The sequence below is a fragment of the Schistocerca americana genome, unplaced genomic scaffold (assembly GCF_021461395.2).
Source record: "Schistocerca americana isolate TAMUIC-IGC-003095 unplaced genomic scaffold, iqSchAmer2.1 HiC_scaffold_17, whole genome shotgun sequence".
NCBI classification, from domain to species: domain Eukaryota; kingdom Metazoa; phylum Arthropoda; class Insecta; order Orthoptera; family Acrididae; genus Schistocerca; species Schistocerca americana.
In genome coordinates, this window is record NW_025725790.1 from 4,551,526 (window position 1) to 4,623,614 (window position 72,089).

Below are 72,089 nucleotides of genomic sequence, written 5' to 3' on the forward strand. Positions count from 1 at the left end.
AAATTGCGTCGACAGTCAATACAGTGGCCTCCAGCCGACTTGTCTCCAAGGGTCTATTGCTGCCTCGGGCACCTTATGGTCGTTCTCCTGTGAGTCTGGATTTTCCAATCCGACGCAAAACTGATTGTTGATTTTAACGTTCAATGCCTCCTAATAACGATGGAACACTCAAATTGCGTCGCGATTCAATGCATCGTCCTCCAGCGGACTGGTCTCCAAGGGGATATTGCTGCCTCGGGCACCTTATGGTCCGCCTCCAGTGAGTCTAGATTTTCGAATCCGACGAAAAACTGATAGTTCATTGTACCAATCAGGGCCTCCTAAAGACGATGGAACACTCTATTTGCGTCGCGATTCAATACATCGCCCTCCAGGCGACTTATCTCCAAGGGTCTATTGCTGCCTCTTGCACCTTATGATCGTTCTCCTGTGAGTCTAGATATTTCAATGCGACGTAAAACTGATAGTTAGTTTTAACGTTCAGGGCCTCCTAATGACGATGGGACACTCAAATTGCGTCGCGATCCAATACATCGTCCTCCAGCCGACTTGTCTCCAAGGGTCTATTGATGCCTGGGGCACCTTATGATCCTTCTCCTGTGAATAGATTTTCGAATCCGACGATAAAATGATAGTTAATTGTAACGTTCAGGTCCTCCTAATGACGATGGAACACTGAAATTGGATCGCGATTCAATACATCGGCCTAAAGCCGACTTGTCTCCGAGAGTCTATTGCTGCCTCGGCACCTTATGGTCGTTCTCCTTAGAGTCTAGATTTTCGAATCCGACGCAAAACTGATTGTTAATTGTAACGTTCATGTCCCCCTAATGACGATGGAACACTCAATTTGTGTCGAGATTCAATACATTGGCCTCCAGCCGACTTGTCTACAAGGGTCTATTGCTGCCTCGGGCACCATATGGTCGTTCTCCTGTGAGTCTAGATTTTCGAATCCGACGCAAAACTGATTGTTACTTGTAACGTTCAGGGCCTCCTAATGACGATGGGACACTCAAATTGCGTCGCGATCCAATACATCGTCCTCCAGCCGACTTGTCTCCAAGGGTCTATTGATGCCTCGGGCACCTTATGATCGTTCTCTTGTGAATAGATTTTCGAATCCTACGCTAAAATGATAGTTAATTGTAACTTTCAGGGCCTCCTAATGACAATGGAACACTCAAATTGCGTCGAGATTCAAAACATCGTCCTTCTGCCGACTTGTCTCCAAGGGTCTATTTCTGACTCGGGTACCTTATGGTCGTTCTCCTGTGAGTCTATTTTTCGAATCCGACGCCAAACTGATAGTTAATTGTAACGTTCAGGGCCTCCTAATGACGATGGAACACTCAAATTGCGTCGAGACTCAATACGTCGTGGTCCAACCGACATGTCTCCAAGGTGATATTGCTGCTTCAGGCACCAAATATTCCGTCTCCTGTGATTCTACATTTTCGAATCCACGCAAAACTCATAGTTAATTGCAACGTTCAGGGCCTCCTAACGACGAAGGAACACTCAAATTGCATCGCGAATCAATTCTTCGTCCTTCAGCGGATTGGTCTCCAAGGGGATATAGCTGCCTCGGGCACCTTATGGTCCGTCTCCGGTGAGTCTAGATTTTCGAATCCGACGCATAACTGATAGTTAATTGTAACTTTTAGCGCCTCCTAATGACGATGGAACACTCATATTGCGTCGAGATTCAATACATCGTGGTCCAACCGACATGTCTCCAAGGTGATATTGCTGCTTCAGGCACCAAATGTTCCGTCTCCTGTGAGTCTAGATTTTCGAATCCGAAGCGATACTGATAGTTAATTGTAACGTTCAGGGCCTCCTAAAGACGATGGAACACTGAAATTGTGTCGAGATTCAATACATCGTCCTTCAGCACACTTGTCTCCAAGAGTCTATTGCTGCCTCGAGCACATTATGGTCGTTCTCTTGTGAGTCTAGATTTTCGAATCCGACGCAAAACTGATAGTTAATTATAACGTTCAGGGCCTCATAATGACGATGGAACACTGAAATTGCGTCGAGATTCAATACATCGGCCTCCAGCCGACTTGTCTCCAAGGGTTTATTGCTGCCTCGGGCACCATATGGTCGTTCTCCTATGAGTCTAGATTTTCGAATCCGACGCAAAACTGATTGTTAACTGTAACGTTCAGGGCCTCCAAATGACGATGGAACACTCAAATTGCGTCGAGAGTCAATACATTGGCCTCCAGCTGACTTGTCTCCAAGGGTCTATTGCTGCCTCGGGCACCTTATGGTCGTTCTCCTGTGAGTCTAGATTTTCGAATCCGATGCTAAACTGATTGTTAACTGTAACGTTCAGGGCCTCCTAATGACGACGGAACACTCAAATTGCGTCGACAGTCAATACAGTGGCCTCCAGCCGACTTGTCTCCAAGGGTCTATTGCTTCCTCGGGCACCTTATGGTCGTTCTCCTGTGACTCTGGATTTTCCAATCCGACGCAAAACTGATTGTTAATTTTAACGTACAGGGCCTCCTAATAACGATGGGACACTCAAATTGCGTCGCGATCCAATACATCGTCCTCCAGCCGACTTGCCTCCAAGGGTCTATTGATGCCTCGGGCACCATATGATCGTTCTCCTGTGAATAGATTTTCGAATCCGACGATGAAATGATAATTAATTGTAACGTTCAGGACCTCCTAATGACGATGGAACACTGAAATTGCATCGCGATTCAATACATCGGCCTAAAGCCGACATGTGTCCATGGGTCTATTGCAGCCTCGGGCACCATATGGTCCGTCCCCTGTGAGTCTAGATTTTCGAATCCGACGCAAAAATGATAGTTAATTGTAACGATCAGCGCATCCTAATGACGGTGGAATACTCACATTGCGTCGAGATTTAATGAATCGTCCTCCAGCAACTTGTCTCCAAGGGGGTAGAGCTGCCACGGGCACCATATGCACCGTCTCCTGTGAGTCTAGATTTTCGAATCCGACGCGAAACTGATTGTTAATTGTAACGCTCAGGGCCTCCTAATGACGATGGAACACTGAAATTGCGTCGAGATTCAATACATCGGCCTCCAGCCGACTTGTCTCCAAGGGTCTATTGCTGCCTCGGGCACCTTATGGTCGTTCTCCTGTGAGTCTAGATTTTCGAATCCGACGCAAAACTGATTGTTAATTGTAACGTTCAGGGCCTCCTAATGACGATGGAACACTCAATTTGCGTCGACATTCAATACATTGGCCTCCAGCCGACTTGTCTCCAAGGGTCTATTGCTGCCTCGGGCACCATATGGTCGTTCTCCTGTGAGTCTAGATTTTCGAATACGACGCAAAACTGATTGTTACTTGTAACGTTCAGGGCCTCCTAATGACGATGGGACACTCAAATTGCGTCGCGATCCAATACATCGTCCCCCAGCCGGCTTGTCTCCAAGGGTCTATTGATGCCTCAGGCACCTTATGATCGTTCTCTTGTTAATAGATTTTCGAATCCTACGCTAAAATGATAGTTAATTGTAACGCTTAGGGCCTCCTAGTGACGATGGATTACTCAAATTGCGTCGAGATTCAATACGTCGTCCTAAAGCCGACTTGTCTCCATGGGGATATTGCTGCCACGGGCACCATTTGGTTCGTCTCCTGTGATTCTACATTTTTGAATCCACGCAAAACTGATAGTTAATTGTAACGTTCAGGGCCTCCTAACGACGAAGGAACACTCAAATTGCATCGCGATTCAATAATTCGTCCTCCAGCGGACTGGTCTCCGAGGGGATATTGCTGCCTCGGGCACCTTATTGCCCGTCTCCAGTGAGTCTAGATTTTCGAATCCGACGCATAACTGATAGTTAATTGTAACTTTCAGCGCCTCCTAATGACGATGGAACACTCAAATTGCGTCGAGATTCAATACATCGTGGTCCAACCGACTTGTCTCCAAGGTGATATTAATGCTTCAGGCACCAAAAGGTCCGTCTCCTGTGAGTCTAGATTTTCGAATCCGACGCGATACTGATAGTTAATTGTAACGTTCAGGGCCTCCTAACGACGATGGAACACTGAAATTGTGTCAGGATTCAATACATCGTCCTTCAGCACACTTGTCTCCAAGAGTCTATTGCTGCCTCGGGCACCTTATGGTCCGTCTCCAGGGAGTCTAGATTTTCGAATCCGACGAAAAACTGGTAGTTCATTGTACCAATGAGGGCCTCCTAAAGACGATGGAACACTCAAATTGCGTCGCGATATAATACATCGTAATCCAGGCGACTTATCTCCAAGGGTCTATTGCTGCCTCTTGCACCTTATGATCGTTCTCCTGTGAGTCTAGATATTTGAATGCTTCGTAAAACTGATAGTTAGTTTTAACGTTCAGGGCCTCCTAATGACGATGGGACACTCAAATTGCGTCGCGATCCAATACATCGTCCTCCAGCCGACTTGTCTCCAAGGGTCTATTGATGCCTGGGGCACCTTATGATCGTTCTCCTGTGAATAGATTTTCAAATCCGACGATAAAATGATAGTTAATTGTAACGTTCAGGTCCTCCTAATGACGATGGAACACTGAAATTGCATCGCGATACAATACATCGGCCTAAAGTCGACTTGTCTCCGAGAGTCTATTGCTGCCTCGGCACCTTATGGTCGTTCTCCTTAGAGTCTAGATTTTCGAATCCGACGCAAAACTGATTGTTAATTGTAACGTTCAGGTCCCCCTAATGACGATGGAACACTCAATTTCTGTCGAGATTCAATACATTGGCCTCCAGCCGACTTGTCTACAAGGGTCTATTGCTGCCTCGGGCACCATATGGTCGTTCTCCTGTGAGTCTAGATTTTCGAATCCGACGCAGAACTGATTGTTACTTGTAACGTTCAGGGCCTCCTAATGACGATGGGTCACTCAAATTGCGTCGCGATCCAATACATCGTCCTCCAGCCGACTTGTCTCCAAGGGTCTATTGATGCCTGGGGCACCTTATGATCGTTCTCTTGTGAATAGATTTTCGAATCCTACGCTAAAATGATAGTTAATTGTAACGTTCAGGGCCTCCTAATGACGATGGAACACTCAAATTGCGTCGAGATTCAATACATCGTCCTTCTGCCGACTTGTCTCCAAGGGTCTATTTCTGCCTCGGGTACCTTATGGTCTTTCTCCTGTGAGTCTAGATTTTCGAATCCGACGAAAACTGATTGTTAATTGTAACGTTCAGGGCCTCCTAATGACGATGGAACACTGAAATTGCGTCGAGATTCAATACATCGGCCTCCAGCCGACTTATCTCCAAGGGTCTATTGCTGCCTCGAGCACCATATGGTCCGTCTCCTGTGAGTCTAGATTTTCGAATCCGACGTAAAACTGATTGTTAATTGTAACGTTCAGGGCGTCCTAATGACGATGGAACACTCAATTTGCGTCGAGATTCAATACATTGGCCTCCAGCCGACTTGTCTACAAGGGTCTATTGCTGCCTCGGGCACCATATGGTCGTTCTCCTGTGAGTCCAGATTTTCGAATCCGACGCAAAACGGATTGTTACTTGTAACGTTCAGGGCCTCCTAATGACGATGGGACACTCAAATTGCGTCGCGATCCAATACATCGTCCTCCAGCCGACTTGTCTCCAAGGGTCTATTGATGCCTCGGGCACCTTATGATCGTTCTCTTGTGAATAGATTTTCGAATCCTACGCTAAAATGATAGTTAATTGTAACGTTCAGGGCCTCCTAATGACGATGGAACACTCAAATTGCGTCGAGTCTCAATACGTCGTCCTCCAGCCGACTTGTCTCCATGGGTCCGTCTCCTGTGATTCTACATTTTCGAATCCACGCAAAACTGATAGTTAATTGCAACGTTCAGGACCTCCTAATGACGATGGATCACTGAAATTGCATCGAGATTCAATACATCGGCCTACAGCCGACTTGTCTCCAAGGGTCTATTGCTGGCTCGGGCACCATATGGTCCGTCTCCTGCGATTCTACATTTTCGAATCCGACGCAAAACTTATAGACAATTAATACGTTCAGGGCCTCCTAATGACGATGGAGCACTCAAATTTGCGTCGCGATTCAATGCATCGTCCACCAGCGGACTGGTCACCAAGGGGATATTGCTGTCTCGGGCACCTTATGGTCCGTCTCCAGTGAGTCTATATTTTCGAATCCGACGAAAAACTGATAGTTAATTGTACCATTCTGGGCCTATTAAAGATGCCTCTTGCACCTTATGATCGTTCTCCTGTGAGTCTAGATTTTCGAATGCGACGCAAAACTGATAGTTAATTGTAACGTTCAGGGCCTCCTAATGACGATGGAATACTCCAATTGCGTCGAGATTCAATACATCGCCCTTTAGCCGACTTGTCTCCAAGAGTCTTTTGCTGCCTCGGGCACCTTATGTTCGCTCTCCTGTGAGTCAAGATTTTCGAATCCGACGCAAAACTTATAGTTAATTGTAACGTTCAGGACTTCCTAATGACGATGGAATACTCAAATTGCGTCGAAATTCAATACATCGGCCTCCAGCCGACTTGTCTCCAAGGGTCTATTGCTGCCTCGGGCACCTTATGGTCGTTCTCCTGTGAGTCTAGATTTTCGAATCCGACGCAAAACTGATTGTTAATTGTAACGTTCAGGGCCTCCTAATGACGATGGGACACTCAAATTGCGTCGAGATTCAATACGTTGTCCTCCAGCCGACTTGTCTCCATGGGGATATTGCTGCCTCGGGCACCATATGGCCCGTCTCCTGAGATTCTACAATTTCGAATCCACGCAAAACCGATAGTTAATTGTAACGTTCAGGGCCTCCTAATGACGAAAGAACACTCAAATTGCATCGCCATTCAACACTTCGTCCTCCAGCGGACTGGTCTCAAAGGGGATATTGCTGCCTCGGGCACCTTATGTTCCGTCTCCAGTGAGTCTAGATTTTCGAATCCGACGCAAAACTGATAGTTAATTGTAACTTTCAGCGCCTCCTAAGGACGTTGGAACACTCAAATTGCGTCGAGATTCAATACATCGGCCTCCAGCCGACTTGTCTCCAAGGGTCAATTGCTGCCTGTGGCACCCTATGGTCGTTCCCCTATGGGTCTAGACTTTCGAATCCGACGCAAAACAGATAGTTAATTGTAACGTTCAGTGCCTCCTAATGACGATGGAACACTCAAACTGCGTCGAGATTCAATAACTCGTCCTCCAGCCGACTTGCCTCCATGGGGATACTGCTGCCTCGGCCACCAAATGGTCGTTCTCCTGTGAGTCTAGATTTTCGAATCCGACGCAAAACTGATTGTTATTTGTAACGATCAGGGCCTCCTAATGACGATGGAACACTCAAATTGCGTCGAGATTCAATGCATCGTCCTCCAGCCGACTTGTATCCAAGGGGATATTGCTGTCTCGGGCACCATATGGTCCTTCTCCTGTGAATAGATTTTCGAATCCGACGCAAAACTGATTGTCAATTGTAACTTTCAGCGCCACCTAAGGACGATGGAGCACTCAAATTGCGTCGAGATTCAATACATCGTACTCCAGCCGACTTGTCTCCAAGGGTCTATTGCTGCCTCTTGCACCTTATGATCGTTCTCCTGTGAGTCTAGCTTTTCGAATGCGACGCAAAACCGATAGTTAATTGTAACGTTCAGGGCTTCCTAATAACGATGGAACACTCAAATTGCGTCGAGATTCAATACATCGTCCTCCCGAAGACTTGTCTCCAAGGGGATATTGCTGCCCCTGGCACTTTATGGTCGTGCTCCTGTGAGTCTAGATTTTCGAATCCAAAGCATAACTGATAGTTAATTGTAAATTTCAGCGCCTCCTAAGGACAATGGAGCACTCAAATTGCGTCGGGATTCAATACATCGGCCTCCAGCCGACTGGTCTTGAAGGGTCTATAGCTGCCTGTGGCACCTTAGGGTCGTTCCCCTAAGGGTCTAGACTTTCGAATCCGACGCCAAACTGATAGTTAATTGTACCGTTCAGGGCCTCCTGATGGCGATGGAACACTCAAATTGCGTCGAGATTCAATGCATCGTGCTCCAGCCGACTTGTCTCCATGGGGATATTGCTGCCTCGGGCACCTTATGGTCGTTCTCCTGTGAGTCTTGATTTTCGAATCCGACGCAAAACTGGTAGTTAATTGTAACGTTAAGGCCCTCCTAATGACGATGGGACACTAAAATTGCGACAGGATTCAATGCATCGTCCTCCAGACGACTTGTCTCCAAGGATCTATTGCTGCCTCGGGCACCTTATGATCGTTCTCCTGTGAGTCTAGACTTTCGAATCCGACGCAAAACTGATAGTTAATTGTATTTTTCAGGGCCTCCTTATGACGATGGAACACTCAAATTGCGACGCGATTCAATACATCGACCTCCAGCCAACTTGTCTCCAAGGGGATATCGCTGCCTCTGGCACTTTATGGTCGTGCTCCTGTGAGTCTAGATTTTGAATCCAACGCAAAACTGATAGTTAATTGTAACGTTAAGGGCCTCCTAATGACGTTGGAACACTCAAACTGCGTCGATATTCAATACATCGTCCTTCAGACGACTTGTCTCCAAGAGTCTATTGCTGCCTCGGGCACCTTATGGTCGTTCTCCTGTGAGTCAAGATTTTCGAATCCGACGCAAAACTTATAGTTAATTGTAACATTCAGGACCTCGTAATGACGATGGAACACTCAAATTGCGTCGAGATTCAATACATCGGAATCCAGCCGACGTGTCTCCAAGGGCTTATTGCTGCCTCGGGCACCTTATGGTCGTCCTTCGTGTGAGTCTAGATTTTCGAATCCGACGCATAACTGATAGTTAATTGTAAATTTCAGCGCCTCCTAAGGACAATGGTACACTCAAATTGCGTCGCGATTCAATACATCGGCCTCCAGCCGACTTGTCTCCAAGGGTCTATTGCTGCCTGTGGCACCTTATGGTCGTTCCCCTATGGGTCTAGACTTTCGAATCCGACGCCAAACTGATAGTTAATTGTAACGTTCAGGGCCTGCTAATGACGGTGGAACACTCAAATTGCGTCGAGATACAATACATCGTGCTCCGGCCGACTTGTCTCCAAGGGGATATTGCTGCCTCGGGCACCATATGGTACGTCTCCTGTGAGTCTAGCTTTTCGTATCCGACGCAAAACTGATGGTTAAATGTAACGTTCAGGGCCTCCTAATGACGACGGAACACTCAAATTGCGTCGAGATTTAATACATCGGCCTCCAGCCGACTAGTCTCCAAGGGTCTATAGCTGCCTCGGGCACCTTATGGTCGTTCTCCTGTGAGTCTAGATTTTCGAATCCGACGCAAAACCTATTGTTAATTGTAACGATCAGGGCCTCCTAATGACGATGGAACACTCCAATTGCGTCGAGATTCAATGCATCGTCCTCCAGCCGACTTGTATCCAAGGGGATATTGCTGTCTCGGGCGCCATATGGTCCTTCTCCTGTGAATATATTTTCGAATCCGACGCAAAACTGATTGTCAATTGTAACTTTCAGCGCCTCCTAAGGACGATGGAACACTCAAATTGCGTCGAGATTCAATACATCGTCCTCCAGCCGACTTGTCTCCAAGGGTCTATTGCTGCCTCGGGGCAACTTATGGTCGTTCTCCTGTGAGTCTAGACTTTCGAATCCGACGCAAAACTGATAGTTAATTGTAAGTTTCAGGGCCTCCTTATGACTATGGAACACTCAAATTGCGTCGCGATTCAATACATCGTCCTCCCGACGACTTGTCTCCAAGGGGATACTGCTGCCCCTGGCACTTTATGGTCGTGCTCCTGTGAGTCTAGATTTTCGAATCCGACTCAAAACTAATAGTTTATTGAAACGTTAAGGGCCTCCTAATGACGATGGAACACTCAAATTGCGTCGAGATTCAATACATCGTCCTCAAGCCGACTTCTATCCAAGGGGATATTGCTGTCTCGGGCACCATATGGTCCTTCTCCTGTGAATAGATTTTCGAATCCGACGCTAAAATGATAGTTAATTGTAAAGTTCAGCGCCTCCTAATGAATATGGAACACTCAAATTGCGTCGATAGTCAATACATCGTCTTCCAGCCGACTTGTCTACAAGGGGATATTACTGCCTCGGGCTCCATCTGGTCCGTCTCCTGAGTCTACATATTCGAATCCGACGCAAAAATGATAGTTAATTGTAACGTTCAGGACCTCCTAATGACGATGGAACACTCAAATTGCGTCGAGATTCAATACATCGGCCTCCAGCCGACTTGTCTCCAAGGGCTTATTGCTGCCTTGGGCACCTTATGGTCGTTCTCCTGTGAGTCTAGATTTTCGAATCCAACGCATAACTGATAGTTAATTGTAAATTTCAGCGCCTCCTAAGGACAATGGAACACTCAAATTGCGTCGGGATTCAATACATCGGCCTCCAGACGACTGGTCTCCAAGGGTCTATAGCTGCCTGTGGCACCTTATGGTCGTTCCCCTAAGGGTCTAGACTTTCGAATCCGACGCCAAACTGATAGTTAATTGTACCGTTCAGGGCCTCCTGATGACGATGGAACACTTAAATTGCGTCGAGATTCAATGCATCGTGCTCCAGCCGACTTGTCTCCATGGGGATATTGCTGCCTCTGGCACTTTATAGTCGTGCTCCAGTGAGTCTAGATTTTGAAACCAACGCATAACTGGTAGTTAATTGTAACGTTAAGGGCTTCCTAATGACGTTGGAACACTCAAATTGCGTCGGGATTCAATGCATCCACCTCCAGACGACTTGTCTCCAAGGGTCTATTGCCGCCTCTTGCACCTTATGATCGTTCTCCTGTGAGTCTAGATTTTCGTATGCGACGCAAAACTGATAGTTAATTGCAACTTTCAGGGCTTCCTAATGACGATGGAACACTCAAATTGTGTCGAGATTCAATACATCGACCTTCAGTCGACTTGTATCCATGGGGATATTGCTGCCTCGGGCAACTTATGGTCGTTCTCCTGTGAGTCTAGACTTTCGAATCCGACGCAAAACTGATAGTTAATTGTATCTTTCAGGGCCACCTTATGACGATGGAACACTCAAATTGCGTTGCGATTCAATACATCGACCTCCAGCCAACTTGTCTCCAAGGGGATATTGCTGAATCTGGCACTTTATGGTCGTGCTCCAGTGAGTCCAGATTTTTAATCCAACGCAAAGCTGATAGTTAATTGTAACGTTGAGGGCCTCCTAATGACGTTGGAACACTCAAATTGCGTCGATATTCAATACATCGTCCTTCAGACGACTTGTCTCCAAGAGTCTATTGCTGCCTCGGGCACCTTATGGTCGTTATCCTGTGAGTCAAGATTTTCGAATCGGACGCAAAACTGATAGTCAATTGTAACTTTCAGGGCCTCCTTATGACTATGGAACACACAAACTGCGTCGCGATTCAATACATCGTCCTCCCGACGACTTGTCTCCAAGGGGATATTGCTGCCCCTGGCACTTTATGGTCATGCTCCTGTGAGTCTAGATTTTCGAATCCAACGCATAACTGATAGTTAATTGTAAATTTCAGCGCCTCCTAAGGACAATGAAACACTCAAATTGCGCCGGGATTCAATACATCGGCCTCCAGCCGACTGGTTTCCAAGGGTCTATTGCTGCCTGTTGCACCTTATGATCGTTCCCCTAAGGGTCCAGACATTAGAATCCGACGCCAAACTGATAGTTAATTGTACCGTTCACGGCCTCCTGATGACGATGGAACACTCAAATTGCGTCGAGATTCAATGCATCGTGCTCCAGCCGACTTGTCTCCATGGGGATATTGCTGATTCGGGCACCTTATGGTCGTTCTCCTGTGAGTCTTGATTTTCGAATCCGACGCAAAACTGATAGTTAATTGTAACGTTAAGGCCCTCCTAATGACGATGGAACACTAAAATTGCGTCGGGATACAATGCATCGTCCTCCAGACGACTTGTCTCCAAGGGTCTATTGCTGCCTCGGGCACCTTATGATCGTTTTCCTGTGAGTCTAGACTTTCGAATCCGACGCAAAACTGATGGTTAATTGTATCTTTCAGGGCCTCCTTATGACGATGGAACACTCAAATTTCGTCGCGATTCAATACATCGACCTCCAGCCAACTTGTCTCCAAGGGGATATTGCTGCCTCTGGCACTTTATGGTCGTGCTCCTGTGAGTCTAGATTTTGAATCCAACGCAAAACTGATAGTTAATTGTAACGTTAAGGGCCTCCTAATGACGTTGGAACACTCAAATTGCGTCGATATTCAATACATCGTCCTTCAGACGACTTGTCTCCAAGAGTCTATCGCTGCCTCGGGCACCTTATGGTCGTTCACCTGTGAGTCAAGATTTTCGAATCCGACGCAAAACTTATAGTTAATTGTAACATTCAGGACCTCGTAATGACGTTGGAACACTCAAATTGCGTCGAGTTTCAATACATCGGACTCCAGCCGACTTGTCTCCAAGGGCTTACAGCTACCTCGGGCACCTTATGGTCGTCCTTCGTGTGAGTCTAAATATTCGAATCCGAAGCATAACTGATAGTTAATTGTAAATTTCAGCGCCTCCTAAGGACAATGGTACACTCAAATTGCGTCGAGAATCAATACATCGGGCTCCAGCCGACTTGTCTCCAAGGGTCTTTTGCTGCCTGTGGCACCTTATCGTCGTTCCCCTATGGGTCTAGACTTTCGAATCCGACGCCAAACTGATAGTTAATTGTAACTTTCAGGGCCTGCTAATGGCGGTGGAACACTCAAATTGCGTCGAGATACAATACATCGTGCTCCGGCCGACTTGCCTCCAAGGGGATATTGCTGCCTCGGGCACCATAATGTCCGTCTCCTGTGAGTCTAGCTTTTCGTATCCGACGCAAAACTGATGGTTAATTGTAACGTTCAGGGCCTCCTAATGACGACGGAACACTCAAATTGCGTCGAGATTTAATACATCGGCCTCCAGCCGACTAGTCTCCAAGGGTCTATTGCTGCCTCTTGCACCTTATGATCGTTCTCCTGTGAGTCTAGCTTTTCGAATGAGACGCAAAACTGATAGTTAATTTTAACGTTCAGGGCTTCCTAATGACGTTGGAACACTCAAATTGCGTCGATATTCAATACATCGTCCTTCAGACGACTTGTCTCCAAGAGTCTATTGCTGCCTCGGGCACCTTATGGCCGTTCCCCTGTGAGTCAAGATTTTCGAATCCGACGCAAAACTTATAGTTAATTGTAACATTCAGGACCTCGTAATGACGATGGAACACTTAAATTGCGTCGAGAATCAATACATCGGCCTCCAGCCGACTTGTCTCCAAGGGTCTATTGCTGCCTGTGGCACCTTATGGTCGTTCCCCTATGGGTCAAGACATTCGAATCCGACGCCAAACTGATAGTTAATTGTAACGTTCAGGGACTCCTAAGGACAATGGAACACTCAAACTGCGTCGGGATTCAATACATCGGCCTCCAGCCGACTTGTCTTCAAGGGTATATTTTCTGCCTGTGGCACCTTACGGACGTTCCCCTATGGGTCTAGACTTTCGAATCCGACGCCAAACTGATTGTTAATTGTACCGTTCAGGGCCTCCTAATGACGATGGAACACTCAAATTGCGTCGAGATTCAATGCATCGTCCTCCAGCCGACTTGTCTCCATGGGGATATTGCTGCCTCGGGCACCTTATGGTCGTTCTCCTGTGAGTCTTGATTATCGAATCCGACGCAAAACTGATAGTTAATTGTAACGTTAAGGCCGTCCTAATGACGATGGAACACTAAAATTGCGTCGGGATTCAATGCATCGTCCTCCAGCCGACTTGTCTCCAAGGGTCTATTGCTGCCTCTTGCACCTTTTGATCGTTCTCCTGTGAGTCTAGATTTTCGTATGCGAAGCAAAACTGATAGTTAATTGTAACTTTCAGGGCTTACTAATGACGATGGAACACTCAAATTGTGTCGAGATTCAATACATCGTCCGCCAGTCGACTTGTCTCCATGGGGATATTGCTGCCTCGGGCAACTTATGGTCGTTCTCCTGTGAGTCTAGACTTTCGAATCCGACGCAAAACTGATAGTTAATTGTAACTTTTAGGGCCTCCTTATGACCATGGAATACTCAAATTGCGTCGCGATTCAATACATCGACCTCTAGGCGACTTGTCTCCAAGGGGGTATTGCTGCCTCTGGCACTTTATGGTCGTGCTCCTGTGAGTCTAGTTTTTGAATCCAATGCAAAACTGATAGTTAATTGTAACGTTAAGGGCCTCCTAATGACGATGGAACACTCAAATTGCGTCGATATTCAATACATCGTCCTCCAGCCGACTTGTCTCCAAGGGGATATTGATGCCTCGGACAACATATGGTCCGTCTCCTTTGAGTCTAGATTTTCGAATCTGACGCGAAACTGGTAGTTAATTGTAACGATCTGGGCCTCCTAATGACGATGGAGCACTCAAATTGCGTCGAGATTCAATACATCGTCCTTCAGACGACTTGTCTCCAAGAGTCTATTGCTGCCTCGGGCACCTTATGGTCGATCTCCTGTGAGTCAAGATTTTCGAATCCGACGCAAAACTTATAGTTAATTGTAACATTCAGGACCTCGTAATGACGATGGAACACTCAAATTGCGTCGATATTCAATACATCGTCCTCCTGCCGACATGTATCCAAGGGGATATTGCTGTCTCGGGCACCATATGGTCCTTCGCCTGTGAATAGATTTTCTAATCCGACGCTAAAATGATAGTTAATTGTATAGTTCAGCGCCGCCTAATGACGATGGTACACTCAAATTGCGTCGATAGTCAATACATCGTCCTCCTGCCGACTTGTATCCAAGGGGAAATTGCTGTCTCGGGCACAATATGGTCCTTCTCCTGTGAATAGATTTTCGAATCCGACGCTAAAATGATAGTTAATTGTAAAGTTCAGCGCCTCCTAATGACGATGGAACACTGAAATTGCGTCGAGATTCAATACATCTGCCTCCAGCCGACTTGTCTCCAAGGGCTTATTGCTGCCTCGGGCACCTTATGGTCGTTCTCTTTTGAGTCTAGATTTTCGAATCCGACGCATAACTGATAGTTAATTGTAAATTTCAGCGCATCCTAAGGACAATGGAACACTCAAACTGCGTCGACATTCATTATTACGGCCTCCAGCCGACTTGTCTCCAAGGGTCTATTGCTGCCTGTGGCACCTTATGGTCGTTCCCCTATGAGTCTAGACTTTCGAATCCGACGGCAAACTGTTAGTTAATTGTATCCTTAAGGCCCTCCTAATCACGATGGAACACTAAAATTGCGTCGGGATTCAATACATCGTCCACCAGCCGACTTGACTTCAAGGGTCCATTGCTACCTCTTGCACCTTATGATCGTTCTCCTGTGAGTCTATATTTTCGTATGCGACGCAAAACTGATTGTTAATTGTAACATTCAGGGCTCCCTAATGACGATGGAATACTCAAATTGTGTCAAGACTCAGTACATCGTCCTCAAGCCGACTTGGCTCCAAGGGGATATTGCTGCCTCGGGCACCATATGGTCCGTCTCCTGTGAGTCTAGTTTTTTGGGTCCGACGCGAAACTGGTAGTTAATTGTAACGTTCAGGGTCTCCTAATGGCGATGGAGCACTGAAATTGCGTCGAGATTCAATACATCGGCTTCCAGCCGACTTGTCTCCAAGCGTCTATTGCTTCCTCGGGCACCTTATGGTCGTTCTCCTGTGAGTCTAGACTTTCGAATCCGACGCGAAACTGATAGTTAATTGTAACGTTCAGGGCCTCCTAATGACGATGTAACACTCAAATTGCGTCAAGATTCAATACATAGCCCTTCAGCCGACTTGTCTCCAAGGGTCTATTGCTGCCTCGGGCACTTTCTGGTCGTCCTCCTGTGAGTCTAGATTTTCGAATCCGCCGAAAAACTGATAGTTAATTGTAACATTCAGGGCGTGCTGATGACGATAGAAAACTCAAATTGCGTCGCGATCCAATAAATCGTCCTTCAGCCGACTTGTATCCAAGGGCCTATTGCTGTCTCAGGCACCATATGGTCCTTCTCCTGTGAGTAGATTTTCGATTCCAACGATAAAATGATAGTGAGTTGTAACGTTCAGGGCCTGCTAATGACGGTGGAACACTCAAATTGCGTCGAGATATAATACATCGTTCTCCAGCCGACTTGTATCCAAGGGGATTTCGCTGCCTCGGGCAATATGGTCCGTCTCCTGTGAGTCTAACATTTCGTATCCGATGCAAAACTGATGGTTAAGTGTTACGTCCAGGGCCTCCTAATGACGGTGAAACACTGAAATTGCGTCGAGATTCAATACATCGACCTCCAGCCGACTTGTCTCCAAGGCTCTATTGCTGCCTATGGGCACCTTATGGTCGTTCTCCTGTGAGTCTAGACTTTCGAATCCGACGCGAAACTGATAGTTAATTGTAACGTTCAGGGCCTCCTAATGACGATGTAACACTCAAATTGCGTCAAGATTCAATACATGGCCCTTCAGCCGACTTGTCTCCAAGGGTCTATTGCTGCCTAGGGCACTTTCTGGTCGTCCTCCTGTGAGTCTAGATTCTCGAATCCGACGCAAAACTGATTGTTAATTGAATCGTTCAGGGCCTGCTAATGACGATAGAACACTCAAATTGCGTCGAGATTCAATACATCGGCCTGCAGCCGACTTGTCTACAAGGGGATATTGCTGTCTCGGGCACCATGTGGTCCGTCTCCTGTGAGTCTAGATTTCCGAATCCGACGCAAAACTGATTGTTAATTGTAACGTTCATGGCCTCCTAATGACGATGGAACACTGAAATTGCGTCGAGATTCAATACATCGGACTCCAGCCGACTTGTCTCCAAGGGTCTATTGCTGCCTCGGGCACCTTATGGTCGTTCTCCTGTGAGTCTAGATTTTCGAATCCGACGCAGAAATGATAGTTAATTGAAACGTTCATGGCCTTCTAATGACCATGGAACACTCAAATTGCGTCGAGAGTCAATACATCGTCCTGCAGCCGACTTGTCTACGAGGGGATATTGCTGTCTCGGGCACCATGTGGTCCGTCACCTGTGAGTCTAGATTTTTGTATCCGACGCAAAACTGATGGTTAATTGCAACGTTAAGGGCCTCCTAATGACGATGGAACACTCAAATTGCGTCGAGATTCAATACATCGGCCTCCAGCCGACATGTCTCCAAGGGGATATTGCTGCCTCAGGCACCTTACGGTCGTCCTCCTGTGAGGCTAGATTTTCAAATCAGAGGCAAAACAGATAGTTAATTGTAACGTTCAGGGCCTCCTAATGACGATGGAACACTCAAATTGCGTCTTGATTCAATACATCGGCCTCCAGCCGACTTCTCTGCAACGGTCTATTGCTGCGTCGCGCACCTTATGGTCGTTCTCCTGTGAGTCTAGACTTTCGAATCCGACGCATAACTGATAGTTAATTGTAACGTTCAGGGCCTCCTAATGACGGTGGAACACTCAAATTTCGTCGAGATTCAATAATTCGACCTCCAGCCGACATGTCTCCAAGGCACTATTGCTGCCTATGGGCACCTTATGGTCGTTCTCCTGTGTGTCTAGAATTTTAAATCAGAGGCAAAACTGATAGTTAATTGTGACGTTTAGGGCGTCCTAAAGACGATGGAACACTCAAATTGCGTCGAGATTCAGTACATCGTCCTCCAGCCGACTTGTATCCAAGTGTCTATTGCTTTCTCGGGCACCATATGGTCCTCCGGTGAGTGGATTTTCGAATCCGACGCAAAAATGATAGTGAATTGTAACGTTCAGCGCCTCCTAATGACGATGGAACACCCAAATTGCGTCGAGATTCAATGCATCGTCCTCCAGCCGACTTGTCTCCAAGGGGATATTGCTGCCTCGGGCACCATATGGTCCGTCTCCTGTGAGTCTAGATTTTCGTATCCGACGCAAAACTGATGGTTAATTGTAACGTTCAGGGCCTCCTAATGACGATGGAACACTCAACTTGCGTCGAGATTCAAACATCGGCCTCCAGCCGACTAGTCTCCAAGGGGATATTGCTGCCAAGGGCACCTTATGGTCGTTCTCCTGTGAGGCTAGATTTTCAAATCAGAGGCAAAACTGATAGTTACTTGTAACGTTCAGGGCCTCCTAATGACGAGGGTCCACTCTAATTACGTCGAGATTCAAAACATCGTCCTCAAGCCGAGTTGTCTCCAAGGTATTGCTGCCTCGGTCACCTTATGGTCGTTCTCCTGTGAGTCTAGTTTTTCGAATCCGACGCAAAATTGACATTTAATTATAACGTTACTACTGTGCTAACGACGATGGAAAACAGGAATTGCGTTGTGATTCTTTACATCGTCCTTCAGCCGACTTGTCTCCAAGAGTCTATTGCTGCCATGGGCACCTTATGTTCATTCCCCTATGAGTCTAGAATTTCGATTCCGACGCAAAACTGACATCTAATTATAACTTTATGACTGTGCTAACAACGATGGAACTCACAAATTGCGTCGATATTCAATACATCGTCCGCCAGCCGACTTACCTCCAAGTGTCTATTGCTGCCTGTGGCACCTTATGGTCGTTCTCCTATGGGTCTAGACTTTGGAACCCGACGCAAAACAGATAGTTAGTTGTAACGTTCAGGGCCTCCTAATGACGATGGAACACTCAAATTGCGTCGAGATTCAATACATCGTCCTCCAGACGACTTGTCTCCATGGGTCTATTGCTGAAACGGTCGCCTTGTGGTCTTTCTCCCGGCAGTCCAGATTTTCGAATCCGACTCAAACCGGACTGTTAATTCTAACGTTCCGACCCTGCTAACGACGATGGCACACAAATTGAGTCGCGATTAAATACATCACCTCCAGCCGACTTGTCTCCCAACGGTCTATTACTGCCTCGGGTACCTTATGGTCGTTCACCTGTGAGTCTAGGTTTTCGAATCCGACGCGTAAACTCATAGTCAATTGTAACGTTCAGGGCCTCCTAATGACGATGGAACACTCAAATTGCGTCGAGATTCAATACATCGTCCTTCAGCCGACTTGTCTCCAAGAGTCTTTTGCTGCCTCGGGCACCTTATGGTCGTTTTCCTGTGAGTCTAGATATTCGAATCAGACGCAAAACTGATATTTAATTGTAACGTTCAGGGCCTCCTAATGACGATGGAGCACTGAAATTACGTCGAGATTAAATACATCGGCATTCAGTCGACTTATCTCCAAGGGGATATTGCTGCCTGTGGCACCATATGGTCCGTCTCCTGTGAGTCTAGATTTTCGAATCCGAAGCAGAAATGATAGTTAATTGTAACGTTCATGGCCTCCTAATGACGATGGAACACTCAAATTGCGTCGAGATTCAATACATCGTCCTCCAGACGACTTGTCTCCAAGGGACTATTGCTGCCTCGGGCACCTTATGGTCGTTCTCCTGTGAGTCTAGATTGTCGAATCCGACGCATAACTGATAGTCAATTGGCCTGCAAGTGACGGTGGAACACTCAAACTGCGTCGAGATTCAATACATCGTCCTCCAGCCGACTTGTCTTGGAGGGGATATTGCTGCCTCGGGCACCATGTGGTCCGTCTCCTGTGAGTCTAGATTTTCGAATCCGACGCAGAATTGATTGTTAATTGTAACGTTCATGGCCTTCTAATGACGATGGAACACTTAAACTGCGTCGAGAGTCAAAACATCGTCCTGCAGCCGACTTGTCTACAAGGGGATATTGCTGTCTCGGGCACCATGTGGTCCGTCACCTGTGAGTCTTGATTTTCGAATACGACGCAACACTGATTGTTAATTGTAACGTTTGGGGCATCCTAATGACGATGGAACACTCAAATTGCGTCGAGATTCTATACATCGGCTTCCAGCCGACTTGTCTCCAACGGGATAATGCTGCCTCGGGCACCTAATGGTCGTTCTCCTGTGAGACTAGATTTTCAAATCAGAGGGAAAACTGATAGCTAATTGTAACGTTCAGGGCTTCCTAATGACGATGGAGCACTCAAATTGCGTTGAGATTCAATACATCGTCCTCAAGCCGACTTGTCTCCAAGATATTGCCGCCTCGGTCACCTTATGGTCGTTCTCCTGTGCGTCTAGTTTATCGAATCCGACGAAAAATTGACATTTAGTTATAATGTTACGACTATGCTAACGACGATGGAACACACAAATTGCGTTGCGTTTCTTAATATCGTCCATCAGCCGACTTGTCTCCAAGAGTCTATTGCTGCCTTCGGCACCTTATGGTCATTCTCCTGTGAGTCTAGATTTTCGATTCCGACGCAAAACTGACATTTAATTATAACTTTACGACTATGCTAACGACGATGGAACTCACAAATTGCGTTGCGTTTCGGTACATCGTCCTCCAGACGACTTGTCTCCATGGGTCTATTGCTGAAACGGTCACCTTATGGTCTTTCTCCCGGCAGTCCAGATTTTCGAATCCGACGCAAAACGGACTGTTAATTCTAACGTTCCGACCCTGCTAACGACGATGGCACACACAAATCGCGTCGCGATTCAATACATCGTCCTCCAGCCGACTTGTCTCCCAACGGTCTATTACTGCCTCGGGTACCTTATGGTCGTTCACCTGTGAGTCTAGGTTTTCAAATCCGAGGCAAAACTGATAGTTAATTGTAACGTTCAGGGCCTCCTAATGACGATGGAACACTCTAAATGCGTCGAGATTCAATACATTGTCCTCCAGCCGACTTGCGTCCAAGGGTCTATTGCTGCCTGTGGCACCTTATGGTCGTTCACCTATGGGTCTAGACTTTGGAACCCGACGCAAAACAGATAGTTAATTGTAACGTTCAGGGCCCCTAATGACGATGGAACACTCATATTGCGTCGAGATTCAATACATCGTCCGCCAGCCGACTTGTCTCCAAGGTGATATTGCTGCCTCGGGCACCATATGGTCCGTCTCCTGTGAGTCAAGATTTTCGAATCCGACGCAAAACTGATAGTTAATTGTAACGTTCAGCGCCTCCTAATGACGATGGAACACTCAAATTGCGTCGAGATTCAATACATCGTCCTCCAGCCGACTTGTCTCCAATGGGATATTGCTGCTTCGGGCACCATGTGGTCCATCTCCTGTGAGTAGATTTTAGAATCCGACGCGAAACTGATAGTTAATTGTAACGTTCAGGGCCTCCTAATGACGATGGAACACTCAAATTGCGTCGAGATTCAATACATCGTCCTCCAGCCGACTTTTATTCTAGGGCCTATTGCTGTCTCGGTCACCATATGGTCCTTCTCCTGTGAGTAGATTTTCGAATCCGACGCTAAAATGATAGTGAATTGAAACGTTCAGCGCCCCCTAATGATGATGGAACACTCAAATTGCATCGAGATTCAATACATCGGCCTGCAGCCAACTTGTCTCCAAGGGTCTATTGTTGCCTCGGGCACCTTATTGTCGTTCTCCTGTGAGGCTATATTTTCGAATCCGACGAATAACTGATAGTTAATTGAACGTTCAGCGCCTCCTAATGACGATGGAACACTCAAATTGCGTCGATATTCAATACATCGTCCTCCAGCCCTCTTGTCTCCAAGGGGATATTGCTGCCTCGGGCAACTAATGGTCGTTCTCCTGTGAAGCTAGATTTTAAAATCAGAGGCAAAACTGATAGTTAATTGTAAAGTTCAGGGCCTCCTAATGACGATGGAACACTCTAATTGCGTCGAGATTCAATACATCGTCCTCAAGCCGACTTGACTCCAAGGTATTGCCGCCTCGGTCACCTTGTGGTCGTTCTCCTGTGAGACTAGTTTTTCGAATCCGACGCAAAATTGACATTTAATTATTACGTTACGACTATGCTAAAGACGAAGGAACACACAAATTGCGTTGCGTTTCCTTATATCGTCCATCAGCGACTTGTCTCCAAGAGACTATTGCTGCCATGGGCACCTTATGGTCATTCTCCTGTGAGTCTAGATTTTCGATTCCGACGCAAAACTGACATTTAATTATAACTTTACGACTATGCTAACGACGATGGAACTCACAAATTGCGTTGCGTTTCTGTACATCGTCCTCCAGACGACTTGTCTCCATGGGTCTATTGCTGAAACGGTCACCTTATTGTCTTTCTCCCGGCAGTCCAGATTTTCAAATCCGACGCAAAACAAACAGTTAATTCTAACGTTCCGATCCTGCTAACGACGATGGAACACACAAATTGCGTCGAGATTCAATACATCGTCCGCCAGCTGACTTGTCTCCAAGGTGATATTGCTGCCTCAGGCACCATATGGTCCGTCTCCTGTGAGTCTAGATTTTCGAATCCGACGCAAAACTGATAGTTAATTGTAACTTTCAGCGCCTCCTATTGACGATGGAACACTGTAATTGCGTCGAGATTCAATACATCGTCCTCCAGCCGGCTTGTCTCCAAGGGGATATTGCTGTCTGGGGAACCATATGGTCCTTCTCCTGTTAGTAGATTTTCGAATCCGACGCTAAAATGATAGTGAATTGGAACGTTCAGCGCCCCCTAATGACGATGGAACACTCAAATTGCATCGAGATTCAATACATCGGCCTCCAGCCAACTTGTCACCAAGAGTCTATTGCTGCCTCGGGCACCTTATGGTCGTACTCCCGTGAGGCTAGATTTTCGAATCCGACGAATAACTGATAGTTAGTTGTAACGTTCATGGCCTCCTAATGACGATGGAACACTCAAATTGCGTCGATATTAAATACATCGTCCTCCAGCCGAATTGTCTCCAACTGGATATTGCTGCCTTGGGCACCATGTGGTCCGTCTCCTGTGAGTCTAGATTTACGAATCCGACGCAGAAATGATTGTTAACTGCAACGTTCATGGCCTTCTAATGACGATGGAACACTCAAACTGCGTCGAGAGTCAATACATCGTCCTGCAGCCGACTTGTCTACAAGGGGATATTGCTGTCTCGGGCACCATGTGGTTCGTCTCCTGTGAGTCTAGATTTTCGAATCCGACGCAAAACCGATTGTTAATTGTAACGTTCGGGGCCTCCTAATGACGATGGAACACTCAAATTGCGTCGAGATACAATACATCGGCCTCCAGCCGACTTGTCTCCAAGGGGATATTGCTTTCTCGGGCACCTAATGGTCGTTCTCCTGTGAGGCTAGATTTTCGAATCGGACGCAAAAATGATAGTTAATTGTAACGTTCAAGGCCTCCTAATGACGATGGAGCACTCAATTGCGTCGAGATTCAACACATCGTCCTCCAGCCGACTTGTTTCCAATGGGATATTGCTGCCTCGAGCACCATATGGTCCATCTCCTGTGAGTAGATTTTCGAATCCAACGCGAAACTGATAGTTAATTGCAACGTTCAGGGCCTCCTAATGACGATGGAACACTCAAATTGCGTCGAGATTCAATACATCGCCCTTCAGCCGACTTGTCTCCAAGAGTCGATTGTTGCCTCGGGCATCTTATGGTCGTTCTCCTGTGAGTCTAGATTTTCGAATCCGACGCAAAACTGATAGTTAATTGTAACGTTCAGGGCCTCCTAATGACGATGGAACACTGAAATTGGGTCGAGATTTAATACATCGGCTTCCAGCCGACTTGTCTCCAAGCGACTGTTGCTGCCTCGGGCACCTTTGGTCGTTCTCCTGTGAGTCTAGATTTTAGTATCCGACGCCAAACTGATAGTTAATTGTAACGTTCAGAGCCTCCAAATGACAATGGAACACTCAAATTACGTCGAGATAAAATACATCGGCATCCAGCCGACTTGTCTCCAAGGGGATATTGCTGCCTGAGGCACCATATGGTCCGTCTCCAGTGAGTCTAGATTTTCGAATCCGACGCAGAAGTTAATTGTAACGTTCATGGCCTCCTATTGACGATGGAACACTCAAATTGCGTCGAGATTCAATACATCGGCCTCCAGCCGACTTGTCTCCAAGGGTCTATTGCTGCCTCGGGCACCTTATGGTCGTTCTCCTGTGAGTCTAGATTGTCGAATCCGACGCAGAAATGATTGATAATTGTAACGTTCATGGCCTTCTAATGACGATGGAACACTCAAACTGCGTCGAGAGTCAATACATCGTCCTGCAGCCGACTTGTCTACAAGGGGATATTGCTGTCTCGGGCACCATGTGGTTCGTCTCCTGTGAGTCTAGATTTTCGAATCCGACGCAAAAGTGATTGTTAATTGTAACGTTCGGGGCCTCCTAATGACGATGGAACACTCAAATTGCGTCGAGATTCAATACATCGGCCTCCAGCCGACTTGTCTCCAAGGGGATATTGCTGCCTCGGGCACCTAATTGTCGTTCTCCTGTGAGGCTAGATTTTCAAATCAGATGCAAAACTGATAGTTAATTGTAACGTTCAGGGCCTCCTAATGACGATGCAACACTCAAATTGCGTCGAGATTCAATACATCGCCCTTCAGCCGACTTGTCTCCAAGAGTCTATTGCTGCCTCTGGCACCTTATGGTCGTCCTCCTGTGAGTCTAGATTTTCGAATCCGACGAAAAACTGATAGTTAATTGTAACATTCAGGGCGTCCTGATGACGATGGAACACTCAAATTGCGTCGCGATGCAATACATCGTCCTCCAGCCGACTTGTATCCAAGGTCCTATTGCTCTCTCGGGCACCATATGGTCCATCTCCTGTGAGTAGATTTTCGAATCCGACGCTAAAATGATAGTGAATTGAAACGTTCAGCGCCCCCTAATGACGATGGAACACTCAAATTGCATCGAGATTCAATACATCGGCCTCCAGCCAACTTGTCTACAAGAGTTTATTGCTGCCTCGGGCACCTTATGGTCGTTCTCCCGTGAGGCTAGATTTTCAAATCCGACGAATAACTGATAGTTAGTTGTAACGTTCATGGCCTCCTAATGACGATGGAACACTCAAATTGCGTCGATATTAAATGCATCGTCCTCCAGCCGAATTGTCTCCAACTGGATATTGCTGCCTTGGGCACCATATGGTCCATCTCCTGTGAGTAGATTTTCGAATCCAACGCGAAACTGATAGTTAATTGTAACGTTCAGGGCCTCCTAATGACGATGGAACACTCAAATTGCGTCGAGATTCAATACATCGCCCTTCTGCCGACTTGTCTCCAAGGGTCTATTGCGGCCTCGGGCACCTAATGGTCGTTCTCCTGTGAGGCTAGACTTTCGAATCCGACGCAAAAATGATAGTTAATTGTAACGTTCAAGGCCTCCTAATGACGATGGAGAACTCAATTTGCGTCGATATTCAATACATCGTCCTCCAGCCGACTTGTCTCCAAGGGGATATTGCTGCCTTGGGCACCATGTGGTCCGTCTCCTGTGAGTCTAGATTTTCGAATCCGACGCAGAAGTTAATTGTAACGTTCATGGCCTCCTATTGACGATGGAACACTCAAATTGCGTCGAGATTCAATACATCGGCCTCCAGCCGACTTGTCTCCAAGGGTCTATTGCTGCCTCGGGCACCTTATGGTCGTTCTCCTGTGAGTCTAGATTGTCGAATCCGACGCAGAAATGATTGTTAATTGTAACGTTCATGGCCTTCTAATGACGATGGAACACACAAACTGCGTCGAGAGTCAATACATCGTCCTGCAGCCGACTTGTCTACAAGGGGATATTGCTGTCTCGGACACCATGTGGTTCGTCTCCTGTGAGTCTAGATTTTCGAATCCGACGCAAAACTGATTGTTAATTGTAACGTTCGGGGCCTCCTAATGACGATGGAACACTCAAATTGCGTCGAGATTCAATACATCGGCCTCCAGCCGACTTGTCTCCAAGGGGATATTGCTGCCTCGGGCACCTAATTGTCGTTCTCCTGTGAGGCTAGATTTTCAAATCAGATGCAAAACTGATAGTTAATTGTAATGTTCAGAGCCTCCTAATGACGATGGAACAACCTAATTGCGTCGAGATTGAATATATCGTCCTCAAGCCGACTTGTCTCCAAGGTATTGCCGCATCGGTCACCTTATGGTCGTTCTCCTGTGGGTCTAGTTTTTTGAATCCGACGCAAAATTGACATTTAATTATAACGTTACGACTATGCTAACGACGATGGAACACACAAATTGCGTTGCGTTTCTTTATATCGTCCATCAGCCGACTTGTCTCCAAGAGTCTATTGCTGCCTCGGGCACCTTATGGTCATTCTCCTGTGAGTATAGATTTTCTATTCCGACGCAAAACTGACATTTAATTATAACTTTACGAATATGCTAACGACGATGGAACTAACAAATTGCGTTGCGTTTCTGTACATCGTCCTCCAGACGACTTGTCTCCATGGGTCTATTGCTGAAACGGTCACCTTATGGTCTTTCTCCCGGCAGTCCAGATTTTCGAATCCGACGCAAAACGGACTGTTAATTCTAAAGTTCTGACCCTGCTAACGACGATGGCACACACAAATTGCGTCGCGATTCAATACATCGTCCTCCAGCCGACTTGTCTCCCAACGGTCTATTACTGATAGTTAATTGTAACGTTCAGGGCCTCCTAATGACGATGGAACATTAAAAATGCGTCGAGTTTCAATACATTGTCCTCCAGCCGACTTGCCTCCAAGGGTCTATTGCTGCCTGTGGCACCTTATGGTCATTCTCCTATGGGTCTAGCCTTTGGAACCCGACGCAAAACAGATTGTTAATTGTAACGTTCAGGGCCTCCTAATGACGATGGAACACTCAAATTGCGTCGAAATACAATACATCGGCCTCTAGCCGACTTGTCTCCAAGGGGATATTGCTGCCTCGGGCACCTAATAGTCATTCTCCTGTGAGTCTAGATTTTCGATTCCGACGCAGAAATGATTGTTAATTGTAACGTTCAGGGCCTTCTAATGACGATGGAACACTTAAACTGCTTCGAGAGTCAATACATCGTCCTGCAGCCGACTTGTCTACAAGGGGAAATTGCTGTCTCGGGCACCATGTGGTCCGTCTCCTGTGAGTCTAGATTTTCGAATCCGACGCAAAACTGATTGTTAATTGTAACGTTCGGGGCCTCCTAATGACGATGGAACACTCAAATTGCGTCGAGATTCAATACATCGGCCTCTAGCCGACTTGTCTCCAAGGGGATATTGCTGCCTCGGGCACCTAATAGTCATTCTCCTGTGAGTCTAGATTTTCGATTCCGACGCAAAACTGACATTTAATTATAACTTTACGACTATGCTAACGACGATGGAACTCACAAATTGCGTTGCGTTTCGGTACATCGTCCTCCAAACGACTTGTCTCCATGGGTCTATTGCTGAAACGGTCACCTTATGGTCTTTCTCCCGGCAGTCCAGATTTTCGAATCCGACGCAAAACGGACTGTTAATTCTAAAGTTCCGACCCCGCTAACGACGATGGCACACACAAATTGCGTCGCGATTCAATACATCGTCCTCCAGCCGACTTGTCTCCCAACGATCTATTACTGCCTCGGGTACCTTATGGTCGTTCACCTGTGAGTCTAGGTTTTCGAATCCGAGGCAAAACTGATAGTTAATTGTAACGTTCAGGGCCTCCTAATGACGATAGAACACTCAAATTCCGTCGAGAGTCAATACATCGTCCTCCAGCCGACTTTTCTAGAAGGGGTTGTTGCTGCCTCGGGCACCATATGGTCCTTCTCCTGTGAGTAGATTTTCGAATCCGACGCTAAAATGATAGTGAATTGTAACGTTCAGCGCCCCCTAATGATGATGGAACACTCAAATTGCATCGAGATCCAATACATCGGCCTCCAGCCAACTTGTCTCCAAGGGTCTATTGCTGCCTCTGGCACCTTATGGTCGTTCTCCTGTGAGGCTACATTTTCGAATCCGACGAATAACTGATAGTTAATTGTAACGTTCAGCGCCTAATATTGACGATGGAACACTCAAATTGCGTCGATATTCAATACATCGTCCTCCAGCCGACTTGTCTCCAATGGGATATTGCTGCCTTGGGCTCCATGTGGTCCGTCTCCTGTGAGTCTAGATATTCGAATCCGACGCAGAAATGATAGTTAATTGTAACGTTCATGGCCAACTAATGACGATGGAACACTCAATTTGCGTCGAGACTCAATACATCGGCCTCCAGGCGACTTGTCTCCAAGGGTCTATTGCTGCCTCGGTCACGTAATGGTCGTTCTCCTGTGAGTCTAGGTTGACGAATCCGACGCATAACTGATAGTTAATCGTAACGTTCATGGCCTCCTAATGACGATGGAACACTCAAATTGCGTCGATATTCAATACATCGTCCTCCAGCCGACTTATCTCAAAGGGGATATTGCTGTCTCGGGCACCATGTGGTCCGTCTCCTGTGAGTCTAGATTTTCGAATCCGACGCAAAACTGATTGCTAATTGTAACGTTCGGGGCCTGCTAATAACGATGGAACACTCAAATTGCGTCGAGATTCAATACATCGGCCTCCAGCCGACTTGACACCAAGGGGATATTGCTGCCTCGGGCACCTAATAGTCGTTCTCCTGTGAGGCTAGATTTTCAAATCAGAGGCAAAACTGATAGTTAATTGTAACGTTCTGGGCCTCCTAACGACGATGGAACACTCTAATTGCGTCGAGATTCAATACATCGTCCGCCAGCCGACTTGACTCCAAGGTGATTTTGCTGCCTCGGCCACCATATGGTCCGTCTCCTGTGAGTCTAGATTTTCGAATCCGACGCTAAAATGATAGTTAATTAAACGTTCAGGGCCACCTAATGGCGATGGAGCACTCAAATTGCGTCGAGAGTGAATACATCGTCCCCCAGCCGACTTTTCTAGAAGGGGTTGTTGCTGCCTCGGGCACCATATGGTCCGTCTCCTGTGAGCCTAGATTTTCGAATCCGACGCAAAAATGATAGTTAATTGTAACGTTCATGGCCTTCTAATGACGATGGAACACTCAAATTGCGTCGATATTCAATACATCGTCCTTCAGCCGACTTGTTTCCAAGAGTCTATTGCTGCCTCGGGCACCTTATTGTCGTTCTCCTGTGAGTCTAGATTTTCGAATCCGACGCAAAACTGATAGTTAATTGTAACGTTCAGGGCCTCCTAATGACGATGGAAGACTCAAATTGCGTCGAGATTCAATACATCGTCCTCGAGCCGACTTGTCTCTAAGGGGATATTGCTGCCTTGGGCACCATGTGGTCCGTCTCCTGTGTGTCTAGATTTTCAAATCCGACGCAGAAATGATAGTTAATTGCAATGTTCAGCGCCTCCTAATGACGATGGAACACTCAAATTGCGTCGAGATTCAATACATCGTCCTCCAGCCGATATGTCTCCAAGGGGATATTGCTGTTTCGGGCACCGTATGGTCCTTCTCCTTTTAGTAGATTTTCGAATCCGACGCTAAATTGATAGTTAATTGTAACGTTCGGGGCCTCCTAATGGCGATGGAGCACTCAAATTGCGTCGAGAGTGAATACATCGTCCTCCAGCCGACTTTTCTAGAAGGCGTTGTTGCTGCCTCGGGCACCATATGGTCCGTCTCCTGTGAGCCTAGATTTTCGAATCCGACGCAAAAATGATAGTTAATTGTAACTTTCATGGCCTTCTAATGACGATGGAACACTCAAATTGCGTCGATATTCAATACATCGTCCTTCAGCCGACTTGTCTCCAAGAGTGTATTGCTGCCTTGGGCACCTTATGGTCAGTCTCCTGTGAGTCTAGATTTTCGATTCCGAAGCAAAACTGACATTTAATTATAACTTTACGACTATGCTAACGACGATGGAACTCACAAATTGCGTTGCGTTTCTGTATATCATCCTCCAGACGACTTGTGTCCCAACGGTCTATTACTGCCTCGGGTACCTTATGGTCGTTCACCTGTGATTCTAGGTTTTCGAATCCGAGGCAAAACTGATAGTTAATTAAAACGTTCAGGGCCTCCTAATGACGATGGATCACTCAAATTGCGTCGCGATCCAAAACATCGTCCTCCAGCCGACTTGTATCCAAGGGCCTATTGCTGTCTCGGGCACCACATGGTCCTTCTACAGTGAGTAGATTTTCGAATCCGACGCTAAAATGATAGTGAAATGCAACGTTCTGCGCCTCCTAATGACGATGGAACACTGAAATTGGGTCGAGATTCAATTCATCGGCTTCCAGATGAATTGTCTTCAAGCGTCTACTGGTGCCTCGGGCACCTTATGGTCGTTCGCCTGTGAGTCTAGATTTTAGTACCCGACGCAAAACTGATAGTTAATTGTACCGTTCAGAGCCTTCAAGTGACGATGGAAAACTTAAATTACGTCGAGATTCAATACATCGGCATCCAGCCGACTTGTCTCCAAGGGGATATCGCTGCCTGTGGCACGATATGGTTCGTCTCCTGTGAGTCTAGATTTTCGATTCCGACGCGAAACTGATAGTTAATTGTAACGTTCAGGGCCTCCTATTGACGATGGAACACTCAAATTGCGTCGAGATTCAATACCTCGTCCTCCAGCAGACTTGTCTCCAAAGGGATATTGCTGCCTTGGGCACCATGTGGTCCGTCTACTGTGAGTCTAGATTTTCGAATCCGACGCAGTAATGATAGTTAATTGTAACGTTGATGGCCTCCTAATGGCGATGGAACACTCAAATTGCGTCGAGATTCAATACATCGGCCTCCTGCCGACTTGTCTCCAAGGGTCTATTGCTGCCTCGGGCACCTTATGGTCGTTCTCCTGTGAGACTAGATTGTCGAATCCGACCCATAACTGATAGTTAATTGTAACATTCAGCGCCACCTAATGACGATGGAGCACTGAAATTGCGTCGAGAGTCAATACGTCGACCACCAGCCGACTCATCTACAAAGGGATATTGCTGCCTCGGGCACCATGGGGTCCGTCTCCTGTGAGTCTAGATTTTCGAATCCGACGCAAAACTGATAGTTAATTGTAACGTTCAGGGCCTGCTAATGACGGTGGAGCACTCAAATTGCGTCGAGATTCAATACATCGTCCTCCAGCCGACTTGTCTCCCAGGGGATATTGCTGCCTCGGGCACCATATGGTCCGCCTCCTGTGCGTCTAGATTTTCGTATCCGATGCAAAACTGATAGTTAATTTTAACGTTCAGGGCCTCCTAATGACGATGGAACACTCAAATTGCTTCTTGATTCAATACATCGGCCTCCAGCCGAGTTGTCTGCGACGGTCTATTGCTGCCTCGCGCACCTTATGGTCGTTCTCCTTTGAGTCTACATTTTCATATCCGACGCAAAACTGATAGTTAATTGTAACGTTCAGGGCCTCCTAATGACGATGGAACACTCAAATTGCGTCGAGATTCAATACATCGTCCTCCAGACGACTTGTCTCCATGGGTCTATTGCTGAAACGGTCACCTTATGGTCTTTCTCCCGGCAGTCCAGATTTTCGAATCCGACGCAAAACGGACTGTTAATTCTAACGTTCCGACCCTGCTAACGAAGATGGCACACACAAATTGCGTCGCGATTCAATACATCGTCCTCCAGCCGACTTGTCTCCCAACGGTCTATTACTGCCTTGGGTACCTTAAGGTCGTTTACCTGTGAGTCTAGGTTTTCGAATCCGAGGCAAAACCGATAGTTAATTGTAACGTTCTGGGCCTCCTAATGACGATGGAACACTGAAATTGCGTCGAGATTCAATATATTGTCCTCCAGCCGACTTGCCTCCAAGGGTCTATTGCTGCCTGTGGCACCTTATGGTCGTCCGCCTTTGGGTGTAGACTTTCGAACCCGACGCAAAACAGATAGTTAATTGTAACGCTCAGGGCCTCCTAATGACGATGGAACACTCAAATTGCGTCGAGATTCAACACATCGTCCTCCAGCCGACTTGTCTCCAAGGGGATATTGCTGTCTCGGGCACCATATGGTCCGTCTCCTGTAAGTCTAGATTTTCGAATCCGACACGAAACTGATAGTTAATTGTAACGTTGAGGGCCTCCTGATGACATTGGAACACTCAAATTGCGTCGAGATTCAATACATCGTCCTTCAGCCGACTTGTCTCCAAGAGTCTATTGCTGCCTCGGGCACCTTATGATCGTTCTCCTGTGAGTCTAGATTTTAGTACCCGACGCAAAACTGATAGTTAATTGTAACGTTCAGGGCCTGCTAATGACGATGGAAAACTCAAATTACGTCGAGATTCAATACATCGGCATCCAGCCGACTTGTCTCCAAGGGGATATTGCTGCCTGTGGCACCATATGCTCCGTCTCCTGTGAGTCTAGATTTTCGATTCCGACGCGAAACTGATAGTTAATTGTAACGTTCAGGGCCTCCTAATGACGATGGAACACTCAAACTGCGTCGAGATTCAATACATGGCCCTTCAGCCGACTTGTCTCCAAGGGTCTGTAGCTGCCTCGGGCACCTTATGGTCGTTCTCCTGTGAGTCTAGATTTTCGAATCCGACGAAAAACTGATAGTTAATTGTAACGTTCAGGGCCTGCTAATGACGGTGGAACACTCAAACAGCGTCGAGATTCAATACATCGTCCTCCAGCCGACTTGTCTCCAAGGGGATATTGCTGCCTCGAGCACCATATGGTCCGCCTCCTGTGAGTCTAGATTTTCGTATCCGACGCAAAACTGATGGTTAATTGTAACGTTTAGGGCCTCCTAATGACGATGGAACACTCAAATTGCGTCTTGATTCAATACTTCGGCCTCCAGCCGACTTGTCTGCAACGGTCTATTGCTGCCTCGCGCACCTTATGATCGTGCTCCTGTGAGTCTAGACTTTCGAATCCGACGCATAACTGATAGTTAATTGAAACGCTCAGGGCCTCCTAATGACGGTGGAACACTCAAATTGCGTCGAGATTCAATGAATCGTCCTCCAGCCGACTTGTCTCCAAGGGGATATTACTGTCACGGGCACCATATGGTCCGTCTCCTGTGAGTCTAGATTTTCGATCCGACGCTTAAATGATTGTTAATTGTAACGTTCAGGGCCTCCTAATGACGATGGAACACTGAAATTGGGTCGCGATTCAATACATCGGCTTCCAGCCGACTTGCCTCCAAGCGCCTATTGCTGCCTCGGGCACCTTATGGTCGTTCTCCTGTGAGTCTAGATTTTAGTACCCGACGCAAAACTGATAGTTAATTGTAACGTTCAGAGCCTACAAATGACGATGGAACACTCAAATTACGTCGAGATTCAATTCATCGGCTTCCAGCCGACTTGTCTCCAAGGGGGTATTGCTGCCTGTGGCACCATATGGTCCGTCTCCTGTGAGTCTAGATTTTCGATTCCGACGCGAAACTGATAGTTAATTGTAACGATCAGGGCCTCCTAATGACGATGAAACACTCAAATTGCGTCGAGATTCAATACATGGCCGTCCAGCCGACTTGTCTCCTAGGGTCTATTGTTGCCACGGGCACCTTATGTTCGCCCTCCTGTGAGTCTAGATTTTCGAATCCGACGAAAAACTGATAGTTAGTTGTAACATTCAGGGCGTCCTGATCACAATGGAACACTCAAATTGCGTCGCGATCCAATACATCGTCCTCCAGCCGACTTGTATCCAAGGGCCTATTACTGTCTCGGGCGCCATATGGTCCTTCTCCTGTGAGTAGATTTTCGAATCCGACGCTAAATTGATAGTGAATTGTATCGTTCATGGCCTCCTAATGACGATGGAACACTCAAATTGCGTCGAGATTCAATACATCGTCCTGCAGCTGACTTGTCTACAAAGGGATATTGCTGTCTCGGGCACCATGTGGTCCGTCTCCTGTGAGTCTAGATTTTCGAATCCGACGCAAAACTGATTGTTAAATGTAACGTTCAGGGCCTCCTAATGACGATGGAACACTCAAATTGCGTCGAGAGTCAATACATCGTCCTGCAGCCGACTTGTTTACAAGGGGATATTGCTGTCTCGGGCACCATGTGGTCCGTCTCCTGTGAGTCTAGATTTTCGAATCCGACGCAAAACTGATTGTTAAATGTAACGTTCAGGGCCTCCTAATGACGATGGAACACTCAAATTGCGTCGAGAGTCAATACATCGTCCTGCAGCCGACTTGTTTACAAGGGTCTATTGCTGCCTCGGGCACCTTATGGTTGTTCTCCTGTGAGTCTAGTTTTTCGAATCCGACGCAAAATTGACATTTCATTATAAAGGTACGACTATGCTAACGACGTTGGAACACACAAATTGCGTTGCGATTCTTTACATCGTCCTCCAGCCGACTTGTCTCCAAGGGGATATTGCTGCCTCGGGCACCATATGGTCCGTTCCACCAGACGACTTGTCTCCAAGGGGATATTGCTGCCTCGGGCACCATATGGTCCGACTCCTGTGAGTCTAGTTTTTCGAATCCGACGCGAAACTGATAGTTAATTGTATCGTTCAGGGCCTCCTAATGACGATGGAACACACAAATTGCGTCGAGATTCAGTACATCGACCTCCAGCCGATTTGTCTCCAAGCCTCTATTGCTGCCTATGGGCACATTATGGTCGTTCTACTGTGCGTCTAAATTTTCAAATCACAGACAAAACTGATAGTTAATTGTAACGTTCAGGGCCTCCTAATGACGATGGATCACTCAAATTGCGTCGAGATTCAATACATCGTCCTCAAGCCGACTTGTCCCCAAGGGTCTATTGCTACCTCGGTCACCTTATGGTCGTTCCCCTGTGAGTCCAGATTTTCGAATCCGACGGAAAACTGACATTTAATTATAACGTTACGACTATGCTAACGCCGATGGAACTCACAAGTTGCGTTGCGTTTCAATACATCGTCCTTCAACCGACTTGTCTCCAAGAGTCTATTGCTGCCTCGGGCACCTTATGGTCGTCCTCCTGTGAGTCTAGATTTTCGAATCCGACGAAAAACTGATAGTTAATTGTAACATTCAGGGCGTCCTGATGACAATGGAACCCTCAAATTGCGTCGCGATCCAATACAGTGTCCTCCAGCCGACTTGTATCCAAGGGCCTATTGCTGCCCCGGCACCTTATGTTCGTTATCCTGTGAGTCTAGATTGTCGAATCCGACGCATAACTGATAGTTAATTGTAACGTTCAGCGCCTCCTAATGACGATGGAACAATCAAATTGCGTCGAGTGTCAATACATCGACCACCAGCCGACTTATCTACAAGGGGATATTGCTGCCTCGGGCACCATGTGGTCCGTCTCCTGTGGGTCTAGATTTTCGAATCCGACGCAAAACTGATAGTCAATTGCAACGTTCAGCGCCTGCTAATGACGTTGGAACACTCAAATTGCGTCGAGATACAATGAATCGTCCTCCAGCCGACTTGTCTCCAAGGGGATATTGCTGCCTCGGGCACCATATGGTCCTCCTCCTGTTAGTAGATTTTCGATCCGACGCGAAACTGATAGTTAATTCTAACGATCAGGGCCTCCTAATGACGATGAAACCTTCAAATTGCGTCGAGTTTCAATACATGGCCCTCCAGCCGACTTGTCTCCTAGGGTCTATTGTTGCCTCGGGCACCTTTGGTCGCCCTCCTGTGAGTCTAGTTTTTCGAATCCGACGAAAAACAGATAGTTAATTGTAACATTCAAGGCGTCCTGATGACGATGGAACACTCAAATTGCGTCGCGATCCAATACATCGTCCTCCAGCCGACTTGTATCCAAGGGCCTATTGCTGTCTCGGGCGCCATATTGTCCTTCTCCTGTGAGTAGATTTTCGAATCCGACGCTAAATTGATAGTGAATTGTAATGTTCATGGCCTCCTAATGACGATGGAACACTCAAATTGCGTCGAGATTCAATACATCTTCCTGCAGCCGACTTGTCTACAAGGGGATATTGCTGTCTCGGGCACCATGTCGTCCGTCTCCTGTGAGTCTAGATTTTCGAATCCGACGCGAAACTGATAGTTAATTGTATCGTTCAGGGCCTCCTAATGACGATGGAACACACAAATTGCGTCGAGATTCAGTACATCGACCTCCAGCCGACTTGTCTCCAACGCTCTATTGCTGTCTATGGGCACATTATAGTCGTTCTACTGTGCGTCTAAATTTTCAAATCACAGACAAAACTGATAGTTAATTGTAACGTTCAGGGCCTCCTAATGACGATGGAGCACTCAAATTGCGTCGGGAGTCAATACATCGTCCTGCAGCCGACTTGTCTACAAAGGGATATTGCTGTCTCGGGCACCATGTGGCCCGTCTCCTGTGAGTCTAGATTTTCGAATCCGACGCAAAACTGATTGTTAATTGTAACGTTCAGGGCCTATTAATGACGATGGAAAAATCAAATTGCGTCGAGATTCAATACATCGGCCTCCAGCCGACTTGTCCCCAAGGGTCTATTGCTGCCTCGGGCACCTTATGGTCGTTCTCCTGTGAGTCTACTTTTTTGAATCCGACGCAAAATTGACATTTCATTATAACGGTACGACTATGCTAACTACGATGGAACACACAAATTGCGTTGCGATTCTTTACATCGTCCTCCAGCCGACTTGTCTCCAAGGGGATATTGCTGCCTCGGGCACCATATGGTCCGTTCCACCAGCCGACTTGTCTCCAAGGGGATATTGCTGCCTCGGGCACCATATTGTCCGACTCCTGTGAGTCTAGTTTCTCAAATCCGACGCGAAACTGATAGTTAATTGTATCGTTCAGGGCCTCCTAATGACGCTGGAGCACTCAAATTCCGTCGAGATTCAATACATCGTCCTCAAGCCGACTTGTCCCCAAGGGTCTATTGCTACCTCGGTCACGTTATGGTCGTTCCCCTGTGAGTCTAGATTTTCGAATCCGACGCAAAACTGACATTTAATTATAACGTTACGACTATGCTAACGCCGATGGAACTCACAAATTGCGTTGCGTTTCAATACATCGTCCTTCAGCCGACTTGTCTCCAAGAGTCTATTGCTGCCTCGGACACCTTATGGTCGTTCTCCTGTGAGTCTAGATTTTCGATTCCGACGCGAAACTGATAGTTAATTGTAACGTTTAGGGCCTCCTAATGACGATGGAACACTAAAATTGCGTCGAGATTCAATACATCGTCCTCCAGCCGACTTGTATCCAAGTGTCTATTGCTTTCTCGGGAACCATGTGGTCCGTCTCCTGTGAGTTTAGGTTTTCGAATCCGAGACAAAACTGATAGTTAATTGTAACGATCTGGGCCTCCTAATGACGATGGAACACTAAATTGCGTCGAGATTCAATACATTGTCCTCCAGCCGACTTGTCTCCAAGGAGATATTGCTGCCTCGGGCACCATGTGGTCCGTCTCCTAGTCTAGATTTTCGAATCCGACGCAGAAATGATAGTTAATTGCAACGTTCTTGGCATTCTAATGACGATGGAACACTCAAATTGCGTCGAGAGTCAATACATCGTCCTTTAGCCGACTTGTCTACAAGGGGATATTGCTGTCTCGGGCACCATGTGGTCCGTCTCCTGTGAGTCTAGGTTTTCGAATCCGAGGCAAAACTGATAGTTAATTGTAACGTTCTGGGCGTCCTAATGACGATGGAACACTCAAATTGCGTCGAGATTCAATACATTGTCCTCCAGCCGACTTGCCTCCAAGGGTCTATTGCTGCCTGTGGCACCTTATGGTCGTTCTCCTATGGGTCTAGACTTTCGAACCCGACGCAAAACAGATAGTTAATTGTAACGTTCAGTGCCTCCTAATGACGATGGAACACTCGAATTGCGTCAAGATTCAATACATCGTCCTCCAGCCGACTTGTCTCCAAGGGGATATTGCTGTCTCGGGCACCATATGGTCCTTCTCTTGTTAGTAGATTTTCGAATCCGACGCTAAAATGATAGTTAATTGTAACGTTCAGGGCCTCCTAGTGACCGTGGAACACTCAAATTGCGTCGCGATTCAATACATCGTCCTTCAGCCGACTTGCCTCGAAGGGGATATTGCTGCCTCGGGCACATTATGGTCGTTCTCCTGTGAGTCTAGATTCTAGAATCCGACGCAAAACGGATAGTTAATTGTAACGTTCAGAGCCACCAAATGACGATGGAACACTCAAATTGCGTAGAGATTCAATACAACGGCCTCCAGCCGACTTGTCTCCAAGGGTCTACTGCTGCCTCGGGCACCTTATGGTCGTTCTGTGAGTGTAGATTGTCGAGTCCGACGCATAACTGATACTTAATTGTAACGTTCAGCGCCTTCTAATGACGATGGAACACTCAAATTGTGTCGAGAGTCAATACATCGACTTGCAGCCGACTTATCTACAAGGGGATATAGCTGCCTCGGGCACCATGTGGTCCGTCTCCTGTGGGTCTAGATTTTCGAATCCGACGCAAAGCTGATTGTTAATTGTAACGTTCAGCGCCTCCTAATGACGATGGAACACTCAAATTGCGTCGAGATTCAATGCATCGTCCCCCAGCCGACTTGTCTCCAAGGGGATATTGCAGCCTCTGGCACCATGTGGTTCGTCTCCTAGTCTAGATTTTAGAATCCGACGCAAAACGGATAGTTAATTGTAACGTTCAGAGCCTCCAAATGACGATGGAACACTCAAATTGCGTCGAGATTCAATACAACGGCCTCCAGCCGACTTGTCTCCAAGGGTCTATTGCTGCCTCGGGCACCTTATGGTCGTACTCCTGTGAGTCTAGATTTTCGAATCCGACGCATAACTGATAGTTAATTGTAACGTTCAGGGCCTCCTAATGATTGTGGAACACTCAAATTGCGTCGAGATTCAATACATCGTCCTCCAGCCGACTTGCCTCGAAGGGGATATTGCTGCCTCAGGCACATTATGGTCGTTCTCCTGTGAGTCTAGATTTTAGAATCCGACGCAAAACGGATAGTTAATTGAAACGTTCATGGCCTCCTAATGACGATGGAACACTCAAATTGCGTCGAGATTCAATACATGGCCCTTCAGCCGACTTGTCTCCAAGGGTCTATTGCTGCATCAGGCACCTTATGGTCGTTCTCCTGTGAGTGTAGATTGTCGAGTTCGACGCATAACTGATAGTTATTTGTAACGTTCAGCGCCTCCAAATGACGATGGAACACTCAAGTTGCGTCGAGATTCAATACATCGGCATCCAGCCGACTTGCCTCCAAGGGGATATTGTTGTCTCGGGCACAGTGTGGTCCGTCTCCTGTGAGTCTAGATTTTCGAATCCGACGCAAAACTGATAGTTAATTGTAACGTTCAGGGCCATCTAATGACGGTGGAACACTAAAATTGCGTCGAGATTCAATACATCGTCCTCCAGCCGACTTGTCTCCAAGGGGATATTGCTGCCTCGGGCACCTTATGGTCGTACTCCTGTGAGTCTAGAATTTCGGATCCGACGCATAACTGATAGTTAATTGTAACGTTCAGGGCCTCCTAGTGACCGTGGAACACTCAAATTGCGTCGAGATTCAATACATCGTCCTCCAGCCGACTTGCCTCGAAGGGGATATTGCTGCCTCGGGCACATTATGGTCGTTCTCCTGTGAGTCTAGATTCTAGAATCCGTCGCAAAACGGATAGTTAATTGTAACGTTCAGAGCCTCCAAATGACGACGGAACACTCAAATTGCGTAGAGATTCAATACATCGTCCTCCAGCAGACTTGTCTCCAAGGGTCTATTGCTGCCTCGGGCACCTTATAGTCGTTCTCCTGTGAGTCTAGATTTTCGAATCCGACGCATAACTGATAGTTAATTGTAACGTTAGGGGCCTCCTAATGACCGTGGAACACTCAAATTGCGTCGAGATTCAATACCTCCTCCTCCAGCAGACCAGTCTCCAAGGGGATAGTGCTTCCTCGGGCACCATATGGTCCGTCTCCTGTGAGTCTAGATTTTCGTATCCGACGCAAAACTGATGGTTAATTGTAACGTTCAGGTCCTCCAAATCACGATGGAACACTCAAATTGCGGCGACATTCCATACATCGTCCTCTAGCAGATTTCTATCCAAGTGTCTATTGCTGTCTCGGTCACCATAGGGTCCTTCTCCAGTGAGTGGATTTTCGAATCCCACGCAAAACTGATAGTGAATTGTAACGCTCAGCGCCTCCTAAAGACGATGGAACACTCAAATTGCGTCGAGATTCAATACATCGGCCTCCAGCCGACTTGTCTCCAACGGTCTGTTGCTGCCTCGGGCACCTTATGGTCGCTTACCTGTGAGTCTAGATTTTCGAATCCGGCGCAAGACAGATAGTTAATTGTAACGATCAGGGCCTGCTAATGACGGTGGAACACTCAAATTTCGTCGAGAATCAATACATCGTTCTCCAGCCGACTTGCCTCCAAGGGGACATTGCTGCCTCGGGCACCTTGAGGTCCGTCTCCTGTGAGTCTACATTTTCGTATCCGACGCAAAACTGATGGTTAATTATAACGTTCAGGGCCTCCTAATGACGATGGAACACTCAAATTGCGTCGCGAATCAATACTTCGGCCTCCAGCCGACTTGTATCCAAGTGTCTATTGCTGTCTCGGCCACCATATGGTCCAACTCCTGTGAGTAGATTTTCGAATCCGGCGCAAAAATGATAGTGAATTGTGACGTTCAGCACCCCTTAATGACGAATGAACACTCAAATTGCGTCGAGATTCAATACATCGTCCTCCAGCCGACTTGTCTCCAAGGGGATCTTGCTGCCTCGGGCACCATGTGGTCCGTCTCCTGTGAGTCCACATTTTCGAATCCGACGCAGAAATGATAGTTAATTGTAACTTTCATGGCCTCCTAATGACGATGGAACACTCAAATTGCGTCGAGATTCAATACATCGTCCATCAGCCGACATGTACCCAAGTGTCTATAGCTGTCTCGGTCACCATATGGTCCTTCTCCTCTGAGCGGATTTTCGAATCCGACGCAAAAATGATAGTGAATTGTAACGTTCTGCGCCTCCTAATGACGAAGGGAACACTAAAATTGCGTCGAGATTCAATACATCGTCCTCCGGCCGTCTTGTCTACAAACGGATATTGCTGCCTCGTGCTCCATGTGGTCCGTCTCCTGTGAGTATAGATTTTCGAATCCGACGCAAAAGTGATTGTTAATTGTAACGTTCAAGGCCTCCTATTAACGATGGAACACTCAAATTGCAGCGAGATTCAATACATCGGCCTCCAGCCGACGTGTCCCCAAGGGTCTATTGCTGCCTCGGGCACCTTATGGTCGTTCTCCTGTGAGTCTAGATTTTCGAATCCGACGCATCACTGATAGTTAATTGTAACGTTAAGGGCCTCCTAATGACAGTGCAACATTCAAATTGCGTCGAGATTCAATACATCCTCCTCCAGCCGACTGGTCTCCAAGGGGATATTGCTTCCTCGGGCACCATATGGTCCGTCTCCCGTGAGTCTAGAATTTCGTATCCGACGCAAAACTGACGGTTAATTGTAACTTTCAGGGCCTCCTAATGACGATGGAACACTCAAATTGCGTCGAGATTCAATACATCGTCCTCCAGCCGACTGGTATCCAAGTGTCTATTGCTGTCTCGGTCACCATATGGTCCTTCTCCTTTGAGTGGATTTTCGAATCCGACGCAAAAATGATAGTGAATTGTAACGTTCTGCGCCTCCTAATGACGAATTGAACACTCAAATTGCGTCGAGATTCAATACATCGTCCTCCAGCCGACTTGTCTCCAAGGGGATATTGCTGCCTCGGGCATCATGTCTAGATTTTCGAATCCGACGCAGAAATGATAGTTAATTGCAACGTTCAGGGCTTCCTAATGACGTTGGAACACTCAAATTGCGTCGAGATTCAATACATCGTTCTCCAGCCGACTTGTCTCCAAGGGGATATTGCTGCCTCGGGCACCACAAGGTCCGTCTCCTGTGAGTCTAGATTTTCGTATCAGACGCAAAACTGATAGTTAATTGTAAGGATCAGGGCCTCCTAATGACGTTGGAAGACTCAAATTGCGTCGACATTCAATACATGGTCCTTCAGACGACTTGTCTCAAAGGGTCTATTGCTGCCTCGGGCACCATATGGTCGCTCTCCTGTGAGTCTAGATTTTCGAATCCGACTCAAAACTGACATTTAATTATAACGTTACGACTATACTAACGACGATGAAACTCACAAATTGCGTTGCGTTTCTTTACATCGTCTTAAAGTCGACTTTTCTCCAAGGGTCTATTGCAGCCTCGGACACCTTATAGTCGTTCTCCTGTGAGTCTAGATTTTCAAATCAAAGGCAAAACTGATAGTTAACTGTAACGTTCAGGGGCTCCTAATGACGTTGGAACACTCAAATTGCGACGAGATTCAATACATCGTCCTCAAGCCGACTTGTCTCCAAGGTATTGCTACCTCTGTCACCTTATGGTCGTTCTCCTGTGAGTCTAGGTTTTCGAACGCGACGCAAAACAGATAGTTAATTGTAACGTTCAGGGCCTCCTAATGACAATGGAACGCTCAAATTGCGTCGGGATTCAAAACATCGTCCTTCAGCCGACTTGCCTCCAAGAGTCTATTGCTGCATTCGGCACCTTATGGTCGTTTTCCTGTGAGTTTATATTTTCGAATCCGGCGCATAACTGATAGTTAATTGTAACGTTCAGGACCTCCTAATGACAATGGAACACTCAAATTGCGTCGAGTTTCAACACATCGTCCTCCAGCCGACTTGTCTCCAAGGGGATATTGCTGCCTCGGGCACCATATGGTCCGTCTCCTGTGAGTCTAGATTTTCGAATCCGACGCATAACTGATAGTTAATTGTAACGATCAGGGCCTGCTAATGACGGTGGAACACTTAAATTGCGTCGAGATTCAATGCATCGGCCTCCAGTCGACTTGTATCCAAGTGTCTATTGCTGTCTCGGCCACCATATGGTCCAACTACTGTGAGTAGATTTTCGAATCCGACGCAAAAATGATAGTGAATAGTGACGTTCAGCGCCTCATAATGACGAATGAACACTCAAATTGCGTCGAGATTCAATACATCGTCCTCCAGCCGACTTGTCTCCAAGGGGATTTTGCTGCCTCGGGCACCATGTGGTCCGTCTCCTGTGAGTCTACATTTTCGAATCCGACGCAGAGATGATAGTTAATTGTAACGTTCATGCCCTCCTAATGGCGATGGAACACTCAAATTGCGTCCAGATTCAATACATCGTCCTCCAGCCGACATGTACCCAAGTGTCTATTGCTGTCTCGGTCACCATATGGTCCTTCTCCTTTGAGTGGATTTTCGAATCCGACGCAAAAATAATAGTGAATTGTAACGTTCTGCGCCTCCTAAAACGATGGGAACACTCAAATTGCGTCGAGATTCAATAAATCGTCCTCCAGCCGTATTGTCTACAAGGGCATATTGCTGCCACGGGCTCCATGTGGTCCTTCTCCTGTGAGTCTAGATTTTCGAATCCGACGCAGAAGTGATAGTTAATTGTAACGCTCATGGCCCCCTAATGACGATGGAATACTCAAAATGCGTCGAGAGCCAATACATCGTCCTCCAGCCGTCTTGTCTACAAGCGGATATTGCTGCCTCGGGCTCCATGTGGTCCGTCTCCTGTGAGTCTAGATTTTCGAGTCCGACGCAAAAGTGATTGTTAATTGTAACGTTCAGGGCCTCCTATTAACGATGGAACACTCAAATTCCGTCGAGATTCAATACATCCTCCTCCAGCCGACTGGTCTCCAAGGGGATATTGCTTCCTCGGCCACCATATTGTCCGTCTCCCGTGAGTCTAGATTTTCGTATTGGACGCAAAACTGATGGTTAATTGTAAAGTTCAGGGCCTCCTAATGACGATGGAACACTCAAATTGCGTCGAGATTCAATACATCGTCCTCCAGCCGACTTGTCTCCAACGGTCTGTTGTTGCCTCGGGCACCTTATGGTCGCTCTCCTGTGAGTCTAGATTTTCGAATCCGACGCATAACTGATAGTTAATTGTAACGATCAGGGCCTGCTATTGACGGTGGAACACTCAAATTTCGTCGAGAATCAATACATCGTTCTCCAGCCGACTTGTCTCCAAGGAGACATTGCTGCCTCGGGCACCATGTGGTCCGTCTCCTGTGAGTCTAGATTTTCGTATCCGACGCAAAACTGATGGTTAATTATAACGTTCAGGGCCTCCTAATGACGATGGAACACTCAAATTGCGTCGAGATTCAATACATCGTCCTCCAGCCGACATGTACCCAAGTGTCTATTGCTGTCTCGGTCACCATATGGTCCTTCTCCTTTGTGTGGATTTCCGAATCCGACGCAAAAATGATAGTGAATCGTGACGTTCTGCTCCTCCTAATGACGAAGGGAACACTCAAATTGCGTCGAGATTCAATACATCGTCCTCCAGGCGTCTTGTCTACAAGGGGATATTGCTGCCTCTGGCGCCATGTCTAGATTTTGGAATCCGACGCAGAATTGATAGTTAATTGTAACGTTCAGGGCTTCCTAATGACGGTGGAACACTCAAATTGCGTCGAGATTCAATACATCGTCCTCCGGCCAACTTGGCTCCAAGGGGATATTGCTGCCTCGGGCACCATATGGTCCGTCTCCTGTGAGTCTAAATTTTCGTATCAGACGCAAAACTGATAGTTAATTGTAAGGTTCAGGGCCTCCTAATGACGATGGAACACTCAAATTGCGTCGAGATTCTCTACATCGGCCTCCATCAGACTCTACTCCATGGGGTTATTGCTGCCTCGGGCACCTTATGGTTGTTCTCCTGTGAGTCTAGTTTTTCGAATCCGACGCAAAACTGACATTTAATTATAACGTTACGACTATACTAACGACGATGGAACTCACAAATTGCGTTGCGTTTCTTTACATCGTCTTTAAGTCGACTTGTCTTTAAGAGTCTATTGCAGCCTCGGGCACCTTATGGTCGTTCTACTGTGAGTCTAGATTTTCGAATCCGACGCGAAACTGATAGTTCATTTTAACGTTCAGGGCCACATAATGACGTTGGAGCACTCAAATTGCGTCGACATTCAATACATGGTCCTTCTGACGACTTGTCTCCAAGGGTCTATTGCTGCCTCGGGCACATTATGGTCGTTCTCTTGAGAGTCTAGATTTTCGAATCCGACGCAAAACTGATTGTTAATTGTAACGTTCAGGGCCTCCTAATGACGATGGGACACTCAAATTGGGTCGAGTTCCAAAACATCGTCCTCCAGCCTACTTGTATCCAAGGGGATATTGCTGCCTCGGGCACCATGTGGTCCGTCTCCTGTGAGTCTAGATTTTCGAATCCGACGCAAAACTGATTGTAAATTGTAACGTTCAGGGCCTCCAAATGACGATGGAAAACTCAAATTGCGTCGAGATTCAATACATCGGCCTCCAGCCGTCATGTCTCCAAGGGGATATTGATGCATCGGGCACCTTACGGCCCGTCTCCAGTGAGTCTAGATTTTCAAATCCAACGAAAAACTGATAGTTAATTGTAACATTCAGGGCCTCCTAATGACGATGGAACACTCAAATTGCGTCGAGATTCAGTACATCGTCCTCCAGCCGTCTTGTCTCCAAGGGGATATTGCTGCCTCGGGCACCATATGGTCCGTCTCCTGTGAGTCTAGATTTTCGAATCCGACGTAAAAATGATAGTTAATTGTATAGTTCAGGGCCTCCTATTGTCGTTGGAACACTCATATTGCGTCGAGATTCAGTACATCGTCCTTCAGCCGACTTGTCGCCAAGGGTCTATTGCTGCCTCGGGCAACTTATGGTCGTTCTCCTGTGAGTCTAGATTTTCGAATCCGACGCAAAACTGATAGTTAATTTTAACGTTCAGGGCCTCCTAATAACGATGGAAAACTCAAATTGCGTCGAGATTCGTTACATCGACTTTCAGCCGACCTGTCTCCAAGGGTATATAGCTGCCTCGGGCACGTTATGGTCGTTCTCCTGTGAGTCTTTATTTTCGAATCCGACGCATAACTGTTAGTTAATTGTAAGAATCAGGGCCTCGTAATGACGATGGAACTCTCAAATTGCGTCGAGATTCAATACATCGTCCTCCAGCCGATTTGACTCCAAGGGGGTATTGCTGCCTCGGGCACCATATGGTCCGTCTCCTGTGCGTCTAGATTTTCGATTCCTACGCGAAACTGATAGATAAATGTAACGTTCAGGGCCTCCTAATGACGATGGAACACTCAAATTGCGTCGAGATTCAGTACATCGTCCTTCAGCCGACTTGTCTCCAAGGGTCTATTGCTGCCTCGGGCACCTCATGGTCGTTCTCCTGTGAGTCTAGGTATTCGAGTCCGACGCAAAAGTGATAGTTAATTTTAACGTTCAGGGCCTCCTAATGACGATGGAACACTCAAATTGCGTCGAGATTCGTTACATCGACATTCAGCCGAACTGTCACCAAGGGTCTATAGCTGCCTCGGGCACCTTATGGTCGTTCTCCTGTAAGTCTAGACTTTCGATTCCGACGCATAACTGTTAGTTAATTGTAACAATCAGGGCCTCGTAATGACGATGGATCTCTCACATTGCGTCGATATTCAATACATCGTCCTCCAGCCGACTTGTCTCCAAGGGGATATGCTCCCTCGTGCTCCATAGGATCCGTCTCCTGTGAGTCTAGATTCTCGAATCCGAAGCGGAACTGATAGTTAATTGTAACGTTCAGACCCTTTTAATGACGATGGAACACTAAAATTGCGTCGAGATTCAATACAGCGTCCTCCAGCCGACTAGCCTCCAAGCCTCTATTGCTGCATCGGGCACCTTATGGTCGTTCTCCAGTAAGTCTAGATTGTCGAATCCGACGCAAAACTGATAGTAAATTGTAACGTCCAGTGCCTCTTAATGACGATGGAACCCTCATATTGCGTCGAGATTCAATACATCGTCCTCCAGCCGACTTGTCTCCAAGGGGATATTGCTGCCTCGGGCACCTTTAGTCCGTGTCCTGTGAGTCTAGATTTTCGAATCCGACGCGAAACTGATAGTTAATTGTAACGTTCAGGGCCTCCTAATGACGATGGAACACTCAAATTGCGTGAAGATTTAATACATCGTCCTCCAGCCGATTTGTCTCCAAGGGAGTATTGCTGCCTCGGGCACCATATGGTCCGCCTCCTGTGAGTCTAGATTTTTTAATCCGACGGAAAACTGATAGTTAATTGTAACAATCAGGGCCGCCTAATGACGATGGAACTCTCCAAATCCGTCGAGATTAAATACATCGTCCTCCAGCCGACTTGTCTCCAAGGGTCTATAGCTGCCTCGGGCACCTTATGGACGTTCCCCAGTGAGTCTAGATTTTCGAATCCGACGCGAAACTGATAGTTAATTGTAACGTTCAGGGCCTCCTAATGACGATGGAGCACTCAAATTGCGTCGAGATTCAATACATCGTCCATCAGCCGACTTGTCTCCAAAGGTCTATTGCTGCCTCGGCACCTTATGGTCGATCTCCTGTGCGTCTAGATTTTCGAATCCGACGCTAAACTGATAGATAGGACCTCCTTATGACGATGGAACACTCAAATTGCGTCGAGATTCAATACATCGTCCTTCAGCAGACTTGTCTCCAAGGGTCTATTGCTGCCTCGGGCACCTTATGGTCGTTCTCCTGTGAGTTTGGATTTTCGAATCCGACGCAAAACTGATAGTTAATTGTAACAATCTTGGCCTCCTAATGACGATGGAACTCTCAAATTGCGTCGAGATTCAATTCATCGGCCTCCAGCCGACTTGTCTCGGGCACCACAAGGTCCGTCTCCTGTGAGTCTAGATTTTCGAATCCGACGCGAAACTGATTGTTAATTGTAACGTTCAGGGCTTCCAAATGACGATGGAACACTCAAATTGCGTCGATATTCAGTACATCGTCCTCCAGCCGACTTGTCTCCAAGGGTCCATTGCTGCCTCGGACACCTTATGGTCGTTCTCCTGTAAGTCTAGATTGTCGAATCCGATGCAAAACTGATAGTTAATTGTAACGTCAGGGCCTCCTAATGACGATGGACACTCAAATTGCGCCGAGATTCAATACATCGTCCTCCAGCCGACTAGTCTCCAAGGCGGTATTGCTGCCTCGGGCACCCTGTGTTCCGTCTCCTGTGCGTCTAGAATTTCGAATCTGACGCGAAAATGATAGTTAATTGTAACGTTCAGGGCCTCCTAAAGACGATGGAACACTCACATTGCGTCGAGATTCAATACATCGTCCTCCAACCGACTAGTGTCCAAGGGGATATTGCTGCCTCGGGCACCTTATGGTCCGTCTCCTGTAAGTCTAGATTTTCGAATCCGACGCGAAACTGATAGTTAATTGTTAAGTTCAGGGCCTCCTAATGGCGATGGAACACTCAAAATGCGTCGAGATTCGTTAAATCGACCTTCAGCCGACCTGTCCCTAAGGGTCTATTGCTGCCTCGGGCACCTTATGGTCGTTCTCCTGTAAGTCTAGATTGTCGAATCCGACGCAAAACTGATTGTAAATTGTAGCGTTCAGGACCTCCTAATGACGATGGAACACTCAAATTGCGTCAAGATTCAATACATCGTCCTCCAGCCGATTTGTCTCCAAGGGGGTATTGCTGCCTCGGGCACCATATGGTCCGTCTCCTGTGCGTCTAGATTTTCGAATCCGACGCGAAACTGATAGATAATTGTATCGTTCAGGGCCTCCTAATGACGATGGGACACTCATATTGCGTCGAGATTTAGTAAATCGTCCTTCAGCCGACTTGTCTCCAAGGCTCTATTGCTGCCTCGGGCACATTGTGGTCATTCTCCTGTGCGTCTAGATTTTCAAATCCGACGCAAAATTGATAGTTAATTGTAACGTTCAGGGCCTCCTAATGACAATGGAACACTCAAATTACGTCGAGATTCGTTACATCGATCTTCAGCCGACCTGTCTCCAAGGGTCAATTGCTGCCTCGGGCACCTTATGTTCGCTCTCCTGTGAGTCTAGATTTTCGAATCCGACGCGAAACTGATAGTTAATTCTATCGTTCAGGGCCTCCTAATGAAGATGGAACACTCAAATAGCGTCGAGATTCAATACATCGTCCTCCAGCCGACTAGCCTCCAAGGTGATATTGCTGCCTCGGGCACCTTATGGTCCGTTTCCTGTGAGTCTAGATTTTTGAATCCGACGCAAAACTGATAGTTAATTGTAACTTTCAGGGCCTCCTAATGACGATGGAACACTCAAATTGCATCGACATTCAATACATCGTCCTCCAGCGGACGTGTCTCCAAGGCGATATTGCTGCCTCGGGCTCCTTATGGTCCGTTTCCTGTGAGTCTAGATTTTCGATTCCGACGCGAAACTGATAGTTAATTGTAACGTTCAGGGCCTCCTAATGACGATGGAACACTCAAATTGCGTCGAGATTCGTTACATCGACCTTCAGCCGACCTGTCTCCAAGGGTGTATTGCTGCCTCGGGCTCCTAATGGTCGTTCTCCTATGAGTCTAGATTTTCGAATCCGACGCAAAACTGCTAGTTAATTTTAACAATCATGGCCTCCTAATGACGATGGAACTCTCAAATTGCGTCGAGTTTCAATTCATCGGCCTCCAGCCGACTTGTCTCCAAGGGGATAATGCTTCCTCGGGCACCACAGTGTCCGTCTCCTGTGAGTCTAGACTTTCGAATCCGACGCGAAACTGATAGTTAATTGTAACGTTTAGGGCCTCCTAATAACGATGGAACACTCAAATTGAATCGAGATTCCATACATCCTCCATCAGCCGACTTGTCTCCAAAGGTCTATTGCTCCCTCGGGCACCTTATGGTCGTCCTCCTGTGAGTCTAGATTTTTGAATCCGACGCAAAACTGATAGTTAATTGTAACGTTCAGGGCCTCCTAATGACAATGGAACACTCAAATTGCGTCGCGATTCAATACATCGTACTCCAGCCGACTTGCCTCCAAGGGTCTATTGCGGCCACGGGCACCTTATGGTCGTTCTCCTGTAAGTCTTGATTGTCGAATCCGACGCAAAACTGATAGTTAATTGTAACGTCAGGGCCTCCTAATGTCGATGGAACACTCAAATTGCGTCGAGATTCAATACATCGACCTCCAGCCTACTTGTCTCCAAGGGTCTATTGCTTCCTCGGGCACCTTATGGTGCGTCTCCTGTGAGTCTAGATTTTCGAATCTGACGCGAAACTGATAGTTAATTGTAACGTTCAGGGCCTCCTAATGACGTTGGACACTCAAATTGCGTCGAGATTCAATACATCGTCCTCCAGCCGATTTGTCTCCAAGGGTGTATTGCTGCCCCGGGCACCATATGGTCCGTCTCCTGTGCGTCTAGGTTTTCGAATCCGACGCGAAACTGATACATAGGGCCTCCATATGACGATGGAACACTCATATTGCGTCGAGATTCAGTACATCGTCCATCAGCCGACTTGTCTCCATGGGTCTATTGCTGCCTCGGGCACCTTCTGGCCGTTCTCCTGTGAGTCTAGATTTTCGAATCCGACGCGAAACTGATAGTTAATTGTTACGTTCAGGGCCTCCTAATGACGATGGAACACTCAAATAGCGTCGAGATTCAATACATCGTCCTCCAGCCGATTAGATTCCAAGGGGATATTGCTGCCTCGGGCACCGTATGTTCCGAACCCTGTGAGTCTAGATTTTTGAATCCGACGCAAAACTGATAGTTAATTGTAACGTTCAGGGCCTCCTAATGACGATGGAACACCCAAATTGCGTCGCGATTCAATACATCGTCCTCCAGCCGACTTGTCTCCAAGGCGATATTTCTGCCTCGGGCACCTTATGGTCCTTCCCCTGTGAGTCTAGATTTTCGAATCCGACGCGAAACTGATAGTTAATTGTAACAATGAGGGCCTCCTAATGACGATGGAACTCTCAAATTGCGTCGAGATTCAATACTTCGGCCTCCAGCCGACTTGTCTCCAAGGGGATAATGCTGCCTCGGGCAGCACATGGTGCGTCTCCTGTGAGTCTAGAATTTCGAATCCGACGCGAAAATGATACATAATTGTAACGTTCAGGGCCTCCTAATAACGATGGAACACTCAAATTGCGTCGAGATTCAATACATCGTCCTTCAGCCGACTAGTCTCCAAAGGTCTATTGCTGACTCGGGCACCTTAAGGTCGTCCTCCTGTGAATCTAGGTTTTTGAATCCGATGCGAAACTGATAGTTAATTGTAACGTTCAGGGCCTCCTAAAGACGATGGAACACTCAAATTGCGTCGATATTCAATACATCGTCCTCCAGCCGACATGTCTCCAAGGGTCTATTGCTGCCTCGGGCACCTTATGGTCGTTCTCCTGTAAGTCTTGATTGTCGAATCCGACGCAAAAGTGATAGTTAATTGTAACGTCAGGGCTCGTAATGACGATGGAACACTCAAATTGCGTCGAGATTCGTTACATCGACCTTCAGCCGACCTGTCTCCAAGGGTCTATTATTGCCACGGCCACCTTATGGTCGTTCTCCTATGAGTCTAGATTTTCGAATCCGACGCAAAACTGATAGTTATCTGTAACAATTAGGGCCTCCTAATGACGATGGAACTCTTAAATTGCGTCGAGATTCAATACATCGGCCTCCAGCCGACTTGTCTCCAAGGGGATAATGCTGCCTCGGGCACCACATGGTCCGTCTCATGTGAGTCTAGATTTTAGAATCCGACGCGAAAATGATAGTTAATTGTAACGTTCAGGGATTCCTAATAACGATGGAACACTGAAATTGCGACGAGATTCAATACATCGTCCATCAGCCAACATGTCTCCAAAGGTTTATTGCTGCCTCGGGCACCTTATTGTCGTCCTCCTGTGAGTCTAGATTTTTGAATCCGACGCAAAACTGATAGTTAATTGTAACGTTCAGGGCCTCCTAATGACAATGGAACACTCAAATCGCGTCGATATTCAATACATCGTACTCCAGCCGACTTGTCTCCAAGGGTCTATTGCTGCCTCGGGCACCTTATGGTCGTTCTCCTGTAAGTCAAGATTGTCGAATCCGACGCATAACTGATAGTTAATTGTAACGTCAGGTCCTCCTAATGACGATGGAATACTCAAATTGCGTCGAGATTCTATACATAGTCCTCCAGCCTACTTGTCTCCAAGGGGATATTGCTTCCTCGGGCACCTTATGGTCCGTCTCCTGTGAGTCCAGATTTTCGAAACCGATGCGAAACTGATAGTTAATTATAACGTTCAGGGCCTCCTAATGACGTTGGAACACTCAAATTGCGTCGAGATTCAATTCATCGTCCTCCAGCCGAGTAGTCTCCAAGGGGATACTGCTGCCTCGGGCACCGTATTGTCCGTCTCCTGTGACTCTAGATTTTTGAATCCGAAGCAAAACTGATAGTTAATTCTAACGTTCAGAGCCTCCTAAAGACGATGGAACATTCAAATTGCGTCGATATTCAATACATCGTCCTCCAGCCGATTTGTCTCCAAGGGGGTATTGCTGCCTCGGGCACCATATGGTCCGACTCCTGTACGTCTAGATTTTCGAATCCGACGCGAAACTGATAGATAATTGTAACCTTCAGGGCCTCCTAATGATGATGGAGCAGTCATATTGCGTCGAGATTCAGTACATCGTAATTCAGCCGACTTGTCTCCAAGGGTCTATTGCTGCCTCGGGCACCGTATGGTCCGACTCCTGCGAGTGTAGATTTTTGAATCCGGCGCAAAACTAATAGTTAATTGTAAAGTTCAGGGCCTCCTAATGACAATGGAACACTCAAATTGCGTCGAGATTCAATACATCGTCCTCCAGCCGGATTGTATCCAAGGGGGTATTGCTGCTTTGGGCAATAAATGGTCCGTCACCTGTGAGTCTAGATTTTCGAATCCGACGCAAAACTGATAGTTATCTGTAACAATTAGGGCCTCCTAATGACGATGGAACTCTTAAATTGCGTCGAGATTCAATACATCGTCCTCCAGCCGATTTGTCTCCAAGGGGGTATTGCTGCTTCGGGCACCTTATGGTCGTTCTCCAGTGAGTCTAGATTTTCGAATCCGACGCAAAACTGATAGTTAATTGTAACGTTCAGGTCCTCCTAATGACGATGAAACACTCAAATTGCGTCGAGATTCGTTACATCGACCTTCAGCCGACCTGTCTCCAAGGGTCTATTGCTGCCTCGGGCACCTTATGGTTGTTCTCCTGTAAGTCTAGATTGTCGAATCCGACGCAAAACTGATAGTTAATTGTAACGTCACTGCCTCCTAATGACGATGGAACACTGAAATTGCGTAGAGATTTAATACATCGTCCTCCAGCCTACTTTCCTCCAAGGGGATATTGCTTCCTCGGGCACCTTATGGTGCGGCTCCTGTGAGTCTAGATTTTCGAATCCGACGCGAAACTGATAGTCAATTGCAACGTTCAGGGCCTCCTAATGACGATGGAACACTCAAATAGCGTCGAGATTCAATACATCGTCCTCCAGCCGACTAGTCTCCAAGGCGGTATTGCTGCCTCGGGCACCCTGTGTTCCGTCTCCTGTGCGTCTAGAATTTCGAATCTGACGCGAAAATGATAGTTAATTGTAACGTTCAGGGCCTCCTAAAGACGATGGAACACTCACATTGCGTCGAGATTCAATACATCGTCCTCCAGCCGACTAGTGTCCAAGGGGATATTGCTGCCTCGGGCACCTTATGGTCCGTCTCCTGTAAGTCTAGATTTTCGAATCCGACGCGAAACTGATAGTTAATTGTAAAGTTCAGGGCCTCCTAATGGCGATGGAACACTCAAAATGCGTCGAGATTCGTTAAATCGACCTTCAGCCGACCTGTCCCCAAGGGTCTATTGCTGCCTCGGGCACCTTATGGTCGTTCTCCTGTAAGTCTAGATTGTCGAATCCGACGCAAAACTGATTGTAAATTGTAGCGTTCAGGACCTCCTAATGACGATGGAACACTCAAATTGCGTCAAGATTCAATACATCGTCCTCCAGCCGATTTGTTTCCAAGGGGGTATTGCTGCCTCGGGCACCATATGGTCCGTCTCCTGTGCGTCTAGATTTTCGAATCCGACGCGAAACTGATAGATAATTGTATCGTTCAGGGCCTCCTAATGACGATGGGACACTCATATTGCGTCGAGATTTAGTAAATCGTCCTTCAGCCGACTTGTCTCCAAGGCTCTATTGCTGCCTCGGGCACATTGTGGTCATTCTCCTGTGCGTCTAGATTTTCAAATCCGACGCAAAATTGATAGTTAATTGTAACGTTCAGGGCCTCCTAATGACAATGGAACACTCAAATTACGTCGAGATTCGTTACATCGACCTTCAGCCGACCTGTCTCCAAGGGTCAATTGCTGCCTCGGGCACCTTATGTTCGCTCTCCTGTGAGTCTAGATTTTCGAATCCGACGCGAAACTGATAGTTAATTCTATCGTTCAGGGCCTCCTAATGAAGATGGAACACTCAAATAGCGTCGAGATTCAATACATCGTACTCCAGCCGACTTGCCTCCAAGGGTCTATTGCGGCCACGGGCACCTTATGGTCGTTCTCCTGTAAGTCTTTATTGTCGAATCCGACGCAAAACTGATAGTTAATTGTAACGTCAGGGCCTCCTAATGTCGATGGAACACTCAAATTGCGTCGAGATTCAATACATCGACCTCCAGCCTACTTGTCTCCAAGGGTCTATTGCTTCCTCGGGCACCTTATGGTGCGTCTCCTGTGAGTCTAGATTTTCGAATCTGACGCGAAACTGATAGTTAATTGTAACGTTCATTGCCTCCTAATGACGTTGGAACACTCAAATTGCGTCGAGATTCAATACATCGTCCTCCAGCCGATTTGTCTCCAAGGGTGTATTGCTGCCCCGGGCACCATATGGTCCGTCTCCTGTGCGTCTAGGTTTTCGAATCCGACGCGAAACTGATACATAGGGCCTCCATATGACGATGGAACACTCATATTGCGTCGAGATTCAGTACATCGTCCATCAGCCGACTTGTCTCCAAGGGTCTATTGCTGCCTCGGGCACCTTCTGGCCGTTCTCCTGTGAGTCTAGATTTTCGAATCCGACGCGAAACTGATAGTTAATTGTTACGTTCAGGGCCTCCTAATGACGATGGAACACTCAAATAGCGTCGAGATTCAATACATCGTCCTCCAGCCGATTAGATTCCAAGGGGATATTGCTGCCTCGGGCACCGTATGTTCCGAACCCTGTGAGTCTAGATTTTTGAATCCGACGCAAAACTGATAGTTAATTGTAACGTTCAGGGCCTCCTAATGACGATGGAACACTCAAATTGCGTCGCGATTCAATACATCGTCCTCCAGCCGACTTGTCTCCAAGGCGATATTTCTGCCTCGGGCACCTTATGGTCCTTCCCCTGTGAGTCTAGATTTTCGAATCCGACGCGAAACTGATAGTTAATTGTAACAATGAGGGCCTCCTAATGACGATGGAACTCTCAAATTGCGTCGAGATTCAATACTTCGGCCTCCAGCCGACTTGTCTCCAAGGGGATAATGCTGCCTCGGGCAGCACATGGTCCGTCTCCTGTGAGTCTAGAATTTCGAATCCGACGCGAAAATGATACATAATTGTAACGTTCAGGGCCTCCTAATAACGATGGAACACTCAAATTGCGTCGAGATTCAATACATCGTCCATCAGCCGACTAGTCTCCAAAGGTCTATTGCTGACTCGGGCACCTTAAGGTCGTCCTCCTGTGAGTCTAGGTTTTTGAATCCGATGCGAAACTGATAGTTAATTGTAACGTTCAGGGCCTCCTAAAGACGATGGAACACTCAAATTGCGTCGATATTCAATACATCGTCCTCCAGCCGACATGTCTCCAAGGGTCTATTGCTGCCTCGGGCACCTTATGGTCGTTCTCCTGTAAGTCTTGATTGTCGAATCCGACGCAAAAGTGATAGTTAATTGTAACGTCAGGGCTCGTAATGACGATGGAACACTCAAATTGCGTCGAGATTCGTTACATCGACCTTCAGCCGACCTGTCTCCAAGTGTCTATTATTGCCACGGCCACCTTATGGTCGTTCTCCTACGAGTCTACATTTTCGAATCCGACGCAAAACTGATAGTTATCTGTAACAATTAGGGCCTCCTTAATGACGTTGGAACACTCAAATTGCGTCGAGATCCAATTCATCGTCCTCCAGCCGAGTAGTCTCCAAGGGGATACTGCTGCCTCGGGCACCGTATTGTCCGTCTCCTGTGACTCTAGATTTTTGAATCCGAAGCAAAACTGATAGTTAATTCTAACGTTCAGAGCCTCCTATAGACGATGGAACATTCAAATTGCGTCGATATTCAATACATCGTCCTCCAGCCGATTTGTCTCCAAGGGGGTATTGCTGCCTCGGGCACCATATGGTCCGACTCCTGTACGTCTAGATTTTCGAATCCGACGCGAAACTGATAGATAATTGTAACCTTCAGGGCCTCCTAATGATGATGGAGCAGTCATATTGCGTCGAGATTCAGTACATCGTAATTCAGCCGACTTGTCTCCAAGGGTCTATTGCTGCCTCGGGCACCTTATGGTTGTTCTCCTGTAAGTCTAGATTGTCGAATCCGACGCAAAACTGATAGTTAATTGTAACGTCACTGCCTCCTAATGACGATGGAACACTAAAATTGCGTAGAGATTTAATACATCGTCCTCCAGCCTACTTTCCTCCAAGGGGATATTGCTTCCTCGGGCACCTTATGGTGCGGCTCCTGTGAGTCTAGATTTTCGAATCCGACGCGAAACTGATAGTCAATTGCAACGTTCAGGGCCTCCTAATGACGATGGAACACTCAAATAGCGTCGAGATTCAATACATCGTCCTTCAGCCGACTTGTCTCCAAGAGTCTATTGCTGTCTCGTGCACCTTATGGTCGTTCTCCTGTGACTCTAGATTTTCGAATCCGATGCACAACTGATAGTTAATTGTAATGTTCAGGGCCTCCTACTGACGATGGAACAATCGAATTGCGTCGAGATTCGTTACATCGACCTTCAGCCGACCTGTCTCCAAGGGTCTATTGCTGCCTCGGGCACCTTATGGTCGTTCTCCTGTGAGTCTAGATTTTCGAATCCGACGCCAAACTGGTAGTTAATTGTAACAATCAGGGCCTCCTAATGACGATGGAACTCTCAAATTGCGTCGAGATTCAATACATCGTCCTCCAGCCGACTAGACTCTAAGGGGATATTGCTGCCTCGGGCACAGTATTGTCCGCCTCCTGTGACTCTATATTTTTGAATCCGACACAAAACTGATAGTTAATTGTAACGTTCAGGGCCTCCTAAAGACGATGGAACACTCAAATTGGGTCGATATTCAATACATCGTCCTCCAGCCGATTTGTCTCCAAGGGGGTATTGCTGCATCGGGCACCATATGGTCCGTCTCCTGTACGTCTAGATTTTCGAATCCGACGCGAAACTGATAGATAATTGTAACCTTCAGGGCCTCCTAATGACGATGGAGCACTCATATTGCGTCGAGATTCAGTACATCGTCATTCACCCGACTTGTCTCCAAGGGTCTATTGCTGCCTCGGGCACTGTATGGTCCGACTACTGCGAGTGTAGAGTTTTGAATCCGGCACTAAACTGATAGTTAATTGCAAAGTTCAGGGCCTCCTAATGGCGATGGAACAATCAAATTACGTCGAGATTCAATACATTGTCCTCCAGCCGAATTGTATAAAAGGGGGTATTTCTGCCTCGGGCACCAAATGGTCCGTGTCCTGTGAATCTAGATTTTCGAATCCGACGCAAAACTGATAGTTAATTGTAACGTTCAGGGCCTCCTAATGACGATGGAACACTCAAATTGCGTCGAGATTCAATACAACGTCCTCCAGTCTACTTGTCTCCAAGGGGATAATGCTGCCTCGGGCACCATATGGTCCGTCTCCTGTAAGTCTAGATTGTCGAATCCGAAGCAAAACTGATAGTTAATTGTAACGTCAGGGCCTCCTAATGACGATGGAACACTCAAATTGCGTCGAGATTTAATACATCGTCCTCCAGCCTACTTTTCTTCAAAGGGATATTGCTTCCTCGGGCACCTTACGGTGCGTCTCCTGTGAGTCTAGATTTTCGAATCCGACGCGAAACTGATAGTTAATTGTAACGTTCAGGGCCTCCTAATGATGATGGAACACTCAAATTGTGTCGAAATTCAATACATCGTCCTCCAGCCGATTTGTCTCCAAGGGGGTATTGCTGCCTCGGGCAACATATGGTCCGTCTCCTGTGCGTCTAGATATTCGAATCCGATGCGAAACTGATAGATAATTGTAACGTTCAGGGCCTCCTAATGACGATGGAACACTCATAATGCGTCGAGGTTCAGTACATCGTCCTTCAGCCGACTTGTCTCCAAGGGTCTATTGCTGCCTCGGGCACCTTATGGTCGTTCTCCTGTGAGTCTAGATTTTCGAATCCGACGCAAAACTGATAGTTAATTGTAATAATCAGGGCCTCGTAATGACGATGGAACTCTCAAATTGTGACGAGATTCAATATATCGTCCTCCAGCCGATTTGACTCCAAGGGGGTATTGCTGCCTCGGGCACCATATGGTCCGTCTCCTGTGCGTCTAGATTTTCGATTCCGACGCGAAACTGATAGATAAATGTAACGTTCAGGGCCTCCTAATGACGATGGAACACTCAAATTGCGTCGAGATTCAGTACATCGTCCTTCAGCCGACTTGTCTCCAAGGGTCTATTGCTGCCTCGGGCACCTCATGGTCGTTCTCCTGTGAGTCTAGGTATTCGAATCCGACGAAAAAGTGATAGTTAATTTTAACGTTCAGGGCCTCCTAATGACGATGGAACACTCAAATTGCGTCGAGATTCGTTACATCGACATTCAGCCGAACTGTCTCCAAGGGTCTATAGCTGCCTCGGGCACCTTATGGTCGTTCTCCTGTGAGTCTAGACTTTCGATTCCGACGCATAACTGTTAGTTAATTGTAACAATCGGGGCCTCGTAATGACGATGGATCTCTCACATTGCGTCGATATTCAATACATCGTCCTCCAGCCGACTTGTCTCCAAGGGGATATGCTCCCTCGTGCTCCATAGGATCCGTCTCCTGTGAGTCTAGATTCTCGAATCCGAAGCGGAACTGATAGTTAATTGTAACGTTCAGGGCCTTTTAATGACGATGGAACACTAAAATTGCGTCGAGATTCAATACAGCGTCCTCCAGCCGACTAGTCTCCAAGCCTCTATTGCTGCATCGGGCACCTTATGGTCGTTCTCCAGTAAGTCTAGATTGTCGAATCCGACGCAAAACTGATAGTAAATTGTAACGTCCAGTGCCTCTTAATGACGATGGATCACTCATATTGCGTCGAGATTCAATACATCGTCCTCCAGCCGACTTGTCTCCAAGGGGATATTGCTGCCTCGGGCACCTTTAGTCCGTGTCCTGTGAGTCTAGATTTTCGAATCCGACGCGAAACTGATAGTTAATTGTAACGTTCAGGGCCTCCTAATGACGATGGAACACTCAAATTGCGTGAAGATTTAATACATCGTCCTCCAGCCGATTTGTCTCCAAGGGAGTATTGCTGCCTCGGGCACCATATGGTCCGCCTCCTGTGAGTCTAGATTTTTTAATCCGACGAAAAACTGATAGTTAATTGTAACAATCAGGGCCTCCTAATGACGATGGAACTCTCCAAATCCGTCGAGATTCAATACATCGTCCTCCAGCCGACTTGTCTCCAAGGGTCTATAGCTGCCTCGGGCACCATATGGACGTTCCCCAGTGAGTCTAGGTTTTCGAATCCGACGCAAAACTGATAGTTAATTTTAACGTTCAGGGCCTCCTAATGACGATGGAACACTCAAATTGCGTCGAGATTCGTTACATCGACCTTCAGCCGAACTGTCTCCTAGGGTCTATAGCTGCCTCGGGCACCTTATGGTCGTTCTCCTGTGAGTCTAGACTTTCGATTACGACGCATAACTGTTAGTTAATTGTAACAATCAGGGCCTCGTAATGACGATGGATCTCTCAAATTGCGTCGAGATTCAATGCATCGTCCTCCAGCCGACTTGTCTCCAAGGGGATAATGCTCCCTCGTGCTCCATAGGATCCGTCTCCTGTGAGTCTAGATTTTCGAATCCGACGCGAAACTGATAGTTAATTGTAACGTTCAGGGCCTTTTAATGACGATGGAACACTAAAATTGCGTCGAGATTCAATACATCGTCCTCCAGCCGACTAGTCTCCAAGCCTCTATTGCTGCATCGGGCACCTTATGGTCGTTCTCCTGTAAGTCTAGATTGTCGAATCCGACGCAAAACTGATAGTAAATTGTAACGTCCAGTGCCTCTTAATGACGATGGAACACTCATATTGCGTCGAGATTCAATACTTCGTCCTCCAGCCGACTTGTCTCCAAGGATATATTGCTGCCTCGGGCACCTTTAGTCCGTCTCCTGTGAGTCTAGATTTTCGAATCCGACGCGAAACTGATAGTTAATTGTAACGTTCAGGGCCTCCTAATGACGATGGAGCACTCAAATTGCGTCGAGATTCAATACATCGTCCATCAGCCGACTTGTCTCCAAAGGTCTATTGCTGCCTCGGCACCTTATGGTCGATCTCCTGTGCGTCTAGATTTTCGAATCCGACGCTAAACTGATAGATAGGACCTCCTTATGACGATGGAACGCTCAAATTGCGTCGAGATTCAATACATCGTCCTTCAGCCGACTTGTCTCCAAGGGTCTATTGCTGCCTCGGGCACCTTATGGTCGTTCTCCTGTGAGTTTGGATTTTCGAATCCGACGCAAAACTGATAGTTAATTGTAACAATCTGGGCCTCCTAATGACGATGGAACTCTCAAATTGCGTCGAGATTCAATACATCGGTCTCCAGCCGACTTGTCTCGGGCACCACAAGGTCCGTCTCCTGTGAGTCTAGATTTTCGAATCCGACGCGAAACTGATAGTTAATTGTAACGTCAGGGCCTCCTAATGACGATGGACACTCAAATTGCGCTGAGATTCAATACATCGTCCTCCAGCCGACTAGTCTCCAAGGCGGTATTGCTGCCTCGGGCACCGTATGGTCCGTCTCCTGTGAGTCTAGATTTTTTAATCCGACGCAAAACTGATTGTTAATTGTAACGTTCAGGGCTTCCAAATGACGATGGAACACTCAAATTGCGTCGATATTTAGTACATCGTCCTCCAGCCGACCTGTCTCCAAGGGTCTATTGCTGCCTCGGACACCTTATGGTCGTTCTCCTGTAAGTCTAGATTGTCGAATCCGATGCAAAACTGATAGTTAATTGTAACGTCAGGGCCTCCTAATGACGATGGACACTCAAATTGCGCTGAGATTCAATACATCGTCCTCCAGCCGACTAGTCTCCAAGGCGGTATTGCTGCCTCGGGCACCCTGTGTTCCGTCTCCTGTGCGTCTAGAATTTCGAATCTGACGCGAAAATGATAATTAATTGTAACGTTCAGGGCCTCCTAAAGACGATGGAACACTCACATTGCGTCGAGATTCAATACATCGTCCTCCAGCCGACTAGTGTCCAAGGGGATATTGCTGCCTCGGGCACCTTATGGTCCGTCTCCTGTAAGTCTAGATTTTCGAATCCGACGCGAAACTGATAGTTAATTGTAAAGTTCAGGGCCTCCTAATGGCGATGGAACACTCAAAATGCGTCGAGATTCGTTAAATCGACCTTCAGCCGACCTGTCTCCAAGGGTCTATTGCTGCCTCGGGCACCTTATGGTCGTTCTCCTGTAAGTCTAGATTGTCGAATCCGACGCAAAACTGATTGTAAATTGTAGCGTTCAGGACCTCCTAATGACGATGGAACACTCAAATTGCGTCAAGATTCAATACATCGTCCTCCAGCCGATTTGTCTCCAAGGGGGTATTGCTGCCTCGGGCACCATATGGTCCGTCTCCTGTGCGTCTAGATTTTCGAATCCGACGCGAAACTGATAGATAATTGTATCGTTCAGGGCCTCCTAATGACGATGGGACACTTATATTGCGTCGAGATTTAGTAAATCGTCCTTCAGCCGACTTGTCTCCAAGGCTCTATTGCTGCCTCGGGCACATTGTGGTCATTCTCCTGTGCGTCTAGATTTTCAAATCCGACGCAAAATTGATAGTTAATTGTAACGTTCAGGGCCTCCTAATGACAATGGAACACTCAAATTACGTCGAGATTCGTTACATCGACCTTCAGCCGACCTGTCTCCAAGGGTCAATTGCTGCCTCGGGCACCTTATGTTCGCTCTCCTGTGAGTCTAGATTTTCGAATCCGACGCGAAACTGATAGTTAATTCTATCGTTCAGGGCCTCCTAATGAAGATGGAACACTCAAATAGCGTCGAGATTCAATACATCGTCCTCCAGCCGACTAGCCTCCAAGGTGATATTGCTGCCTCGGGCACCTTATGGTCCGTTTCCTGTGAGTCTAGATTTTTGAATCCGACGCAAAACTGATAGTTAATTGTAACGTTCAGGGCCTCCTAATGACGATGGAACACTCAAATTGCATCGACATTCAATACATCGTCCTCCAGCGGACGTGTCTCCAAGGCGATATTGCTGCCTCGGGCACCTTATGGTCCGTTTCCTGTGAGTCTAGATTTTCGATTCCGACGCGAAACTGATAGTTAATTGTAACGTTCAGGGCCTCCTAATGACGATGGAACACTCAAATTGCGTCGAGATTCGTTACATCGACCTTCAGCCGACCTGTCTCCAAGGGTCTATTGCTGCCTCGGGCTCCTTATGGTCGTTCTCCTATGAGTCTAGATTTTCGAATCCGACGCAAAACTGCTAGTTAATTGTAACAATCATGGCCTCCTAATGACGATGGAACTCTCAAATTGCGTCGAGTTTCAATTCATCGGCCTCCAGCCGACTTGTCTCCAAGGGGATAATGCTTCCTCGGGCACCACAGTGTCCGACTCCTGTGAGTCTAGATTTTCGAATCCGACGCGAAACTGATAGTTAATTGTAACGTTTAGGGCCTCCTAATAACGATGGAACACTCAAATTGCATCGAGATTCCATACATCCTCCATCAGCCGACTTGTCTCCAAAGGTCTATTGCTCCCTCGGGCACCTTATGGTCGTCCTCCTGTGAGTCTAGATTTTTGAATCCGATGCAAAACTGATAGTTAATTGTAACGTTCAGGGCCTCCTAATGACAATGGAACACTCAAATTGCGTCGATATTCAATAAATCGTACTCCAGCCGACTTGAATCCAAGGGTCTATTGCGGCCACGGGCACCTTATGGTCGTTCTCCTGTAAGTCTTGATTGTCGAATCCGACGCAAAACTGATAGTTAATTGTAACGTCAGGGCCTCCTAATGTCGATGGAACACTCAAATTGCGTCGAGATTCAATACATCGACCTCCAGCCTACTTGTCTCCAAGGGGATATTGCTTACTCGGGCACCTTATGGTGCGTCTCCTGTGAGTCTAGATTTTCGAATCTGACGCGAAACTGATAGTTAATTGTAACGTTCAGGGCCTCCTAATGACGTTGGAACACTCAAATTGCGTCGAGATTCAATACATCGTCCTCCAGCCGATTTGTCTCCAAGGGTGTATTGCTGCCCCGGGCACCATATGGTCCGTCTCCTGTGCGTCTAGGTTTTCGAATCCGACGCGAAACTGATACATAGGGCCTCCATATGACGATGGAACACTCATATTGCGTCGAGATTCAGTACATCGTCCATCAGCCGACTTGTCTCCAAGGGTCTATTGCTGCCTCGGGCACCTTCTGGCCGTTCTCCTGTGAGTCTAGATTTTCGAATCCGACGCGAAACTGATAGTTAATTGTTACGTTCAGGGCCTCCTAATGACGATGGAACACTCAAATAGCGTCGAGATTCAATACATCGTCCTCCAGCCGATTAGATTCCAAGGGGATATTGCTGCCTCGGGCACCGTATGGTCCGACCCCTGTGAGTCTAGATTTTTGAATCCGACGCAAAACTGATAGTTAATTGTAACGTTCAGGGCCTCCTAATGACGATGGAACACTCAAATTGCGTCGCGATTCAATACATCGTCCTCCAGCCGACTTGTCTCCAAGGCGATATTTCTGCCTCGGGCACCTTATGGTCCTTCCCCTGTGAGTCTAGATTTTCGAATCCGACGCGAAACTGATAGTTAATTGTAACAATGAGGGCCTCCTAATGACGATGGAACTCTCAAATTGCGTCGAGATTCAATACTTCGGCCTCCAGCCTACTTGTCTCCAAGGGGATAATGCCGCCTCGGGCAGCACATGGTCCGTCTCCTGTGAGTCTAGAATTTCGAATCCGACGCGAAAATGATACATAATTGTAACGTTCAGGGCCTCCTAATAACGATGGAACACTCAAATTGCGTCGAGATTCAATACATCGTCCATCAGCCGACTAGTCTCCAAAGGTCTATTGCTGACTCGGGCACCTTAAGGTCGTCCTCCTGTGAGTCTAGGTTTTTGAATCCGATGCGAAACTGATAGTTAATTGTAACGTTCAGGGCCTCCTAAAGACGATGGAACACTCAAATTGCGTCGATATTCAATACATCGTCCTCCAGCCGACATGTCTCCAAGGGTCTATTGCTGCTTCTGGCACCTTATGGTCGCTCTCCTGCAAGTCTTGATTGTCGAATCCGACGCAAAAGTGATAGTTAATTGCAACGTCAGGGCTCGTAATGACGATGGAACACTCAAATTGCGTCGAGATTCGTTACATCGACCTTCAGCCGACCTGTCTCCAAGGGTCTATTATTGCCACGGCCACCTTATGGTCGTTCTCCTATGAGTCTAGATTTTCGAATCCGACGCAAAACTGATAGTTATCTGTAACAATTAGGGCCTCCTAATGACGATGGAACTCTTAAATTGCGTCGAGATTCAATACATCGGCCTCCAGCCGACTTGTCTCCAAGGGGATAATGCTGCCTCGGGCACCACATGGTCCGTCTCATGTGAGTCTAGATTTTAGAATCCGACGCGAAAATGATAGTTAATTGTAACGTTCAGGGATTCCTAATAACGATGGAACACTGAAATTGCGACGAGATTCAATACATCGTCCATCAGCCAACATGTCTCCAAAGGTCTATTGCTGCCTCGGGCACCTTATTGTCGTCCTCCTGTGAGTCTAGATTTTTGAATCCGACGCAAAACTGGTAGTTAATTGTAACCATCAGGGCCTCCTAATGACGATGGAACTCTCAAATTGCGTCGAGATTCAATACATCGTCCTCCAGCCGACTAGACTCTAAGGGGATATTGCTGCCCCGGTACAGTATTGTCCGCCTCCTGTGACTCTATATTTTTGAATCCGACGCAAAACTGATAGTTAATTGTAACGTTCAGGGCCTCCTAAAGACGATGAAACACTCAAATTGGGTCGATATTCAATACATCGTCCTCCAGCCGATTTGTCTCAAAGGGGGTTTTGCTGCCTCGGGCACCATATGGTCCGTCTCCTGTACGTCTAGATTTTCGAATCCGACGCGAAAATGATAGTTAATTGTAACGTTCAGGGCCTCCTAATGACGATGGAACACTCAAATTTCGCCGATATTCAATACATCGTCCTCCAGCCGAATTGTCTCCAAGGGTCTATTGCTGCCTCAGGCACCTTATGGTCGGTCTCCTGTAAGTATAGATTGTCAAATCCGAATCCAAACTGATAGTTAATTGTATCGTCAGGACCTCCTAATGACGATGGAACACTCAAATTGCGTCGAGATTCAATACAACGTCCTCCAGTCTACTTGTCTCCAAGGGGATATTGCTGCCTCGGGCACCATATGGTCCGTCTCCTGTTAGTCAAGATTGTCGAATCCGAAGCAAAACTGATAGTTAATTGTAACGTCAGGGCCTCCTAATGAATATGGAACACTCAAATTGCGTCGAGATTTAATACATCGTCCTCCAGCCTACTTTTCTTCAAAGGGATATTGCTTCCTCGGGCACCTTACGGTGCGTCTCCTGTGAGTCTAGATTTTCGAATCCGACGCGAAACTGATAGTTAATTGTAACGTTCAGGGCCTCCTAATGATGATGGAACACTCAAATTGTGTCGAAATTCAATACATCGTCCTCCAGCCGATTTGTCTCCAAGGGGGTATTGCTGCCTCGGGCAACATATGGTCCGTCTCCTGTGCGTCTAGATTTTCGAATCCGATGCGAAACTGATAGATAATTGTAACGTTCAGGGCCTCCTAATGACGATGGAACACTCATAATGCGTCGAGGTTCAGTACTTCGTCCTTCAGCCGACTTGTCTCCAAGGGTCTATTGCTGCCTCGGGCACCTTATGGTCGTTCTCCTGTGAGTCTAGATTTTCGAATCCGACGCTAAACTGATAGTTAATTGTAATAATCAGGGCCTCGTAATGACGATGGAACTCTCAAATTGCGACGAGATTCAATACATCGTCCTCCAGCCGATTTGACTCCAAGTGGGTATTTCTGCCTCGGACACCATATGGTCCGTCTCCTGTGCGTCTAGATTTTCGATTCCGACGCGAAACTGATAGATAAATGTAACGTTCAGGGCCTCCTAGTGACGATGGAACCCTCAAATTGCGTCGAGATTCAGTACATCGTCCTTCAGCCGACTTGTCTCCAAGGGTCTATTGCTGCCTCGGGCACCTCATGGTCGTTCTCCTGTGAGTCTAGGTATTCGAATCCGACGCAAAAGTGATAGTTAATTTTAACGTTCAGGGCCTCCTAATGACGATGGAACACTCAAATTGCGTCGAGATTCGTTACATCGACATTCAGCCGAACTGTCTCCAGGGGTCTATAGCTGCCTCGGGCACCTTATGGTCGTTCTCCTGTGAGTCTAGACTTTCGATTCCGACGCATAACTGTTAGTTAATTGTAACAATCAGGGCCTCGTAATGACGATGGATCTCTCACATTGCGTCGATATTCAATACATCGTCCTCCAGCCGACTTGTCTCCAAGGGGATATGCTCCCTCGTGCTCCATAGGATCCGTCTCCTGTGAGTCTAGATTCTCGAATCCGAAGCGGAACTGATAGTTAATTGTAACGTTCAGGGCCTTTTAATGACGATGGAACACTAAAATTGCGTCGAGATTCAATACAGCGTCCTCCAGCCGACTAGTCTCCAAGCCTCTATTGCTGCATCGGGCACCTTATGGTCGTTCTCCAGTAAGTCTAGATTGTCGAATCCGACGCAAAACTGATAGTAAATTGTAACGTCCAGTGCCTCTTAATGACGATGGAACACTCTTATTGCGTCGATCTTCAATACATCGTCCTCCAGCCGACTTGTCTCCAAGGGGATATTGCTGCCTCGGGCACCTTTAGTCCGTGTCCTGTGAGTCTAGATTTTCGAATCCGACGCGAAACTGATAGTTAATTGTAACGTTCAGGGCCTCCTAATGACGATGGAACACTCAAATTGCGTGAAGATTTAATACATCGTCCTCCAGCCAATTTGTCTCCAAGGGAGTATTGCTGAATCGGGCACCATATGGTCCGCCTCCTGTGAGTCTAGATTTTTTAATCCGACGAAAAACTGATAGTTAATTGTAACAATCAGGGCCTCCTAATGACGATGGAACTCTCCAAATCCGTCGAGATTCAATACATCGTCCTCCAGCCGACTTGTCTCCAAGGGGATATTGCTGCCTCGGGCACCTTTAGTCCGTCTCCTGTGAGTCTAGATTTTCGAATCCGACGCGAAACTGATAGTTAATTGTAACGTTCAGGGCCTCCTAATGACGATGGAGCACTCAAATTGCGTCGAGATTCAATACATCGTCCATCAGCCGACTTGTCTCCAAAGGTCTACTGCTGCCTCGGCACCTTATGGTCGATCTCCTGTGCGTCTAGATTTTCGAATCCGACGCTAAACTGATAGATAGGACCTCCTTATGACGATGGAACACTCAAATTGCGTCGAGATTCAATACATCGTCCTTCAGCCGACTTGTCTCCAAGGGTCTATTGCTGCCTCGGGCACCTTATGGTCGTTCTCCTGTGAGTTTGGATTTTCGAATCCGACGCAAAACTGATAGTTAATTGTAACAATCTGGGCCTCCTAATGACGATGGAACTCTCAAATTGCGTCGAGATTCAATACATCGGTCTCCAGCCGACTTGTCTCGGGCACCACAAGGTCCGTCTCCTGTGAGTCTAGATTTTCGAATCCGACGCGAAACTGATAGTTAATTGTAACGTCAGGGCCTCCTAATGACGATGGACACTCAAATTGCGCTGAGATTCAATACATCGTCCTCCAGCCGACTAGTCTCCAAGGCGGTATTGCTGCCTCGGCCACCCTGTGTTCCGTCTCCTGTACGTCTAGAATTTCGAATCTGACGCGAAAATGATAGTTAATTGTAACGTTCAGGGCCTCCTAAAGACGATGGAACACTCACATTGCGTCGAGATTCAATACATCGTCCTCCAGCCGACTAGTGTCCAAGGGGTATTGCTGCCTCGGGCACCTTATGGTCCGTCTCCTGTAAGTCTAGATTTTCGAATCCGACGCGAAACTGATAGTTAATTGTAAAGTTCAGGGCCTCCTAATGACAATGGAACACTCAAATTACGTCGAGATTCGTTACATCGACCTTCAGCCGACCTGTCTCCAAGGGTCAATTGCTGCCTCGGGCACCTTATGTTCGCTCTCCTGTGAGTCTAGATTTTCGAATCCGACGCGAAACTGATAGTTAATTCTATCGTTCAGGGCCTCCTAATGAAGATGGAACACTCAAATAGCGTCGAGATTCAATACATCGTCCTCCAGCCGACTAGCCTCCAAGGTGATATTGCTGCCTCGGGCACCTTATGGTCCGTTTCCTGTGAGTCTAGATTTTTGAATCCGACGCAAAACTGATAGTTAATTGTAACGTTCAGGGCCTCCTAATGACGATGGAACACTCAAATTGCATCGACATTCAATACATCGTCCTCCAGCGGACGTGTCTCCAAGGCGATATTGCTGCCTCGGGCACCTTATGGTCCGTTTCCTGTGAGTCTAGATTTTCGATTCCGACGCGAAACTGATAGTTAATTGTAACGTTCAGGGCCTCCTAATGACGATGGAACACTCAAATTGCGTCGAGATTCGTTACATCGACCTTCAGCCGACCCGTCTCCAAGGATCTATTGCTGCCTCAGGCTCCTTATGGTCGTTCTCCTATGAGTCTAGATTTTCGAATCCGACGCAAAACTGCTAGTTAATTGTAACAATCATGGCCTCCTAATGACGATGGAACTCTCAAATTGCGTCGAGTTTCAATTCATCGGCCTCCAGCCGACTTGTCTTTAAGGGGATAATGCTTCCTCGGGCACCACAGTGTCCGTCTCCTGTGAGTCTAGATTTTCGAATCCGACGCGAAACTGATAGTTAATTGTAACGTTTAGGGCCTCCTAATAACGATGGAACACTCAAATTGCATCGAGATTCCATACATCCTCCATCAGCCGACTTGTCTCCAAAGGTCTATTGCTCCCTCGGGCACCTTATGGTCGTCCTCCTGTGAGTCTAGATTTTTGAATCCGACGCAAAACTGATAGTTAATTGTAACGTTCAGGGCCTCCTAATGACAATGGACACTCAAATTGCGTCGATATTCAATACATCGTACTCCAGCCGACTTGCCTCCAAGGGTCTATTGCGGCCACGGGCACCTTATGGTCGTTCTCCTGTAAGTCTTGATTGTCGAATCCGACGCAAAACTGATAGTTAATTGTAACGTCAGGGCCTCCTAATGTCGATGGAACACTCAAATCGCGTCGAGATTCAATACATCGACCTCCAGCCTACTTGTCTCCAAGGGGATATTGCTTACTCGGGCACCTTATGGTGCGTCTCCTGTGAGTCTAGATTTTCGAATCTGACGCGAAACTGATAGTTAATTGTAACGTTCAGGGCCTCCTAATGACGTTGGAACACTCAAATTGCGTCGAGATTCAATACATCGTCCTCCAGCCGATTTGTCTCCAAGGGTGTATTGCTGCCCCAGGCACCATATGGTCCGTCTCTTGTGCGTCTAGGTTTTCGAATCCGACGCGAAACTGATACATAGGGCCTCCATATGACGATGGAACACTCATATTGCGTCGAGATTCAGTACATCGTCCATCAGCCGACTTGTCTCCAAGGCTCTATTGCTGCCTCGGGCACCTTCTGGCCGTTCTCCTGTGAGTCTAGATTTTCGAATCCGACGCGAAACTGATAGTTAATTGTTACGTTCAGGGCCTCCTAATGACGATGGAACACTCAAATAGCGTCGAGATTCAATCCATCGTCCTCCAGCCGATTAGATTCCAAGGGGATATTGCTGCATCGGGCACCGTATGGTCCGACCCCTGTGAGTCTAGATTTTTGAATCCGACGCAAAACTGATAGTTAATTGTAACGTTCAGGGCCTCCTAATGACGATGGAACACTCAAATTGCGTCGCGATTCAATACATCGTCCTCCAGCCGACTTGTCTCCAAGGCGATATTTCTGCCTCGGGCACCTTATGGTCCTTCCCCTGTGAGTCTAGATTTTCGAATCCGACGCGAAACTGATAGTTAATTGTAACAATGAGGGCCTCCTAATGACGATGGAACTCTCAAATTGCGTCGAGATTCAATACTTCGGCCTCCAGCCGACTTGTCTCCAAGGGGATAATGCTGCCTCGGGCAGCAGATGGTCCGTCTCCTGTGAGTCTAGAATTTCGAATCCGACGCGAAAATGATACATAATTGTAACGTTCAGGGCCTCCTAATAACGATGGAACACTCAAACTGCGTCGAGATTCAATACATCGTCCATCAGCCGACTAGTCTCCAAAGGTCTATTGCTGACTCGGGCACCTTAAGGTCGTCCTCCTGTGAGTCTGGGTTTTTGAATCCGATGCGAAACTGATAGTTAATTGTAACTTTCAGGGCCTCCTAAAGACGATGGAACACTCAAATTGCGTCGATATTCAATACATCGTCCTCCAGCCGACATGTCTCCAAGGGTCTATTGCTGCCTCGGGCACCTTATGGTCGTTCTCCTGTAAGTCTTGATTGTCGAATCCGACGCAAAAGTGATAGTTAATTGTAACGTCAGGGCTCGTAATGACGATGGAACACTCAAATTGCGTCGAGATTCGTTACATCGACCTTCAGCCGACCTGTCTCCAAGGGTCTATTATTGCCGCGGCCACCTTATGGTCGTTCTCCTATGAGTCTAGATTTTCGAATCCGACGCAAAACTGATAGTTATCTGTAACAATTAGGGCCTCCTAATGACGATGGAACTCTTAAATTGCGTCGAGATTCAATACATCGGCCTTAAGCCGACTTGTCTCCAAGGGGATAATGCTGCCTCGGGCACCACACGGTCCGTCTCATGTGAGTCTAGATTTTAGAATCCGACGCGAAAATGATAGTTAATTGTAACGTTCAGGGATTCCTAATAACGATGGAACACTGAAATTGCGACGAGATTCAATACATCGTCCATCAGCCAACATGTCTCCAAAGGTCTATTGCTGCCTCGGGCACCTTATTGTCGTCCTTCTGTGAGTCTAGATTTTTGAATCCGACGCAAAACTGATAGTTAATTGTAACGTTCAGGGCCTCCTAATGACAATGGAACACTCAAATCGCGTCGATATTCAATACATCGTACTCCAGCCGACTTGTCTCCAAGGGTCTATTGCTGCCTCAGGCACCTTATGGTCGTTCTCCTGTAAGTCAAGATTGTCGAATCCGACGCATAACTGATAGTTAATTGTAACGTCAGGTCCTCCTAATGACGATGGAATACTCAAATTGCGTCGAGATTCTATACATAGTCCTCCAGCCTACTTGTCTCCAAGGGGATATTGCTGACTCGGGCACCTTAAGGTCGTCCTCCTGTGAGTCTGGGTTTTTGAATCCGATGCGAAACTGATAGTTAATTGTAACGTTCAGGGCCTCCTAATGACAATGGAACACTCAAATTGCGTCGAGATTCAATACATCGTCCTCCAGCCGGATTGTATCCAAGGGGGTATTGCTGCTTTGGGCAATA